The following is a 72089-nucleotide window of genomic DNA, read 5'->3' on the forward strand; positions in this document are numbered from 1 at the left end:
AGATATTCTAATTGTCCCTCCAACCTCAAAATCCTCATGATTATATAAACCTCAAAGAAAGCATAAAATGACCTTAAAGATCCCATGTGTGATATAGTTGAGGTTGTTTCAGGAAGCACACAGGCATGAAAGCAGTGGAAGATGATATTTTCTCAAATATTTTATCACAGAGAAAGCAACAAAATCAATCTGCCAGTTTTATGAAAATTGAGTCAGATGTAAGCACAATGCAATAATACTAAGACTCTAAATGTCAATAAGAAAAGCTAAAGAAGAAAAGAACATAAATAGAGAACTTGAGTCTCTGTCACAATACCTGATGTACTCATATAGGGATTTCAACTCCTTCAAATCTGAGCTTTGGTCACCAACTGTTGACTTAAGAATTGGAAAACAAATGCATGAATCATCCCCCTTCATATCTGTATACCAGGGACTTTTTTCACATATTAAAAAAATTATAATGAGAATAATTAATATCATTGAAGATTATTGAAGATTTTTTAATTTTTTGTTTCCACTTAGAAAGAGATTCTGTGAAAATATGTCTGTAACAATAGAACAAACATTTAACAGGGAAGAGTAGCAAAAGTCGTGTGCATCAAAAGCAAGCTCAGTCATATAGCACACATTCAAAAGCAGTGTTTTATCTGAGAATAGGCCTTTTCATTGTGGTATATTCCACCAAGTAAGTCAAAGTTTGTAAATGACTAAGAAAAAATATCACTTTTTATATTAATAACTCAAATAGTATAAAAGACTATATACACATGCTTTTGGGCTATTTCAGCACCCCAAGATGGAAACAGTATTATTCTAGAATCTGCAGTGCCTTTGAAGAATAAAGATCCAATTTATTCTTCAAACAGAACAAATCCAGAAGGAATACAAATCAATGCAGTTTTCTTATTAAAAAAAAAAAAAAAAAAAAAAAGCTGTAGTCTCTGCAAGGGCTTTTCTACTTGTTTGTTTTTCATATGCCATCTCAGAATAATGCCTCTTATTTTAATAGTTTATAACATATTCAGAGACAGGGAGTACTTAATCTTCTTTTGACTATTTCACCCTGCCTGAGAGGGTGTCCACACTGCAAACAAATTAAAAGATGTGGTTTTAACTTTCAATGTCTTTTCTGCATTACATACTTTAAGCTGAATAAGGAAAAAATATTATTTCAAGCTTATAGTATTCTCAAGTATAATGAAAGAATACAAATATGGAAAAGATATTTTAAATTAACTCTAGCCATCAACCCCAGTGGATAATTCCTTAGTGAACATTTTCTCATTGTTTGTCCATTTTAATTCAAATAGTCCAAAACAAAATGAGTTTTAAATAGAATAGAGATAGTATAAAAATGTAGAGTTGTCTTCTTTTCTTAATATACACTATTGCATGGTAAAATATGTCTTCATGTATTTCAGAGGCAGTTATCTACAAAATGTGATGATTAAGAATATTTAAAAATGAAAGGAATAATGTGGAAAAGCATATCCATGTGCAGAGTATTCTGATACCACTGAGAAATCCAGCTGATCAAAATGGTTCTTATGCTACTTGATTCTCTTGCCCTTGTTTGAGTTTAATTTATAACTTTTCCCAAATCTACAAAGATTTTTTTCTCAGAACCTGTCTACCATTTACTTAGGAGATCATCAGCTGAAACTTTCTATGCATTTGCACCTAGACACTTATGTGGAGTTACATTATACTCTGATTGGGGTGCATCTTTTTGGGAAATGGTATGCCAATTCATAAAATTATAGTGTTCCTGACAATTTTATTTAGAAATAGGTCACTGAAAAACACTATGAAATGCAATGTGTGTGGTAATAAGATATATCAGAGACTTCTTGACATGATTCAGTGCACCATGAACATGGAACATAAGTCTCTTGATGTTTATCTGATATTAAATGTCACTGAATACGACTGATGTTGGAATATTAAAAATTACTATGGAAATGAACACTTATGAAAGAACTTGTCACATTCACAGAATCACAGGTTCACAAAATCACAGAATTTTTAAGGCTGAAAGAGACCACAGTGGGTCATGAGATCCAGCTTCCCTGCTCAAGCAGGGTTGTCCCAGAGCACATGGCACCAGATTATGTCCAGACAGTTCTTGAGTATCTCCAACAAGTGAGACTCCACAGCCTCTCTGGGCAATCTGGTCCACTGCTCAGTCACCCTCACAGCAAAGTTCTTCCTCATATTCAGGTGGAACTTCCTGTGCATCAGTTTCTGCCCTTTGTCTCTTCTCTCCTATTGGTTGGCACCACCAAGAAGAGCCTGGAAACCTCCTATGGATACCTTCCCTTCAGATACTGATAGACATTGATGATGTCCCCTTTTAGCCACCTCTTCTCAAGGCTGACCAGGCCCAGCTCCCTCAACCTTTAGTCATAAGAGAGATGCTCCAATCCCTTAAATGTCTTTGTTGCCCTCCCCTGGACCTGCTCCAGGAGCTCCATGTCCCTCTTCTACTGAGGAGTCCAGAACTGGACACTGCACTCAAGCTGTGGCCTCAGCAGGGCTGAGTAGAGGGGCAGGATCACATCTCTAGACCTGCTGACAATGTTCTTCTAATGCACTCCAGGACATCATTGGCCTTCTTGGCTACAAGGGCAATTCTGGCTCATGGAAAGCTTGTGGTCCACTAGGACCCCCAGGTCCTTCTCCTCAGAGTATCAGCCTGTGCTGGTGCGTGTGTTTATTCCTTCCCAGGTGCAGGACCCTGCACTTTCCTCTGTTGATTTTCAGACAGTTCTCTGCCCATCTCTTCAACCTGTCCTTGTCCTCCTGAAGGGTTGCACAGCCCTCTGGGGTATCAGCCACTCCTCTCAGCTTTGTGTCATCAGTGAACTTGCTGAGGTGTTCTCTGCTCCTTCATCTAAATCATTGAGAAATAACTGAAACAATACTCTTCTTTTAAAAAGAAGAGAGGAGAAGTTAGGAGTGGTCTTGTATTGTAATAAATCTGCTGTGCATGGATTGATACAACTACTATAGATCAAAGCCGTTTCTTTTGACATTCAATTCACTATATTTGTATTCATTTCATATTTACAGTTTTCTGATTATAATTCATATTTATAGTCCACTAGTCTATAGGTTTCATACTGGCAGGAAAGAATTGTATAAGAAAGCTTTTTGAAATCTGGACAACTGAAAATCTGGCAAGAGAGTAGAGTCATTATGGATTTTGCAAAATTGTGTTACCCAAATGGTATTCTCAAAACAACCAGCAGTAATTGACAGTACTGGCTTGCTGAGACTTTAATAGTAGCTTTGCTAGATTCCAAGTGCCCATATGCCAAATTTTTCAACCTTTTTAAAAGAAAAAAATATTTCTAGTCAACATTATACAACAAATAAATAAACTAAGCATTCCATAAGTAAATCACAGGAAGGTTAACTGATGATATTCCATTTATTGTTTTACTTTTTAAATTACTTTTTTCAGTATATTTTATACAATCAGAAAGAAATACTATATTTTCCTGATTTACAGCATTTCTGATGAGCAGATTTCTCAACAGTACAATATGTAGAAACACTCTTTCAGAATCAGAAAACTTCTATTATCCTCAGCTTAATCATTAACAGAACAAAACCAGTATAGCTGGGCAAGTCAGCAGACGTAGTTCTTGAATACAACCATTTTATAACCAGAGATGTAAACCAGGTGTTGGAAGAAGATTTTGATGGCAATTTAACATCTCAAGTTCCTATGAATTTTTTTACCTTCCTAATACTGTTTACCTGTCTCTCTCTCCAAAGGCACTATGATTGAGATTTCTCTCATCTAACATGTATATGTTTATACTGTAAGGTCATATTTCAAAATTAGCCATGTTAGAATCCTTTCCCAGTTAGTAAACAAACAAACAAACAAATAACAACAAAAAGTTGACAAAATCGTTTTTATCTCTGCTTTTGAATAACATGAGTTTTCACTTGATTTTTTTTTTTTTTGATTTTTTTTTTTTTTTTTGCTGGCTCTCTCTCCACTGACATAATATGAGTTTTGTGAGACTAGCTCATGCATGGAAATGTCTGCTTTTGGTCAGAATAGTATGTCCTCCCTTGATCCAAAAAACTGTAGTTTCTACATATCTAGATCCAATAGTGCTTTCAGCAATCAGTTAAAAATATATGACCATCCTTCCTCTCCAGGTTCAACAGCTCATTTTCCCTGATCCTAATAGGTGCTCCTAGTTGCAACTTTCCTTAGCAATGTGCTGCTAATCTCTGTGTGGAGAATACAGGATACTCTGTGTGGAAGACCTTCAAGAGAAGGTCACATGTTCTGTGAATACAGAAGATGGAACACAAGTAGATGGCAGAGTAAGGAAAGTGGTTATTTTATTCATAACTTTAAATGTGTTTGAGAATAGTAAATAAATAGATTATCTTTGTTTCAAAAAATAGTTTCAATTATTGATTTTGATCTATTTTGTTATAACTCTTTATGGAGTTTCTTCTTAGCAAATTTTATAGAAATTCTGGAGAGGAAGTCTTCATGAGAATAATAAATTATGTACAATAATTTTAATAATTGCAATATGACAATCACAAAGCAGTTTGGGTTGGAGGGGCCTTTCAGAGATCATGTAGTCCAACCCCTATGGTATAGACAGGGGCATATTGCATTAGACCAGGTTGTTTAATGACCCATTCATCCTGGCTATGAACACTTGCGGGGATGGGGCATCCACAGATTCCCTGGGCGACCTGTTCCAGTGACTCACCTTGTCATAAAAAATTTCTTACTATCTAAATATATATATAAATATATCCTCCTTCAATTTAAAACTGTTGCCATTTGTCCTGTCACTACAGTCCTTGGTAAAAACATTCTTTCTTTTGATTGCCCAGCATATATTTAAAGATAAGATCTCCCCATAACCTTCTCTTATGGAGGCTGAACAACCCCAGCTGCGAGACTTTCCTCATAGGAGATTTATTCCAATCTTCTAGCAATTTTTGTGGCCTTCATCTGGACCCATTCTCACAAGTCAAAGTCATTCTAGTACTGAGGATTCCTCAGCTGAACTGAGAGGAAGAGTCAACACCCTGAATTCTGCTGGTCTCACTTCCTTTGATGCAGCCCAGGATACAGCTGGCTGTCTGGGCTGCATCAGATATTGGCCAGATTTTCATCCACCAGTACCCCAAGTCCTCTGTGGGGATGCTCTCAATCCATTCAGCACTCAGCTTGTATTCATACTGGGGGTTGCCCCAGCCCAGAGGCAGAACCTTGCATTTGGCCATGTCAAAATCCATGAGGTTTACATGGGTCCACTCCTCAATCCTGTAGAATTACCTCATCAGTCTTCAAATTTCAAGAAACCAGGAGATAATTTTTTTATTTGAACAATATTGCCTAAAAACATGAGACCTAATGATAATAACAACTTCCAAATATTTTTAATTGTCCTGTGATATTATTTTCATGTTTTTCTTACTTTTTCTCTATCCAGGGGGGCAAGAAATTATTTCCTATTTCTTTTTACATAAAGCTCAGCTTTTTGCATTTTTATACAATGGCTGCAGCCATCAGCAAATGTAACTTTAGCAATATGAGAAATTATTAGCAGTGACAACATCAAATTAGACAGACTGGAGAATAAGCAATGCAAACCATTTTGTTAAATAGATACATGACTCAGTAATGACTGATGGCTTGGAGAAAAGAAAAATCTGGACAGAAAAGTCATCCAGAAACTGCCTAAGGACAAAGGTTTTAATTTCCCAGTCAGTTGCATACCCAACTAAGTTGGTTTGCTCAGGTAGCTTAAATGAAGTTAATGGAACTGTTAGTGGAAGATATAGCTGTCTGCAAGACTGGGGCCAGAGAGGGCAATTCTATTTTCTCTAATAGACAAGGGGAAAACAATTTTATGACACAAGCAGGAACTTGTTCAGAAAATAAGTGGGGCAGACTAATCTTCAGTTGCCACCAATTAAAGTATTATAAAGCATGTTGCAAGACTGGATTTATTTCCCTCTTTGCTTTTTGCAAATATTCTTTAGTTATTATTTAAGTTTTTTAAATGCCAAGCTCAGACATCTCAGTCATGGTAATTGTTGCAGAAAGGCATAAGGAGATTCAGTTTAAAGAGTGTACAGACCTATAAACTGGAGAATGAAACAGAAGAAAAAAAAAGTACAAACGTATGAGCTGATATAAAATTTCTACAACCTGCATTTAATAGATTAAAACCAGTATGTGACCGTCTGATTGAAAAAAAAAATTCTATTGGAATAATTTATTAACAGTATTTAGAATTTCAGAACTGATGCTGGAAATAGTTTGTTGCAGAATAAGCTGTAAAAACATAAGATTAATTTATATCAAATACTTTTTTTTTTTTTCCCAGAAAATTTATAAAGGAAAACCTTAGAAGAGCATTTATAAATAATTTCCCCATTGGTCACTAAAGCTGAGTCAATTCTATCAATATCTTCTGGTTTCACTTTCCAGAGAGAAAAGTGTATACATCTCACTAAATTCATTCATTATGAATGATGAGCCTCAAAACCTAAGGCTTGGAGGTAGAAGGTATGAGTAGCTAGTGCCATCTTTTACAGACTCTTCTGCTTCCTAGGAGGACTTCTGCAGCCCAGCAGTGCTGATCTCCAACAGAAATTGAATTTTGCTGAGGGGGAATAAAACATTTTTCTAAATTAAGAACCACAGAAAGGGTGAGTGTTATATTCATAGTGTCTGAGTCCTGTCCTGGTGAAAGTACATTCTGCTGTGGCAAGAGTGGATTCGTTCTTACTGGGTCTGAAGCCTGGAAAACTAAAGCAGCTGTTCCTGCTTATCACAGAGATAAAGTTGTGCAGTGTACATAACTTCACCAGTGCTGAGATGCAGCATGAGGACATATAATTGCCACTTAAGTGCTGTGCAATTGACTGCTGTGGGTGCGTTTAGTGGGAGCTGGGGAGTGCTTCTCACTGTAGGTTACTCACCAAGCATGAACAGCAGTTCAGGATGAACACCCTCCAGGTGTTACTCCCTAACACTGCAGTGACAATGTGTCAGTGTTTCTATATTCACCCATAAAACTGATCATTTGTCTGCAGACCCAGAAGTATTTTTGAAATATTTCCTGTAGGACAGATGGGCACAACATTTATGTCCAAATTAAAAAAAAAATGAGAAGATGCACCAGAGTGAAATCTGGATTTCTGAGAGTTTTGGAGAATAAAACTCCCCTAAAGCTATAAATCATTTGAGAAAATCTTGACTCATGCCTTTTTTTCCATGAATCCCAAGCAGAATCCTGGGCTTTGACACACTTAAATTCTCTAATGCTCCCTGACTTCCAGGGTCCCTCTTGGCCTTTCCAGCTGTTCACTGATTATCCTCAATGCTTGACTGCTTCTCTCAACTACTCACCCTCATCCTTTGTGACAGACCCTCTGTCTTTGATGCTGTGATTTTTTGCCATGTCTTTTTTCACCTTTGTACCTTTCTCACCATGCATAGTCTCAAGGACTAAACTTCTCTCTCAGATTCTATCAGCAGGGATTTAAGATTTGGCTTCAAAGAAAATTATGTTCAGATGAAGCTGATGCATCACTTAAGCTCTTAACAGCCTAAAACTTAGATATGTGTAAAACTATTTTCCCCCACACCACCAGATGATGCTTTTAGTAAGCACTAAAATGGCCAAGCTTAATAGGCAATGTAAGTAAAGCAGCAGAAATTATATGCTTTTGTTTCAAAGTTCCATGCAACAGTGACAGGTTAATCTTTAATGTGTTGTCCAAAAAACATCAAACTCTTATAGAAGGTATATCTTCTACTGGTTACAAAATTCTTTTCTTTCATTCTTTTGAAAGCTTCTGGAAGCCAGGAAAGAAATCAATATCTCCCTTTCTTAAATCCATTCTTTCCAAATTGTCTAAATTTTCATGATCAGGCTGCTTCCTCTGCTCAGCCTTCAAATATTGATAAGTGAAATCTGCCCCACAAAATAGTTATTACTGGGTAACCAGACTGGACCTAAGGTTACCTTAAAAATACCACGGGGAATTTGGTTTGTTTTTTCAGGAAAAGATAAGTAATTGTAACATTGTTTACTGTGCAAGGTGCCATGTCCAATCAATGTCAAAGGGAATTTTTAGGGTTGCTACAGGAAAGAAGGATTGCTTTCACTTCAGTATCCTCATAGCTGCTAGCTACAAGCTCGGTTTATTTCCCTTGTAAGTAAATACTTTATCAGTGAATGAAATTTCTTCATAAAAGACACAGAAAGGGTTTTTTTTTCCTAAACCTACTTTAGCTCTTGGGAAAATGAGCAACTTCTCTAAACATCTAATTGCCTGTGTCCTGACGAACTATTCTTGTATCTGCTAAACTTCACTCAAACTTTTTCCTGTGCCTTAGATGATGGCTACTGCTTGTGTTTGTGAGAACAAATGAAGTCCTCCACAGTATTCCTTTTTTATTTTTCTTCAACTGGGAGCAACTGGGAGATGTTTGGAGTACTATATTACATATGTAATTTGTACTGTACACAGGAATATAGATTATAACAGTGACTCCCTCTCAACCAGTTTTTTTAGAACTAACTATTTATTTCTTAAAAAGCAACACTATTGAGAGTAATTTTTATGTTTGGAACCTGATAGTATAGTGCAGTAAATTTAATCTTTGTGTCCAAAAATTCCTGCTGCTGCCATGGGAATTGTTAATATACCATGTTATCCAATGTCAGCAGTAGTAAAGAAAGGACCTCACAGAGTAAATCCTTAATTTAAATTTTCAGTCTCTAGAGATTTAAACTCTGACAGACATCTTGGGAAAATAAGCTATCCCTGAGCATGTTGAGCACGCAACAGGTTCTCCTCATCCTGACACCTTGCACCTTCTGTAACACATGCAATTATCATCAGAGATTTACTCCTCCAAGCAACACAAATGGATTTTTTTTTTCTCACTGATTGTTTTTTAAGCTTAATTTATCCACTGATACATGACTGTCATTATAGAGCATGTCAATTAGATTGCAGTTCCTTTTTAATAGGGACATATTCCTTTTGTAATATTTCAGGTTGTCTAAGATCAGAAGCTGCCCTTATTTTAGCCTAGAGGCTCCTTTATGTAGTAGATCTCGCTCTTTAAAAAGGCCACATTAATGTATGGTTATAGATTTATTTATTCTTAAGAATTTTAGCTTACAAGATTAGCTTACAAAGAACAAAAATAAAGACAAGTATGTCATCCAAGGTACTTCAAGAAAACAGATAATTAGCATAATGGTAGAGAAACATCATATTTTTAAAATGGAATGTTCTGTAATTGTTAAGAGTAGATAAGATATTTATTCTACTACAGTGTAGAATTTCTGATTCATAATGATTTGGTTCACTTTATTTCACTGCCTTGGGTCCTATAAAATAGCATCACATGTTGCTCAAATGGACCATTTTAAGATAATTACATATTGGGAGAACTTTTGGCAAAAGAAGCATTGTAAACCATTGCTAAGTCCTCAGGAAGGTCAAAAACACTGATGAAGATATGATTCTTGCCTGATCTCCAGTTTCTGTCTCAACTGCACACAGATGTAGAGAGATTTAGTCTTCAGATTCACCCTTTCTTTTCTCAGCTTCTTCCCAACATTTGTTTTAGAAGATCATCTTGACTGAGCTAGCCTCAAAAATCATTCTTGTTTTTTCTATCTTATGTCGACTTCCATCAGCCCACAGTCTTTAGTGTAGTTCTAGGCCTTAGTATCTTCTCTAATCCATGCACTTGACATTTCTCCTCTGTTCTCCAATCTCATCCCTATCTAAAGAGATGCTCCCAATTTCCATTGATAATTTGATTGTGTCTTCTTATAGAATAACTTATCTTGCTTAGGTTTTCCTCTGTGATATTCTTCCTCATTTATTTGGCTGTGTTGTAAACATTGAAATTAATTATGAAACAATATTTACCTGTGCATCCCCCATCTACTTTATGTCAAGATTTATAAAAGATTCCACTCATTCTTTTATATATTCAAACATAACAACATAACAGGGTAAAAAAAAAAAAAGTCCAAACCAAAGAAAGTCCAGAGTTTACAACATTTACTTGAGTTATAAATATTAATTGTCTTTGATAATATTTTTTTTCATTTAAATTTCACAATACAATCTGAATGATGAAGCAAGCAAGGTATAAACAAAGGAGAGTAGTACAACTCTTAATTCTGATAGCTAAGGGAAAGTAAAAACAAAAGATACATCAGTTTCTTCAGATAACTGTGGACTGTTACTCCATAATGTTTTGCTCAGTTCTGTGGATGTAGAAATATATCATGTCTAAACTCAGTGTTTCTTCTTCCATCATGGGGTTTGTGTCCAGCCTTGAAAAGAAATTAAATATGGGAATGTAATCAAAAATTGAAAAGGGAAAAGGCAAATCTTTAGTCCCCAGTTCCACATACCTCTTTTACCATGAGCTCATATAATCAGACATTGCTTTTGCTGCCTCCCTGCATTGCAACAGGCTACAGGTGACCCTTCATGGAGGTGAAGACCCCACAGACTCTGGAGACCTCTACAGTAATCTAGTGCTAGATAATTCTTTGTTTCCTTCCAAAAATAAAAAAAAAGAGAGAAAAATGAGAAAGTTCTTTCTGAAAGACTTAAAAACATACACCAAATAACTTCAAAATTAAGAATAAGTACTACAATTAATTATAATTTGTAAAATTGTGTGTATGACAAAGATTGTGATGTCAGCACAATGACTTAGTGGTACCAACACAGCTTACACTCTTATGAAAGTTCACTTCCTCAGATATAAGAATTTATTGGGGAGTTTAAAGTAATTGAAAACAGATATGCACATGCCCACATAGCCACAAACATGCATGCACATGCATATAGCCATTCCCTTCACTTACCTGTCTATTCCTGTTTTCTGAAGAAGCACTGGCTTACATCTTGTCATGGGAGGAAGAAAACAAAACGTTTAGAGGTGATGTGAGTCTTAAGTGACTTATCAGCAATGACAGCAGTATGTGTAAAGAACATTACTGTGCACCTGCAAACAAGTTTAGGTTTAGCTGTTAGTGGAGTAAAAAGGAAAGAGGGAGGCTGCAGCTCAGTGGCCTGCCAAATACAAGGCACATGTACAACTAGCAAAAAGGAGCCAAGCATGGTTGACCTACTTTATATCTGATCTGCTTTAATGCTCTCTTATATCCAGTTCTTGAAAGTATTAAAAGTATTCAGGGCCCTGAGTGCCTTCCCTACAGCCCCCAGGGTTCAGTTGCTTGAACTCAGAGAAATCTTTGATGATTCTTCCTTCTGCCTGTGAGAAATCCCAGCAGTGACTTTACCCACTGCACCTGGGAGAGGCTTTTACCCCTAGGCTCTCACCCTTGATATTCCTCTGGTATCCCAATCCTGTGCCTCCTTGACTCTGACCCAGAGCCCAGCTTGCAGGTGGCTTTGTGACTTTTTGGCTTGATGTTGGACTTGCCTCATCCCTAGGGATCTACCTGATGTTCTGGACTCTTGGCTGAACTAAATAATCACTGCAGATCTCCTTCCCTGTGTCCATCCCATGTGTCCCCTGCACCACTGCCACTGCCTGCCACCCCATCATCTACCCTGGTAAAAGCTGCCTGCTCTTGCTGCATCTTGGCATTTGTAATAGCTGACTAGCAAGTGCAACCACTTAGAGAGCAGAAATGTCCTATAAATTCCAGGTGGAAGGTTAATAATAAATAAGCACAATAAAAATAACCCTGTCTAATATATGGAGAGAACTAGATGACTTGAACTCCTCTGTGCCTACTCTGTAATGGGTGGCTGCCTGGTCAGCAGGAAGGAGGTTGGAGTGGTTTCACCTTCTTTTTGCTTCTACTTGTTGTACTGCCTAAACAAAGAAGCCTGAGTGATGGGGCTAGCACAGATATGATCTGGAGTCCCTGAAGGAGATTAGAAGGACCCCAGAATCATTTGCCATTGCCCAGTCTGTGAACAGCTGAGCTCTGAAACAGTTAGCAAACAGAGGTCCTTGCAAGCTGCTGAAAGGAGCAGCAACAGCTTTTATATTAGAAAGGCCATATGCTGCTATGCATGGCACATTCTGCATCATGCATTTATCTAACATTCAGAAAAAAATCTGAGATTTGGCAACCCCAAAATTTGGGGTATTGAAGAGCTTGTGATTAGAGAAATTAAATTAATTTTAAAAGAAAAATCTTTCTTTTGGGGAAAAAAAAGAGAAAAGCAAAAAAAAAGAAAAATAAAAGGAGTGTGTAAGTGTAGGACACTAAGTGGCTGAATTGTCTCATTATGGCTTGATCCTGCTGTATACAACTATTTGATTCTCAGGGAATTCCCTGCGTTCTCTGAACTCAAAGACTTTCAACTTGTCAGTCTTCTGCCAGCATACTGACCTGAGTTGTGTAATCTGAATATGGGCATTGGTCTTCATTTAGCTGAGATCACTGCCTGTGATCTCCACTGTTACAAAGTCACAGCGAAGAGTTCAGAGAGAGTGACAATCAACACTATGTTCAGTCTAAAATAAGAGAAAGTATGAAAGAACTCTCATAATGGGAAAAGAGTAGAGAAATATAGATAGGTGAAGCCTAAAGGGAAGGCTTTTTAGTTTCTATATTGTGTTCAGAGCCTCTTTTTGGGAGAGAAGAGAATTTTTTCTGCCTTTGGACAATGTTACAATGCTGAGTTATTAAAAAGAAAATGTAATCATTCTCATGGTGGTGATTCTGCCTAGCGGGCTGACAGGTTGAGTACACATATATAATACAGTCTCTGAAAAATAATCCATCTGATGTCAGGTCACATGAATGAGTCATGACTTCTTATCAGTGTGTCTGAATATTTATAGAAGAAAAAAAGGTTTATGCTATATGGTACCGTGGTCTGTGTCATATAAGCTTATGAACCTAATAAACAACCTAATATTCTCATTGCTGTGCATATCTAATTTTACACACCATGTACATATTATGTTATACACTAAAGATAACATTCTATTGCCTTGCTTTAGGTACAAGTTTTGTTGTAGCCTGAAACAGATCTGTAGGAAATCTGAATGTCACTTTCTTTACTCCAGCAGTAATCATAAATTATTTCATGTCAAATATCTTGAGTGTCCTCTGTGGGTTTCATTTCATTATTTGGCTGTGTATATACCTGCTGCAAAAGCAGTGTTCAGTTACCTGGGGTCATTTTCATTCATAGGTATTTCGTAGACCTGTCATTTATAAATACCTAGGGTCCTTGTATGCTCAAGCATAAACTGTTCATTATAGCTTCAATCATTTCACACTTACTGAAGTCAGTAAAACACTTTAAAAAAAATATTTTCTAACAAAAAAGTACACCACTTAAACTTATTTATAATCTCTTTTTAAACATTCAAATAAGCACTCAGTGCCTGAATTAAATATAGCTCTTGTAAAGCTTCAGAGATTTTCAGACGTCTTCATATGAAAACCAGAAAATTCTTAGTTCAATTTTATTTATGCAGAAGCTCCTATACTTGCCTTTGAGATTTTAAATCATAATCTACTAAATTATGTTCAGAAAGAGCCACTCAAAGAGAAGATTAAAGAAATCAGCTCCATCAAAAATTCCACCAAATCCTACCATTTTTCCAGTGCTAAAAGAAAATAAATTCTGAAAATCAAATAGGCTGAGGAAAATATTTAATGGACTTAGGGGAGAGATGTTCAGTTCTTGTTTGTGAAACCTATCCAAAATTCTCAGATGTTATATCACTGTTCCAGGTCTTGTTATTTGCTTTAAAAATAAAAAGAAAACCTGCACCTTCAAGCAAAAGATCATTTAAGTAGAAAAATCTATGAACAATAGTATGTGTTAAGCTTTAGACATACTGACTACAAGATATCTTAAAACACACACCCTTGTGGACTTTCCACAAATGTCTAAACAGATTATTTAAAAGGAAATAAAAAATCCCCATATTTTTATATTATAGTCATGTCTTCCTCTGGCTTAAGATAAACATTTCATGTTATACAGGTTTTATCCATGACCAGCTGCTGATAACAGCTTATTCAACCTCCCCATGCATATCATTAACCTTTTTCTCACATAAGGTGTTATCTGTAACATAAAAATTCGGGATTTATGTTTTTGTTTTAGTTTTCTTTTTCTTTTATGTGGAATGACCATGGCTAAGACATATGATCATTTATGACTTCAAAGATTCACCTGGTAAATAATTTTGTTTTTATAAGGACTATTTTAGGACATCTCATTCCTTCCACAGTAACAGATTTTGCTTATCTGTTATCATCTTCTTTCTTACTACCATAAACAAGATGCTTATCTTCTTCAAATGTCAAACTTAATGCTGCTTCAATACATGTGTCCAAACCCTGTGTTTGGATGGGAAACAATAAATTAAAGTCTGGATTTCTAAACACCATTTTTAGCATAATTTTCTTTCATCTGTGAAAGCCATTTCATAGCTCATTGCTCTGTATTTTATTTTCTTTGCTTTGGAGGATTTCCATTGAGTTTTTAATTTTAGAAAATAGAAAATGGGTGTGTAAAATTGAACACATTTTTTGTATTATTATATTAATCATAAGGAAGACTTTATATCTTGACTTTTTCTGTGATGGGGGTCAATCACAGACTGTCTTAATTCCTCTTGATCATGGCCCATCACAACTCACATAGTGATTTTCTTTCAGTTCAGGTGATATTTTTCTAGATGTTCAGTTTGCCATTGACTCTACAGAATTAACAGGCAGATGTTCGTAATATTTTTTCAAGGCTTTATGCAATATGATAATAATAAAAGAGATTGTTGCAAAGTCTTTAACACCTACTGCAAAAGTACAAAATGGTATAACCTCTTATAGGTTCCTAGAAATCCAAATAGAATTATTTGTAAAGGAGTTGAAAGGAGGGGAAAATTCTGTTTAAAGACAATTAATGTGAAAAAAAATCTGTAAACCACAGAGACTGTGTCTATTATATGTCTAGCAGCAATTGCTAAAAGGTGAAAAATTTGTTTATGTTCGTAGTCAAGATATCAGATGTGCTTGTCTGACAAAATGCGTGTGTTCCACTTTCAGGCTTGGTCTCCCTCACTGACATGAAATAAAATGAAATATGATTACTATTTTTTGAAAATGTCTCAAGGCATTTCTTAACTCTGTGTGTTATAATTTGAAAAACTTTGGCATGGTTTTTTAAATTTTCCGCTATTATTTTACTTTGCCTGCATCTCTTCTGTGTTCTGTATCTCATTGTGTCCACATTTTTATTGTAAAAGCAGGTACCACAGTCAGATTAAGATCCTAGAAAACAAGTTAACCTTACTGAAGTCTGTCTGAGCAAGGTGGGTGTATTTGGAACACAAATTAAGAGTGTGGGTCAAAATAAAGTATAACCTGTAATGATTAAATTAATACTGTTAGATTAATATCTGTAATTTAAACAGAAAGACTGAACATTAATAATAACAAACACATTTTCCTCTAGCGCTGAATACTATGAAACAGTAGAATCGTATATGTGCAGGACAAAGAATACGTCATTGAGGGTAGAAATTATTAAATTCTCTTTCACTGACATGAGGTCATTATTTATAACTGGGCATGCAAAAGAAATGAGTATGTTTAAACATCTGTGAATCCTCATATACCTATATGCACCTATTTGTATAGGTGCATTCCAAAATGGACCGATCTCCAGTCACAGCCTTCTCTCTGACTTCTGAATCCCTGAGTTTGCCTCTAGGACCATTTGAATCCTTCTTTGTTCTCTCTCCTAGTCAAAAAGCATAATTGTTTTCTGCAGGAAGGACCTTTACAGTTCTAATTCATGGCTTAACAATCACATTTTAGATGACTCCCATCACAAGCAGAAGAAACAGTTCAATTGTTCTAAGAACAAGAACTGAAGCTACTTTCAGACTCTTCTGAAGTAAACAGAAAGACAAAGAAATCTTCTGAGTCTTACAGGAATTAGGTAGGAAAATGCATTTGTTCTGTTTAGCTCCCTCTCAAGGGCAGTGCTTTCTCCAACTTCTCCTTTGATTGTAAGCTACAATTAATGTTGTTCACCCTACACATTTATACCTGTACAGAAAGAAAATTCAAGGATACCACATCAATAGCAGTTGCTTTCCAATTTACCAATAAAATAACATTTTTTCATTCCTAATTAGAATTGTTTGAAATTGAAACTTCAGTTACTTCTGTTCTCCAGTGTTTTAGATCTCAGTTAAGAGCTTGATTCTGGCTATTCCTTGCTCCTTGACTGATAGTCTTCACTAGGTAGTGTTAAGGCCAGAGGAACAGCAATTTCTTTGCAACTTTGGATCAAGTTCAATTTCTATAAAACACATTAGGATTATGATGGTCTTCTTGAGTCCATTGCTACTGTTAGGGTCTTCCAGACTGTGTTACCATGTATGCATTGCTGAACAAAATAAAAGAGGATAAGGTATCAGATAGAGACCTAAAATATCAATAATTTTTGTTGGTAGAGGGGTTAGTTTGGGGTAATTATTGTTCCTGTTGTTGTAGGGTGGATTGTTGTTGTTATTACTATTATTATTACTATCATTATTTCCTTTAAAATGTATTCTTTTTCATATTATGACTTTATGTCAGTAATTACGAAATCTAAAGAAAGAAAAGCCACAACAAAGACATCTATTGGATGCTGGTGGCTATACCATGTTCAGAATTTATTTAATATATATGTTAGACCTAGGCACTAAAATTAAATATTCCACTTGAAAGTTGCATTGTCTAAAATACCAGATTAAAAGACCAGATATTTCTGGATTTGTATGCTATTGAGAGGATCATTATTTCATTCCTGTCACTTCTTGCTACTTTATATGTTGCTACAACAATGTGGAACCTGATTTAGGAAAAGTTGTTCAACACTGTTCAGAAAAATATCTCACTAGAAGACAGTCTGAATTGAGAAATAGGCTTAGATTTCTCCTGTAGGGACAGCTGTTTACTAGCTGAACTTCATAAATCTCTGCTCTTTTCATGGGTTTCTAGCCATGCTCCACCCTAATAATTGGTTTCTAAGTAAAACTGTTCAGGAGTTTATATTACAACTGTTCCTGAAGACTGTTTTCAGGAAGAAAACTCTGTATTTCCTCTTCCTATAGTTTCTTATCTATGCAAGAAAATTTGTGTTTTCGGGAAATGGCTGTAATTTGTCTCTCAACTGACTGCAATTACCTGAAGTTTGACTGTATCTCTTAAACAAGAAGACTGCAATTATTTATTTTGACATTATCCCTCTTGTTCTGCTAAATATATCACCTTTTATCATATGTTCTTGTTAATATTTTCCTCACAGAAAGCAACCTGCATATATAAATGTATTTTCTTTCTTTGATGCTTGAAGCTGGGTTTTATATATATTGAAACTGGTGAGAATACTGACTGCCTGTCACTGAGGCTAAAAGCAGAGAGGAAAGCTTATAGAAACCATGGCTAACTTTGAAATGCTGAATGCTATCTGCTGAAACTGTTCCTGTGTGCAAAAATAATGACATAAGAACAAAGGACACACATTGATAGACAGGCTGGATATGAGCACATGTGGATTTGAATAATATCCTGAGAAAAGACCTTTGGGTTGAATGCTGGCAAGAACATGTCTTGGAATCTGAGCAAAGAAATAGTCTCCAGATATTTGATTCTTCTTATGTAAAAAGAAACAGGACTGTGTTGATATTTTTTGAAAAATTATCAAAAGCCTACCTACTTTTAGTAATTTCTTCCCAAAACAGAAGCAATGGAAAGAGCCAGAGGTGAAGATTACCACTTGAATGTAGACATAAGAATTCTTGAGGATAAATCCTATTATTCTTGCTCAGAGGGTTTGTTGTTTTTGGGGTTTGGTTTGGTTTGTTTGTTTGTTCCTTTGTTTGGGTTTTTTCATATGGATTATTTTTAACTGTTTTTAGTAGTTAATTCCATTTACCAAAGGCACATTTAAGTACTGATTAAAAGCAGATATGCAGAAAATATCATGCTAACCAATTGTCAATGTCCTCATGATCACTACAGAAGTCTAAAGGAACTGCAACTGAAAGGTGTCTATCAGTTTTTAGTGTACCTTCAACCTCAAAGACTGATGTTTTGTCCAAGATCAAAACAATAAACAAGGATCAAAGCTGCAAGGCACACATAAGAGGCATGAGGATAAAAAAATTATTGCAACTTTAACTAAGGTCTTATATTTATAATGCTCTTAATCTGAAACAAGTGAACTTAGACTCTGTATTTCAGAATAAAGCTCCATAAGGCAATGCCAAAATCCTATTTCTGATTATGCAAACAGATTGACAGCTTTGTATGAGACAGAAATAATTTTAGAAAGTGTTTCTTGTGTATGTTTGACTATTCTGTGCATCCAGTATCAGTTGGACTGATTTGAGCTGCAAATCTGACAATTTTAAAGTGCGTACAACTGACTTAGAAATTATGGATGCCTCTCAGATGCCTTATTGTTATTCTTTAGGTAGTTTAACTTCATGGATATTATTTTTGCTACCTCAAAAAAAACCCAAAAAAACCCCCAAAAAACCGAAAACAAAAAACCAGAGAATTATAGGGATTTTGTAGCAAGCACTCAGAAGTTAATAGAATATTTAAGAGCAGGAAAAAAAAATATCTCCTATTAGAAACAAGTTCAAGTCAGATAGCTGATCAACAGGAAAAGATTACTGATTTCTTTGGGTATGTGTTTTGCCTCTGTGCTATTTAAGAGCACCATAGTATATCCCAGACTTACAACAGAAAAATATTCCAGAATAACATTTTTGAATTTTAACAATAGATTGTAAAACATAGGCCACATTTGGCATGAAAAAAAATATATATATTTAAGTAGAATTATTGTGTCAGTCTACTATCCAACTAATTTAATCCAAAACTTTCTGTCTAGACTATGATGAATGGACAGTAAGGGAGGCATTAAGGACATTAAAGGTGCAAGCTTACATTTTGAAAGGCAGGAGATTCAGTCTGCCATATTAGAAATTGGACTAGTTATTGCATATACTTTGTAAAATACAATATCAGAACAGAAAAATTCAGTGTAGATGTATTAAGAAATATTTAATAGCTGAAGTTTGTCATGGTTATATGGACATAGGAGTGGCCAGCAAGACTTGTTCACCGTTTATAGTCTGATATCTCCAGTGCTTAAGTGGAGAGTGGAGCCTATGGTGGCCTGAATGAAGTAACACCATTGCTAAGTGCTGCTGAGCTGGACATGCTAGAGGCTCGGGATGAACCAGAATTCAAGACAGGAAAGTCTTGGACTTTGACACTATGGACACTGACAATTCATTCCTCTCCATTCCTCTATCAGCAGGGTGATGGCTACAGTTTGACTTTATGTGGAACTGACTGCCCCAGGGATGGAAATACAGTCCCACTACTTGCCATGGACTGATCCAGACTGCACCGGGAAAAAGTGAGGCTGTGGAAGACTTTCACTATGTACATAACATCATTGTATGGGGGAACATAGCAGAGGAAGAAAATTATTTTTTTGAGAAAAGAGAAAAGATAATCCACGTCCTCCTGAAAGCTATTCTGTCATAAAGAAAAAGTAAAGGTAAGATTAAGGGATCTGCCCAGAAAATTTAGTTTTTGGCAGCAAAATGACAAGGTGGATGTCATCATATTCCAGTGGTTAACAAAATTACAGCTATATTCCCACCAACCACAAGAAGTAAACACGAGCTTTCCTAGGCACCATGGGATTTTGGAGAATGCATATCCCAGAGAACAGACAGATTGTAAGCCTTTACCTTTTGAAACAAAAAACAACAAGCTTTTGAACAAATTAAACAGGAGATTGCCCATGAAGTAGCTTTGGGCAAGTCAGAACATGATGTGATGGAAGGCACTCTACATGGGAGCAGGGGAGAATGCAAAAAGTACCCAGGAAGACTTGAGGAGAGCCACTGGGGTACTGGAGTTTGGGATACAAAGGATATGAGGCCTGTTAAACACCGACTGAAAGAGAGTTCTTATCACCTTATGAAGGAAGCTTCAGAAGTGATTGGCATGAAAGCAAAGCTTCTCCTGGCACCTTGACTGTCAGGGGAAAGTCCCTTATACACATCATGCCATCATGTCATGTGGAGAAAGTGGATCCCTCTGATCACACAGTGAGCTCAAATAGGGATTCCCAATCACCCAGGGCTCTTGGAGATCATCACAAATTAACCTGCAGGTGAGAATTTTGTACTACCATCAAAAGAGGATGAGGAGCAAATGACAAATGCTGAGGAGACCCCACCATATAATCAGGTGCTTGAAAATGAAAAGCAGATTTTCCTCTTTACTGACAGTTACAGCTATATCATAGGAACAAATCAAAATTAAGAGCTGCTTTATGGAGTCCTATGTGGTGAGTCTCAGGAGCTGTTGGGGCACAAGGTGAATCCAGTCAGGTCACAGCTGGCTTTAGATATCAGTGAATGAGAAAAATGGCCAACACTCTACCTCTACACTGACTCCTGGATGGTGGCAAATGCTTTCTGGGTTTGGCCAGACTGATGGAAGAAGGCCAGTTGGCAACACAGAAGAAAAAGCCATCTGGGCTGTTGAATTGTGTCAAGACATCCCTGCCTGGATAGAGAAGTTGACTGTGAAAGTACATAATGTAGATGCACATGTACATTGTCCAAGAGTTGGGCTCCTGAAGAGAACAGCAACAATGGACAGGTGGATCAAGCTGCCAAGATTAAAGTGTCTCAGATGGATCTGGACTGGCAACACAAGGGTGAGTTATTTCTGGCTCAGTGGGCCCATGATTTCTCAGATCTTCAGGGAAGAGATTCAATATACAGATGGGCTCATGACTGAGGGATGCATTTGACCATGAACTCTATCTCCCAGTTTATTCATAAGTGTGAAACCTGTGTTGCAATCAAGCATGTGGGTGAAGACCCTTTGATATGGGGGACAATGGTCAAAACAAATATGGGGAAGCCTGCCAGATTGATTACATCACACTCCTGCAAACCTGCCAAGGCAAGTGTTACCTGCTGACCATGGTGGATGGCTGGAGACGTACCCTGTGTGTCACACCACTACTTCTAACACCAGCCTGGGCCTTGAAAAGCAAATCCAGCACCCAAAAAAACCCCAAAGTTGGACAATGGGACCCATTTCAAAACAGACTCATAGATATTTGGTTCAAAGAGCACAGTATTGAGTGGGTGTATCATATTCCAAATCATATTCACCAGGCACTGAAAATAGAATGGTGCAATGGACCATTAGAAAGCACGTTTAAAGCAATGGGTTCTTCAGCCATTGGAATATACATTTAGTGAATTGGGATCTACATTTACTGGTTAGTTCACACTAGATGCTTTACCAATCAAGCTGGACCTGCCCAATCAAAACCCCTCCGTACCACAGAAGGAGATAAAGTCCCTATGGCATATACTAGAAGAGTGTTAGGATGACAGTTTAGATTAGTCTTGGCTAAAGCAAGGGCAAACTCATCCATGGCACTGTTTTTACTCAAGGACTGGGGTGCACTTGGTGGGTAATACAGAGGGACAGGGAAACATTATGCATAACTCATGGGAATTTGATTTTTGGTTGAGAACAGTCTGAAATCTTTAACTGAATATGTGATATCAGTTACTAAATAACACTGCCATTGTATGCCATCAATATAATGGACAATTAGTATGGACTGCTCCAGTTACACCAGTCATGGACTAAATGAATTCAACAAATATCTTGGGTGGATTGCCAGTAACTATTGAAAAAATACTTGTGCTTGTGTATAATTATATGTCTCTGCATCTATATCTATCTATATCTATATCTATATCATCTATATCTATATCTATATCTATATCTATATCTATATCATCTATCTATATCATCTATATCTATATCTATATCTATATCTATATCTATATCTATACCATCTATATCTATATCTATACCATCTATATCTATATCTATGTGTGTGTGTGTGTGTGTGAGTTTGTGTAGTTGAATGGTATAAGATCTGGACATGACCTTGATGGTATAGAAAAAGGAGTGGATAATATCATGGTTATAGAGAAAAGGAGTGGAGTTTCTAGCACTGTTTAATTTCATACTATCCACATCATGGCAGGGGCATGGTTTAAGCAGGAAGAAGATGGAGTTGGAAGCAGAAGGGGCACTGCCTTTCAGGGCTTAAGGGATGGGGTGTTCAGGTTTCAGGGTCAAAGCTAGTCCCTCTCTGCCACTGGCAGTCCCTTTCCCATTCCTCTGAGCTGCAGCTTTCCAGCTTTGGTGCTAAAAGACAGCTTTGGCAAGCCCAAGATGCTGCTCTGAGGGAAAACAAAAGAGAGCAGGCAAGGAGCAGAGCCCAGGTGAACCATGTGGACCCCAAGGTGCAGCTGAGATGACCACAGCAGATCTGCAGGTGGTGACCAAGCTACATCGGAACTGCCAAGCACTCCAGCCCCACTCCTGTAAAGTCAGTCCCAGGAAAGGTTCCACTGACTGCCTTCAGAACCCTGTCAGGTCCCATCAAGTTTTGTCTTGTCCCTGTATTTCCATTGTGTTTGGGCTGGGGATTGGGAGAGGGAAGTTAAACCATGAGCCTCCCTGGCTTACTGCCTCTGCTTTTCTATATACAACATGGATTAGCTGAAAGCCAGTGGCTTTTTTTCACTTTTGTCTGGGAAAACCACACCTGGAGTTGTCTTTGGGAAATGTTTTCCTTTGCTGAGTGGTGAATATTCTTTTTTGAGTAAAACATTTTCTTGCATTAATAATTGCTGTGGTTATCGTGATTTTTCCAAAAATAATGATTCCAACTTACAGTCTCTCCTAGTGTTTATTCCACTATAAGAAGGGGTGGAGCGACATATTGAGTGGCTTAATTCTCCCACTGGATTTTAAGCAATCCATGTGTTAAAATGTGTATGATAGAGGAGAAAATTTGAGCAATACAGAAATTAAATTTGTGACTCTTATATGTTTTAATTTGCCAGTTAACTACTATGTATTTTTCAGCTCTGCAACTGATACTAACTTTTAGGAAAACCTATAAACCATGGTTTAACAGAATAAAAGAAAGTACTTTCATGTCTTTTGTTGTTCTTTCTTTCCCTTAGTTCCTTCTGTGCTTCCTCTGCCCGTTTGTATCAAGCTAAATTTTTTCTTCCCTTTCATTTAGATCACCCCACCAGGCTACCTCAGGCTGTCTGTCTGATGTGTTTCATTGTGTTTTTCTCCTCCTTCTTTTCCCATGAAGCCAGGCTTGACTTCTACTCCATTTCTTTTACATTAATAAGTTCACTGTGGTTTTTAGGTCATGGTTCTACTTTTGTGGCTCATAGTTCCTAAATTTTAGTTTCCCTAGCCTGTATATTTTCTTGATTAAAGTGCTCCAAAAGATGGCTTTCTAAATACTTCTTCAGGTAAAACCATAAATAATAGAATTAATTTTAATTGTATGATCAAGATGTGTGCATATTATATATGTGAGATTGTGCTGTCTTATGGATGCTGCTTGTCTTTTCACTGTGGTTCCAAAATCTCTGAACAATACTGATTCTTCCACAGGACAGATTGGCATCTTCCTACATCTATCACTGATACTATTAGCATCTTCTTCCTTTGAATCTATTTAAATTTAAGCAATGCAGATATTCATACATTTTCTAAGGAAATAGAAAATTGAAATAGAAAATTGACCAGAAAATATTAATTTATTGTTGTATTACAGTGAGAATACCTCAGCCCCAGAAACTAACCCTACCTTCATTTCAAAGTTTAGTATAACACATGAGAATAACTCAAAATGGAGACCTCCCTTACCTCCTAAGCTAAGCATGTATTTTCAGCTGGTTAAATTTCATTTTCCTTAGCTTGTGAGGATATGCTGTATCAAGTTGTGTGCTGAAAAAGCAATCAGAAGAGCAGGTGATGCAGCACAACTGGAGAGCCACATGGGGTTACATGATAAGAGAGGTTTTTAAAAGACACATGCAACCAAGTAATACGTCTTCTACAGGGATCTTTTCAGCACAGACCTTTCCCTGAAAAGCACTGCCACAGATGCTGTGCAAAGCCCTGGTTTCTTGTCCATCCCGTGACCCGTGTGCAAGGAGCAGCTGGTTACCACATTAACACACCACCAACTAACAGTCTGGCAAGTGAAATCTTGAAAAAGGAGAAAGGCCAAGGTACAACACTAGAAATACATGAGGCAATTATGAGAAGGGGCTCAACACTGTGCATCTTACAATCAGTGCATGCAGTTTGACAGGTTTTGCATTTTTGCCAGTATCACAGCTCAGTGCTCATTTCTCTGAGCAGCTGCAAAATTTGGGAAGCTTCCAGCTCACAGGAAATTCTAGATTTTTTTCTTATTTGTTCATTTTGGGCTGATTCAGAACAAAAACCCTTTAAAAAAATCTGGAAAGTGTAATGCTGCTTTTTAGCCAGCTCTGCTTTATGAACTACTACATGGCAGTATGGTACACCAATTACTGACACTCAGTTTGGCTTGAAAGTGGAATCTAAGTGCTTATAGCTATAAATGTCACTCTCAGGAAACACTGCCCAAATAAACTTATACAAACATGAACTACCCAGACCATCCACTCAATATTCATAAATTTTAATATTCTCTTCCCAATTAAAAAAATAAATAAATTGTCAAGTACCACCAAAAAAAAAAAAAGAAAAAATCTCATATTTAAAATAATGCTCCTAATCTCTTTTATGAAAGAGACAAATCTACACCTGCAAATTCAGCTTTTCTGTAAATTGATATTTTTTAAGTAAAATAAAATATTTTATTTAGCATAGATTAATTCTTTAGGTCATAGAGAAATCTAAAGCAGAAATGGAAAGTTGTCATCTTAAAATTTTTCAGGATTTTCACTGGCACATTTATCTGCAATGCAATGCTTGAAAAGCTATGGAAGAGTAGAAATACTCAACACTTCTCATATACAGGATAAATTCAGTGTACTTCATTATAATTTTAAACCAGCTTAGTTTACTATCCTTCTGAAGTCTCAGTCAGTTTGTAACACCTATGTCATATATTAATATGAGAAATCTCAAAACCCCACAGTGTTATAGCCCCAAATAACCACAACTACCACAGCACTTCTATAAAACATTGAAACTGTCAAGAGATTTTGACATGCTCACAAGAACTGAAGCAGTCAGTCATTTTCAACACAGCACCGTGAATACTGAACTGAAACAACATTTCTGAGGGCATGTCCTACAATGGAAGGGAGACTCTCTGAATGGCTGAGGCTGGAGAGCATCTCTGGAGAGCGCCTAATCCAAGCCTTTTACTCAAGTATGGTCGGGTACAGCCCAGGATCATGTCTGGTTGAGTTTTGAGAATGTACACAGAGGGTGACCCCTCAGCCTTTCAGAAGAACCTGTTCCAGTGTTCAGCCACAGTTATAGAAAGCTTTTTTGTCTTATGTTTAATGAGAATTTATATATTTCAATTTGTAGCCACTGGACACCTGTGAGTTTATCTCTTTCTTCTTTATTCCTCCCATCAGTTATTTTTACACATTTATAATGTTCCCCTGAACCCTCTTTTCTCCAGGATGAATAGTCCCATCTCTACACTCCTATGGCAGCTACTCCAGACCTTCAATGTTTAATCCAGTTTGCTGGATTCATTCTACTCCCTTGGACTTTCATTTCATACCTCCCTTGTATGGGTGGGTTTAGCACTCCAGATGTGTCTCACAAGTCTTGAGCAGAGGTAAAGGATCACTCCTTCAATCTGCAGGCAACAATCTTAAAAAGGGGTGTCACAGTTACATGTTTACTTTGTTTGGAAGCTTCTACTGATTCATTTGTTGTAAAGATGTCCCTATAGCAGAAGTTTTCAGCATCAATTTATATAAATGATTTTCATTAACTGTAAAACAAAAATCAATGCAGATGAAAAATAGGACCAAATACATTGCGAATAAACCAAACAAACATGATTTTGTTCAAGTTTGGGCTGAGACCTTGAAAACTCAGGTCTCTATGCAGACCTTTCCAATCTCTCTACTCTGCCTACTTTATTTAAGCTTTAAAAAAAAATTACCTTTGATCTTGTTTAAGAATAGAAAATTTAAATTGAATCATTAAGGTAAAATTTCATCATTCTCTTTTCATCAACTGAAGTTGTTTCTTCTACAGTCATTAAGGCATCTGAAATCTGCTCAGCAGTTCCCCTGTTCTACTGGATAATGACCCCAGAGTGTTCACATCACTAGAAAATAAAGAATCAAATACATGTGAGTCCCACTACAGCCATAATACAATGGCCACTTCTCACTCCTGATATTATCCTGGTCCCACTCCCAAGTGTGCACATGATCTCAATAATCTCCTGACTTGCTGTGGCTAAATCCAGCTGTTACATCACCAAACATACATCCCAGGTGCAAAGCAACAGGGAAGCAGAGGTGAGATGCGAGTTGTCTTTTAAACTGCCACTCAGCCATCCTATGTACAGCTTGCTTGCACTAGAACTGCTTACAATGCTTACAATGCTAGACACAGATTTGCATAACATTAAATAGCAAACATGGGACGGGGTGCTGACCCTGTCTCAGCTGTACTGAACGTAAAGACCATTTCACTCTGTTGCCAAATCAATCAGTTTTGCTTATGATGAAAGTTTTACCTAATCTGCCTTCAAAAAAAACCATTTTTCCTCTTAGAATAATAGAATCAGATAAATGTTAGGACTGGAAGGGACCTTAAAAACCATCAACTTCAAAATGTCCCTTGCCACTTTTCATTAGATCAGTTTACTGAGCGTCCCACCCAACCCAGTCTTGAAAATTTACAGGAATGGGGCATTCTGTTCCAGTGTCTTATCAACCTCATAGCAAAGAACTTCTTCCCAATATCTAAACCTACTGTCCTTAAGTCTAATATCTGAATTGTTTCCTGAAATCACCAGCTTTGTGATCTATAGCAGTTAAGGCTGCAAGCAAAAATACTAAGAGTTTTAGGAATAATAAAAAATCCAAAACATTAAGATATACTACACTGGTTTAGCTCTTTTTATAGCAAGATCTTGTATGTAGTTCTCTTCTTTCTATCTCAAAAGTAAACTCAAGAAAGTACAAAGAAAGATTACAGAGATGATCAACATCTTGATTAAGTTTTGATTAAATAAATTAAGATGAATTGTTCTGCAAAAAAAAAAATTGAAAGGTATTTATGAAAGGTTACCATACCATCATGGATGCAACTAAAAAAAAACTGAATAGGGAGTAACTACTTATTCTCTAAGGATGTCCTAGGGAAGGGGGACATTTTAAAAGAAAACAAAGAGATCCTTTATTCACACCTGATTGACAAGAAAAAAAATCACCATAAAATATAAAGGATAAAAGTACATATAGAAAAATGACCGTATTGGAATTTCATGTAACAGCAACAACAAATTAAAAATTATAATTTAATGTTGCATCAAAACATCAGCTCAGAAATCCCCAGATCTATTAGATGGGCAATGTGAGAATTATCAATGTTCCTGTAATCACTTCACAGGTTTCAAGTACACAAACCACTGTCAGAAATAGGAATATAAGATAGAATATATTTGGTACCTTCTTGAAATATCATATATTAAAAGGAAGGGACAAATGTTGTGGCTGGAACAAAGGTAATGACATGAAAATATGTGGTTTGTGTCCCCTTTGCTTGTGCTTTGCCAAACAGGCCTTGGAGAATGACTGTATGAAAACATTTTTTTCCATTTTTTTGGCATGTGTTGCTATCAAACTCTGATCAAAATTGAAGCTTTGTGGAACACTTGATCAATAAAATACTCAAAGCTGTTGTTACCAAAGAATTTGTCTTCTACTCTACTATATTTTGTTTCAATATTACAGTGAAAAAATGATTTATAAAGCATGAGCAATGTATTGGTAATGCAACCAACACTGTTTACTTGAACAAAGCACAGAGATTTTGGGTTGATTATACAATAAAAAGCAGAAGTTGCACTCAAAAAATAGAAATTCGGAAAGTAGATACTGAAAATATATCTGAGATCATGGTTATTTTTCAAACTGACATGCAAAGATCTCTGGGGCTTTTATCATCTATGGAAGCCAAGAAACCAGCTGAATAGTATTGCACTGTCACAGTGCTGCCCTCATAGCAGGTTATGTTTGAGATTTCACAGGTAAGCCAACAGAGTAGCACTTCAGACAACATGTAAAAGTGCCTGTGAGCCTACCTAAGCTCACTACTCCAAAACCCGCTAGAACAGATTACCTGAAAAGACCATGACTCTCCGTGAATGAAGATTTTTATTTTATATTATAATAAAATTACATTTTACTTACATTGTGATATAGGGAGGGCCTGTATTGCAATTTACAATCCCTTCTAAACCTATTTTTCCATGACTAGTCTTATCTGTGATTTGCTGACATCCATAAGTAGCCTTTTCTGAGACTCAGGCAAAGAAAAGGGAACTCATGCTCCATGTTTACAGCTTTTATCACCTGAAATACATAAGATATTAGTAATTCCTTTGAATGTCTAAGAAATTTTTGTAACATAAAAAGTACTTTGGAAAATAATTTCTTGACTGAAGTTTGAAAAATTCATGCCATGACTGTAATACATTTTATTGTGTATAAGTGTGACTTGTAAAAAATGGAAAAGCCAAATCACACTAATTATAGCCAATAAACTTGGATTATGAAAGATATTATTGAACATTCTTTTGAAAATTACTACTTCTTCAATGTTTTAAGAAAAGTAGGTTCATAATGTTATCTTATGTACGAATTTTCAGCACTGTTATAAACACTAATTTAAAAAAAAAAAATCAAAGGCTAATATTGATAGTGGTTTACTTGATCAAATGACTTCCAGAATCTGATTAGACATTTTGTGAAAAAAAAGAAGCAAGAAAAAATACTGGTTTATTTTATAAATTTTTCATTAATTGCTTTTCATTTCCTTTGAGAGTACTCATTTGTTCCTATTCTGCAAGAATAAATATCCAATTTGCCTCTCGGTATTTTTGTTATTTTGTGTAGTAGTACTGTCATCTCCCATTGTATACATAAAATAAACAGTCTCACTTTTTTATGAGTTGTAGAGTAATAACATTAAAACGTTATTTGCTTTTATTTCAAAATTCCATATAAGTACTTTCATATACCATCTTAGGACAACTTAAATTTGCTCTAGCACAAGGCCAGATTTTTTTTTATTTCCTTTCCTCAAAGCAGCTTTCCATAACCATATGGTGCTACAATTCAAAAGGCAGTAAATTGGGTAAAGAGACAGAAAAAACACACAGGTCTGAAACTGAGTATTCAACACAATAAACCTAATTGGTGGAAGTTAAATGAAGCAGTACTCTTGTTGTTGGTTGGTAGAAGTATTTTTTTCTTTAGAATTTTGGTATTATTCTTTGGAGTTATTATTTCATTTTCTAATATTTCAAAATCAGGGTGAAAAAAGTATTTTCACTAGGCATGATTTTACTTAGTCAGGAAAGCAGCCCCCCATTGCCTTTAAATAGACCTATTGGTTCTATTGCATGTTTCTTTTAAAAAAAAATTTAAATCCCAGAAATATTGATAAACCCTCTCAGCATTTTCAGTGCACTATAATTAAGTGTCTAAGTTCTCATTTTTCATTTGCTAAATAAAAAAAATATTTTTTTTTTATTGTGCTTGCAGTAAAAAAATTAATTGAACACCAGAAGAGCTTGCAGGTGCATATTATATATTTGACAAAGTCTAACTACACAGAAGAAGAAACCAGAAATTATATTGATTTTCTATAGAATGGTAAGACTGTTACTTTTTCATTTGAAGGTTTTGCTTTTCCACAAAAAAAAAAACACAACAAAGGAAATCCATCACATAAGAAATGTTTATCATAAAACAGCATATAATAAAAAATTAATCATTTCACAGCTAAAACAGCTAAACCATATGTCATCCTACTGCTTATAACGGAAATAAACATGTTAGGTACTTTAAAAAAGACAATTAAAGAGAAATAAATCCACATGTGTGAAATTATTAATCCTTTTTTTCTATACTGTATATCCTTTCTCTGCTTGAATTTGTAGTTGAAAATCAAAAAGAGGCTCCCAAAGTATTTAGCACCAGAATTCACCAGAACACTGAATATTAATTTTAACACCTCTAGTGTATTTCCCAGAGAAGCACTTTCTCATGATAAAGGTTTCACTAAGCTAAGGTACAGTGTCAGTGGAAAAAGAGAAGTAACATGACTCTCATGTTGGATGCCTGAGATACAAACACATGGGAGGCTGAGGATCAAGTTCTTATCCTGCTCAATTCAAAACAAGTCAAAACTCCTCACATACAAGGGGACAAGAGCACTCACCTCATGCTGAAAGTCCTGTATTTGCCCTGAATACCAATCTACTATAGTGCTCCACAAAGACTTCTGTTTTCCTTCCAGCAGAGAACAAAAGCAGATGTCAAAATCTCAGAAGTCACCAGGTAACAGAATAGTCATTGTGCCATCAGCTGCATAGGGAACAGATTTTCAAAGTCAAAAAGTGGGACACCTTATGCCATCTCCTTTTATAGTCATGAAACTCTTATGTGTTTGGTCTTCTGGCTTTTTGAGTTGGTGTAGAAAATCTCCTTCACAGCACGAAAGGCATCACAGAAATCTTAGCTCTACTACTTTTCTGTTATGGGAATAGTCATTTATAAAAACATACAAAGTTATTTTCATACTATAGCACAAGTAGCTTTATCAAACCCAGGAGTTTAGGAAACCAGTTTGTAAGCTAAACTTTGTCCTCTACCTGTTGCTTGGTCATGAGTCCTGTGGAACAGCATTTTTTTGTATTATTTTTTCATATCACTTTTTTCATAAACCCCCCAAAATTATTTTAAACTTTATTAGAGTAAATTTTCTGCATTATTTCAATTTTAAGAAATGTAAGAAAGTCAAAATATGTTTAAGTTTAAAGTTGTACATTTACAGGAAAATTTAAGGAAAAAAAAAGCAAAGAACAAAATATAAAAAGAAAAAAAGCACTGAAATGCTGCACACTAACTTGTTTTTAGAATTAGAGAACATACTGCAATTCATGCTGATATGTTTACAGACTTTTCTGTAAAACTCAGTGGCATCTGCTGAATTCTTGTAAAGATTTTGAAATCTACACTCAACAACATTTTTATCTTTAATTACACCTTTTTCACACAGAATCTATATATACCTCTATCATGTATACATACAATTTCACATACATATAGAATGTTAATTGCTCCAAAAAATGTTGTACTTTTTTGTAAGACATTTTTATACAGTCCATCAGATCAGTTGCAAATGCAATTACAAAGCAATGAGATATTTCTTTTGAGGGTTTTTATAATATTTATGAGGGATTATATAATTTGAGAGAAAAACAATGCTTGAAAAACTATGAATACTTTCCTGCCTATTCTATGTAAGTAATAAATGTTAACTACATTTTAAAATAGTGTTTTGCAATTCAGAGTTCTCTTGGACAGTTTTGAATATGAGTTGATTTTTGCCTAAAATTTAATGAGCTACATATGTACAAGGCAACTTTATGACCTTTTGCTTCTGTAACAGCTTTGTGATCTATAGCAAGCTTTAATACTTCATTCCCATGATTGTTTATTAATATTACACTCATTTTAACCTAAGTGCATATCTCAATGCTCATGCCATATGCACACAAGTGAGATAAGGTGCTTTGAGTCACCATCCCTGGAGGTATTGACATGGCACTTAGGGACATGTTTTAGAGATAGAGTTGGCAATGCTAGTCGAATGATTGAACTTGATGAACTTAAGGGTCTTTTACAGCCTTAATGACTCCATAATTCTATGATTCTCCGGGCAAAATCACCTCATATTAAGAAAGAAAGGGAACAAAATAAATGTGATCTCTTCAAGATTCTACAGTTATTGCCCTATTTCTTTTAAAAATATAGGAAATCCAATGAGCTTTCACACTTTCTGCAGAAGACCCAGAAAAGCTTAATGCTATTGTAACTAAATTGCTGTGTAAAACTTATTTTTATGCTGTTGATGCACATATTTATTCCTATTATTGAGTCACTACATGAAGAGTTATACCATGCTGTAACTGTGTATATCAACACTAAAGAAATTGTGCTGATCTTCAAGACACTCCTTATGTGTCTTGTCTTTACCTGTGAAAAGGTCTATAGTGAAGAAATCTTCTGAAGGAGAACCTTCTGACAAGCAAAAAAATTCTCTTAATTGTTAGAATTATCAAATTTAATTGAAACAGGATTTCAGATCAGGAGTTATTCTATACCAATATCTGGAAATGCACTCACTTTTGTTCACCTGAATCTAAAGTCATAAAATCCAGCTAAGTATGTAAGAGTGACAAAAGAATAAGAGAGGGATGGACTAAAAATAAAATCAATCAAAGCAGTAAAAACTAAGATTTTACAGAATTCTAGTATCAAACACTTAAAAAAGAAATGGACCTGAAAAATCTATGTCTTCTACAGAAATTCTTGTAATTTCTTAGAGAAGTGTAGAAATGGATATTATTGGATTTTAGGTAAGGCAGACTACATCACAGATGAAACTGAGATAGTTGATTTCAGAACCTTCAAAGTAATAAATAATTCTTTGAGGACTCAAATCCCAAGACCAGATAAAAAGTGCATAGAGTGAGTGAATACACATATATATAAAAATACTTGCAAAGATTCACATTTCTAGCAGGTAAACATATACAAAGTAGAGGCATTATTTTGAACTCTCTGGGTCTATGACAGGTTGCATCAGATATCTTTTCTATATTTGATTGGTATTGTTTAGATTGATATTATTTTTTCCAATGCAGAATAATGATTAATTTGAGCAGAGAACACACACCCATTATTTTCCTTAGTTTTGTGCAGAATTTCCATCACTTTTGATGGAAAAATACTTAATAAATTAATTTCTTAATACATAGGCAGATGGATGTGTGGATGGATGGGTAGATGCATACTTCTATATTCAGATGTGTGTGTTTTCGTAAAATAAAACATAATACAAGTCTTGCAATAGAAAGGTTCACTTAACATATGTTACATGTGAAAGTTACATATGAAAGAGGATCTTATCTAAGAATTATATTCAACTCAATAAATGGGGCTCTGATGAAAACATATAAATAGGTCCTTCTAAAATTTTCCAATCTCATGTTATTTTTAGTGAAAAATTGAAAAAGTGTGATCATATTTGAAAACACATATTTTGCTAAGATTTTAAGTAGCATATGGAATTTATGTGGGTCTTTTTTATACTTAATAAAAAGCAGTAGTTTTTTTTAAGAATAGTGAACATATCTTTAAGGAAAATGTACTGGAATTCTATTTTTAGGGAGACTGCCAGTATTTGGTATTATGGTTTTTTTAATAAATACGTTCAATTATTTTTTTATCAAGTCATATCTGATTCAAAAACTATTTAGGTCTGAAGAAATTACAGTAAATTGATCTTTCCTTTCCCCTTTTTATGTATGATGGGTATAAAGTTCAGCATCATAGGTTTTAGAAGTTCATCTTAAGTCAAGTACTTCATTAAAACTGTCAACCTGTTCAGGAATGAGTAATAGTTTACTCTAACTCCGGATTTTAGTAAAAAAATCGAACAATTTATAAGTTGGAATAATTTTTATAATCCTCTCTGTGTAACATGTCCATATAAAAGGTCTAAAGCTTTAAGACATAGTAAAAGAAAATATGTATAGTTATGGACTATTACCACTTGTACTTAAGCTTCATATGTTCAGTTTCAGTTAATAACTACCTATGTATTCTTTTTTTTTTAATTTAAGACACAAGAATTAGCAGAACTGCTAGGATAGTGACATGCCCTCTTCCATAACTATATTGCTCACTGGTAATTTTTTAATGTTCCCAAGAATTTATCAATTACTTATCTCAATTTCTTATCTGTTCAAAGTCCTCTGAGCGACCCAAAAAAAAAAAAAAAAAAAAAAAAATTCACTGTTAGGGTGGTCAGGCATTGGAATAGGTTGCCCAGGGACATGGTGGAGTCGCCATCCCTCGAGGTGCTCAGGAGGTGTCCGGATCTGGTGCTGGGTGATGTGGTTCAGTGGTTTAGGAGTTTCAGTGGCACTGTTGGCTAGACAGTCAGACTGGATGATTTTAAAGTTCTCTTCCACCTTTGATGATTTTATGATCCTACAGTTCTATTATATTTATCCAGTATTTATAGGAAGAACTTATGTTTTCTGATGGTGATTATGAAAGGTTTTGTCAACATTCATATGCTTGTGGAGATTGTACAAATATCAGATAAGTAATTTCAGTATTTCAGCATTTTTTCCCCTCATAAATGCATATACACCATTTTTTACAGGTTAAATAGGTGTTCCAGATCCCCTTTGACAGGATGTAGAACTCAGACCTAAAATGTATTAGTTTTTTTTATTATAACTTGACAGAACCCAGGCCCGACTCAGGGGTTCCGTATGGTGGAAAACTCCCTCCTCCAACCCGTGCTTCCAAAGAAAGGCTCAGCAGTCTCTTGTTGTTCAGTCTCAAGGCAGTTTATTATAAGCTATCTAGAAGATTGTCTTCTCAGGCTGCTGTGGTTTGCTCAGCAGCTCAGGCAAAGGCACACACACACCCTGACCCCTCTCTGACTCCCGACTGCTTCTCTCTCCCCACCCCTGGCTGCTGCTATCTTTTATATGGTACATTACGTGATAAATGTTTACAGTTTTTCCCCAATACCTACTACCTGTATTAAATGGTGCTTTTCTACTCTAAACCAATCTGTGAGTGCCAACATCACCAAAAACATGTAGGTAAAGAAGAAAGAGGAAGGACAGGACTGGCCAAATATCCCTCCATCTTAAAACCTCTGACCCCCATGTACAAAGTAAACCCCCCCATATACAGGTGTTAAAACCCCCCTGTACAACACTAAAAAATTCTTCCCTCTACTTTGTAACTACTGCTACTATAATATCTAAACTTTTGTGACTTGTTCTTCCTGCAAAATTGGTAAATCATTCCATGGCTCAAACTCAAAATCACAGCTGTTTCCAGCTGCCTGCCAGGGTCTCAAATGCTTCTGACCAGAGCCTGGAACCTCCAAAAATGTCTGAGGGACATTTTGAGTCCCAACAATAACTGTACAAATTATTTGGAATATTAGACAGAAATCTAAATGATATAAAAATTTGAACAAAAATAATCTTAGGCACTCCAGGTTTTTTAGTTCCCACATCTACATTTTATCACATCAAATTCAGGCATTTAATCTAGATTACTCACCTCTAGCTGATTACTCTCACCTCTAGGTAATGGGAATTCCATCTGCAGGTTAAATATGTTTCACAAAACTTGGCATCCTTTGAGGTTGTTACTATTCAGACAATGAACTCTTAATAATAAATAATGATATCACACCTATTTAGATATTTTGGAAAATTCATACTGTCGTGCCATTGAAACAAAGAGGAAGACAGACTTATCATAATGTAACAAAAGTCTACTGTTATGCATTTACATAGAGCATGTTGGATTCCTGGGGATTTTCCGCAGGAATATTTTCCATAATTTCTAAATACAAATGTCCCTGATACTTATCACTGTTTCTGTCTCATCTTTAACAAATATCACATAACCATATGCATCAAAGACAGTTTTAGAATTGAACTGCTTTAATAAAGTAGCAGTTAATAAATCCACATTTTCAAACAGTGAGCTAAAATGCTTGGTAAAAGAGATAATTACTCAAAAGCTACAATCATGTCTGTGGTTATGCTGGATATGAAAACTCATTTTCCTTAAGTTAGTAGTAATACCTATTTGTGTTGGTTTTGGCTGGGATAGAGGTTTTTTTCGCAGTAGCTGGAATGGGGCTGTGTTTTGGATTTGTGCTGGAAACAGTGTTAATAACAGAGATATTTTAGTCATTGCTGAGCAGTGCTTGGACAGAGTCAACCCACCAGCAAGGAGGCAGGAGGTGCACAAGGACTCAGGAGGAGACAGAGGCAGGACAGGTGACCCCAAATACCAAAGGGACAACCCATATTGTATGGGGTCATGCTCAGCATATGAAGCTAAGGAAAGAAGGAGGCGGGATTGGAAGGTGTTTCTCTTCCCAAGCCATTGTTATATGTGAGGGAGCCCCTCTTTCCTGCACATAACTGAACACCTGTCTGCTGATGGAAAGTGGTGAATGAATTCCTTGTTTTGTTTTGCTCCCATGCAAAGTTTTTGCAAATAGACTGTCAACCCATCAAGTTTTCTCACTTCTCATCTTCTGATTCTCTCCCTCATCTCACTCCCTCTCCCCACTCATGAGGGGGATGAGTGGGCACTTTTGTGGGGCTTAGTTGCAGGCTGGGGTTAAACCACAACAATATATTGGTTTGCAAATCTTCTACTCTTCTTCCCAAGGCTTGAAAATACCATTGACAGTAATATCAAAGCAGACTAAAACATTTTCTGCTTTTTCTTCATTTTCTTCAATTACTTCAGAAGACAGAGTAGGAAGAACTGTGAGGATGAGGCAGAAGATAGGTGTATTATCTGTGAGTAAAGGAGGAAATTTCTGTGTGGACCAGCAGAGCATAGGATCATTTGCTTGTTTATTTTTAACATGTTAGAAGGTATTGGTTTCAAATTGACTAAATCTTTCTTTGTTCATGGATCATTGACTGGGTAGATTGTAACAGCTCCGTTGGAACCATTATGGTACGTCATTTCAATACAGCCACTAAGAGTGTGTATGCATCCTCTCTGTTTCAACTCCACCAAAAATATCATTGAAATCATTGCCTATGTGCTGAGCATATTGTTTTTAAAGTTTCATATAATAGTTAGTTATTTTTTTAAATATCATAAGCAGTTAGACTATGCTGTAAATGAACTGTTAAAAATATATGTTCTAAAAACCAAAAATAATGGTATAAATTTAAAAAGATCCCTCTATAAGTAAAACAAAAATATTCTAGAAAACTTTTTAAAATCTTATTATATAAAAAAAAATAAAAACAAAATATTTCCAAAGTAGAAACACATCCTCAGACTACAGACTTTACCAGGATTTGTGGGTATGGAGCCAGTTGTCATTAGCATGCTGAGCACTCTATAGCTCTGTACTGTTTCCTAAACCTGAAAATAAAGTCATGATCAGATTCAACAGAGGAAGCTTAAAGTACATGCGAGAGACTTTAGAGTTGATAAGCATTTGGGAAATATCAAAAAAGGAGAATCTCAGGTAGAATTAATGCCCCACTTTAAAGCAGTGAAGGTTGTCCTCCAAAGAAGATATTTCAGTCTAAAATAGGGAAACAATATGTGCAAATCATAATGCATGTAATGATCATTTCCAATTTCAGATTTCAGGTTTCTCTTTGAAAACATCTACCCCAGTAAATTTTTCTAAGGGAAACTGGTCTAAGTTATATCACAGTCTAGCAAACTTCATGTTTTGTTAGAAAAATAAATTACAGTCCATAACTTTAATTAATATTCTCAAGTTTCAACACATGCTATTGTATGATCCTTTCATTATGATTGGGTTCAAATTCTTTATCTCATCCTAAGAAAAAGAAGGTGAAGGAAAGAGCATTCCAGAAAATATATAGTAATTTTCCTGTCCTGCATCTGTTGATTCTTCAGCTTCAGGATTCTGATTCCTAACTGACAAATACATCCAGTACAAAAAGAGACTGTGAAATTATGTTTTAAATTGCAAATGAATGTTTTCTCATAATATATGACAGCAAATAATGGAATCATATAATCAATGGCTTGGGTTGGAAGGGACCTTAATGGTCATATACTTCCAAACCCCTTGCTATGGACAGGGATGCCTTCCACTAGTTCAGGTTACTCAGAGCTCCATCCAACCTGGCCTTAAACACTTCCACACAGGCATAGTGTAATCAGTTATAGGTATAGGTAAGGCAGCCACAGGTATAGGTAAGGTAGCCACAGGATCTCTGGGAAACCTTTCCAGCATCTCACCATCTTCACAGGAGGAGAGGAATTTCCTAATATATAGGTGAGGAGTATTAGGAAATTAGGAATTTCCTAATATTTAGTCTAAACCTACTTTCTTTCTTTTTAAAGCCATTTCCCCTTTTCCTATTACTACATGCCTTTGTAAAAAGTCCTGCTCCATCTTTCTTGTCAGCCCTGTTTAGGTAGCGAAACGCCTCAATTAGGTCACCCCAAAGTCTTTTTTTCTCCAGGCTGAATAACCCCATCTCTCTCAGCCTTTCCTCACTCCAGCTCTCTTTGTTGCCCTGCTGTGGAATTGCTCTAAAATGTCCATGTTCTTCTTATATTGTGGGCACCAGAAGTGGTTGCTGTACTACAGGTGGGGTCTCTCCAGGGTGGAGTGGAGGGACAGAATCACCTCCCTCAACCTGCTGGCCATGCCATTTTTGATGCAGCCCAGGATGTATTTGACTTTCTGAAGAACAAGTACACATTGCTGGCTTATGTTGAGCTTCTCATGAACCAACACACCCAATTCCTTCTCCTCAGAGCTGCTGTAAATCCATTCTACACCCAGCTTGCAGCTGTTCTTGGCATTTCACTAATCAACATGAAGGACCATCTACTTGATTTTGTTGAACTTCATGAAGTTCACACAAGCCTGACTCTCAAGATTGCCAAGGTTCCTCTGGATGGTATCCCTTTCCTCTGGAGTGTCAGCCACACCACTCAGCTGGGCATTGCTGGCAAACTTGCTGTGGGTGCTCTCCCCCTGCCCATGCCACCAACAAAGATGATAAAAAGGGCCAGACCCAAAACCAGCCTCAAGGAAGGATGCCTTTCACTTACCTCTTGGACTTCAAGCCATTGACCTCAAGCCTTTGAGTGTGATCTACCAGCCAACTCCTAAAAACTGACTGTATTGTCTTCAATGAGGCTGAAATATAGATTTAGGGAAAAATATATTATTTCAAATTTCACAAGATTTTAAAAACAAAGTACCTCACCCCAAACACAATTCAAATTTGACTTTGAAATAGTTCATAATTTCCATCAGCTGTCTCCTTTTTTTACACCTCATAAGAATTGACTTTGTGATGTGTTTCTGAACTGCATATTTTTAAAAAATCATGTATTTTTTTTACTGATTAGAAAAAAATCTCTGAATAAAAGCTGAGTCAAAAAACCAGCAAGTGGCATAAGTGTTGTATGACCTCTCTGCTGCTTCTCTTCCTCTTGAACTTCCGAGTCCTGCAGTCTTTTGCTAAACAAAGGCAACCCCATTAGACTCATAATCAAAAGGGTTAACGGGGTACAAAATGTTATGCTCCAAAAAACTCCCAAAATCTAAAACTGCCGGGCTTTTACTTATCTAGAATTTAGAACACCATAAATGCGGCTGCGTTTCTGAAGCTATTACAGATAAAACTTCCAATATTCCTTTGAGAGTATTGCATTATTTCTGCTAGGTCTTAGAGCAGAAGCCCAGAGTCATATATCATCTCTGAATATGACATCTCTCTGACCAACAAGTCACTTAACAAAATCTTCCAGCTGGTCAGCAGTAGTATATGTAAAGAGAGCAGCAAATCCCAGGGGGAAACAGATCCTTCAGTCCCCCTTTTCTCTTGTCTAAGGAGCATAGATTGCCTGGAAAACAGTTTTCAGGCATCTATAATTGAATGTGAAATGAACTTCCTCTTTAATGAGGAGTAATATTACTGCCCAGGCAGCAGAAGTTAGTGCTCTGCTCCACGTCTCAAAATATTTCATTAATATTAACCAAGGTTTCTTACTCTCCCCAGGCACTAATGCTGTAGCAGAGAAGAAAGATGCAAATAAGTCTCACAGTCACCCAACTAATCACTGGAATAATGAGTGCAGGGATAACGAGTACATAGAAGTTATGTTTGTCAGGTGAGGGAAATAGGTCTTTCCCAGCAGGAAAAAAGCTTTGGTTACTGTGGTTGCAGGTAAAATCCTTTTGTACAGTGTTTTAGCTTTAAAAGTGTACTTTTCTATTGTTGGCTTTTGCACTTTTAAAAGCAAAAATAATTCCAAATAGTAAGAAGACATTATTATTACAAATTTTGCATTAGAGGATATAAACAATTAAAATCCTTTGTCATGGCCTGCCAAAGAATTCTGTTCAATGATAGATTATAAAAATTTCAAAATTAAATTTGATTGTAAATAGAAATACATATAAAGAAGACAGAAGTGCCATGAAGAGTGTATTGAAGGGCAACTGATCTCTCAGGGCCAGCAGAAGACCATAATTTCTAATGTAGCTGTGCAATTTAGTCAACATGAGGCTAAGACATCCTTAAGCTTGTAGAACTCAAGTACAAAACTACCATATGTAATTCATGCCATCTTTTGAATATTTCCACTCTAACCTTTGCATGTAACAATATGGATGAAAATGGAAAGGCCCAGCATGAGACCTGAGATGTATCTATCCATAGCATATGGCTTTATGTAAAGTATATATTGCTTGTGACGTGAATGTGAACATACATATACCAAAATCTGAGTATAACAGACTAATGTTTACTTCATCCTAGTCATAGAGGGCTTATTTTCTTTGGTATTGTTACCTAATAACTAACACTATTCCAGAAGGCTTGTCTGGAGTCTCATATGTAAGGATTTTAAAAATTACTTTATTTTACCCAGTTTGCTTGCCTTGGAGAAAGGAAATGGGGAACCTGCACAGCAGCTGGCCTGATTAATGGATTATTTCCAAACATGGGGGTTCTTAAGTCATTGTGAAGTTTGGCAATACTTTATAAAGATTGGTAACAAGTTATAGACTCCTACCCACAATTCCCATCTTTCAGGAGAACATACTCGATTTGCAAATAAGGAGAAAGGAAATAATTTATTACCAAAATATTCTTCAAAATTGATTAGCACATATGTTAGACTTTTCTGCCAGTTATTGTGGACCAAGAATATAAAACTAAGAGACTCTTGGGTAGAGAAGGAACAGCAGAAGGCTCTGCTAATTTTGCATCTCATTTAGGAATGGTTGCATGTCTCCCACTGCTGTAGCTGTTCCCCACCGTTCCTTTGACTCTCTGATTCCTTCTATACCCCTGAAATTCCTTCTCTTTGTCATGTTTTAGGCATATTTTCATCATTGCTTCTCCAATGGACTTCTAGGAGCTACCTAGCAGCAAGTCACCCCTGCATGACTCTGCCAATCTTCGAGGTGTATGTCTGAAAACCTTCCTACTGGAACATATATGACAAAATAATTTGTTAAAAGACAATTAGAAATGATAAATATTTAAGAATTAAAGGACATAATTTTTATCTTAAAGATATATACATTAGCAGCTTGGTCACTGCTGTAATGCCTAAAAACTAATATCTTCCCTCAGCATCTGAATTACCAGCCTTGAGTCACATGCAGAGGCATGAAGCCCATAACAACTAGAAAAGAACAATGCTGTGCTGGAATTCAAGAGTGAGGAAGAGTGTAAAGGAAAACTAGGTGCCACTCTTCTCCTTGCAGTACTTCTTCCCTCACCTTACATTTTTAACACAGAAGCAAAAAAATACATTGTCTGACTCATTCTTTTAAAGAGTCTCTCACCTGGGGAGAGGGCTGGAGGGTTGGGACACTAACTCACTTCTCCACACAAACCTACATACAAGGTTCAGTATGATGCACACTGCTCAAGCTATGCTCTCTTTCTGCAAGGTAAAATAGCTCAGTTTTCAGCAGGTCTGAAAATGTTCCAAATTTCTGAGTAGGCTGTTATCTGGAGACTGAACTATTCTCCAGAGAGTAAGGAAATATAGATTTATTTGCATATAAGATTTCAGCCATGAAAACATTTTATTTTTTCCCCTTGCCCTTTTATTCAGATTATCATTTGAATATCTCTTCCTCTCTGAACTAGCATCCTTGCCCTGTTTCAAACTACAAAATCTTTGCTCTATTCTATGCATAACATGAAACTATTTTTCCAACACCCTTAACAGCTTTTAATCTATTATTTATTATTAAACCACATAATTTTATTATTTATAGCTTTTCTTGTAAAGTGTCTTGGGATGCATTTTTATGAAGTGCTATTCAAAATAAAATTGTATTGCACTAAAGAACAGTTCTCATTTATTTTTTAATAATTATTTGATCTTGCCTTGATTTACTGAGTCACTAAGGCATCTTATTCCTGATGATTTAAGGGATGCTATGAAGTTAAAACTCATATAAACTCACATCCTCAGCTAATGTAATCGGCAAAGTTCCAATGCAATCAATGGAGGTCTGCCAATTCACACTAGTTCTGTCCTACCACAGTTTGTAAAAATCTCTTCTCGTCTATTTTAAATGACATTCTAGATGCCAAATAATTTCTTTTAATCTACATTGCTTGTCACTATATAGAGTTTATTTTTTCCATTTCATCTTACTTAGACAGGTAAATCAGACTGGTTTATTTCTAAAAGCCTTTCAGTTCTGCCTCTGATATAATACTATAACTTTGAAAGGTTTTTCACTGCTAACTCTGCAGGGAAATGCAATAAAATTGAAGCTATATGTTTTGAAAATTTTATGGAAATGCTTTTGTCAAATCATTGTCACCAAGAACTTCCTTATTAATATAACATTATAGTGATCATTTTTAAACACTGTAAGAAGAATATAAAATAATATATACATATGAAAACTTGAATTTTCAAGTGAATCGATTATTTTTGGTGCCTCCATTGTCAGACACACTACTAAGAAATCACAGACACCTGAATCATTAAGATTGGTGCTCACCAAAGTTGCTGTCCCTGTTTTCCTCAGCTCACACTCACCTATTCCTGTCAAAAGTAAAAGATAAAGCTATTGGGGAAGCTTGGGGAAAATTATTTATTGCCAAATCAGAGTAGGGCATGAGAAAAAAAATCAGATCTTAAAGCCACTTTTGCCCTACCTGTCGTGATTTACTCTACTTCATCCCCACTTCATCAGCACAAGGGCACAGTGTAGAAGCCCAGAAGATAAGGGGTTAATGTGTATATGTGTATGCCTCAGTACAATAGCCAGATAGACATGGAGCCAACCAAGGACTGTTGGCAAGAACACCTGCAAGAAAAAAATGGATATGGCTGAAGAGAGCCATATGGAGGTAGGAAAGGACTTTTATGGGACAAATATCATTGTTCTGGCTCTTGGAGAAAAGCTCAAGCACAGGAATTAAGCTGAAAAGCAGACATGAACTTTTGAGCAAAGACTGACCCAGCGGAGGTTGGGGGGAGGGGGGGAGGGGGCGGAGGAAATCAATAATCAATAGCACCAAAGATCCCCAAAGCCCTCCAACCCATTTCCAGAAAGGTCTAGAACCATGCATGATAAATAATTTGCATAGAAAATAATAGAGAAAGTAAGCTTCAGGGCGGAGGAATTTATCTATAAAAACGTAGCCTCACAATGCATGGTCAGCCCCTCCCAGGACCATGGATACCCCATCAGTTGGATCAATGCTGGAGCCAGAACTGGTCTTCCTCTTTTCCTTTCCCATTCCTTTCACTGTCCCTCTATTTGGTCTCTCTCTTCTCTTGCATGCTACTCCTTATTCAAAACCCAGCGCCATGTGTTTATGTTATAAGATAAGGAACTAACTTACCAAGTTAACATTCCATGCCAAGTATATAATTCACTAATAAAATATTGTAAGTTTTTGCAGACCTTCTGACTTATATTTTTCTATTCCTTCCCACTGCTACAGCATGGGTCTCTTCCACAGGGCTCTTGCCTTCAGGAAAACTTCTCAGCATGGTTCCCCCATGGGGTCAAAAGTCCTAACCAGTCTGCTCCAGGACAGACTTCCCACAGGATCACAACTTGGGCATCCACCTGCTCTAGTGTGTAGCCCTCCATGGGCTGCCTCACTCTGGTCTTCACCACAGACTGCAGAGGACTCTGCTCTAGTGCCTGGAGCATCTCTTTCCCCTCCTTCTTCACTGTCCTAGGTGTCTGAAGAGAAGTTTTTCTCATATATTCGCACTCCTTACTTCTAGTACAGTTGCACAGGTGTTTTTCTTGCTTCCTAAATATGTTATCCCACTGTTGCTGATGAGCTCAGCCTTTGCTGGCAGTGGGTCCAGCTGATATTGGCTTTATCAGACACAGAGAAAGCCTCTAACAGATTCTCACAGAAAGCAACCTGTAACTCCTCCACTACCAAAATCTTGCTATATAAATGTAAGTAAAAATTCCTTATTAGTTAAGTTGCTTCCTGGTAATCATTATTTTCAGACCTTTTATTATACTGAATTACCACAGTCAAATATAATGGAAATTCCTGGTTCAATTTAATATAAAGCAGGAAAGAAACAAAATTGTACCATATATCTTCAGATTAGCATTAATACAAAGATCTAAAAGCTGCTTACTAAATTGAAGGCATATTGTTGCCTTACATTTTGTCATGGTTTAGCTCCACCAGGAAACTGAGCTCCACACAGCTGGTTCTTGTGTGCCTCTGGTGGGATGAGAGAGAGATCAGAAGGGTAAAAGTGAGAAAACTCATGGGTGGAGATAAAGACAGTCTAACAGGTAAAGCTAAAGCCATTGCATGCAGGCAAAACAAAACAGGGAATTCATTCACCACTTCCCATGAGCAAGGAGGAATTCAGACACCTCCAGGAAAACAGGACTCCCTCACTGCCCTGGTTACAGAGAAAAGGCAGTGGAGCTTTTAATGCTGTTTATTCCACTCATGTCGTTGCTGAGAGGTCTGATTTCAGTGGGAAATGCCAGGGCCAGAAACGAGAAGTTTGTCATTCTTGCTTAGGCCACTGCAGTGCAATGAACTACCCTCTCAAACCCCAGTGCTTGGGGTTTGAAGTGTACTTGGGCCCTTCTGCTGCCAGCTAGCTTTATTGGAACTTCCTATTTTTCATCCAGAGCACTGCTATGAAGTTATGGAGTTAAAGCAGACAGTTACGGGTGTCAGAGAGCTGGAGGTGGTAGCTCAAGCAATCATAGAGGACTGAGCTCAGCCAGCAGCTGCAGAGCCCCTTTATTTGGATGTATAGGTTTTGTTTTCTCACAGATTTTCATTGGTTTTGAGCTTGAGGGGGTGGATGGGGGAAAGCATTAATCCAGAGAAGCTCTCCCCACCATATTGCCCCTATTTGGAGACCACACTAGAAACTGTCTTCAAGTGCCTTGCTCTGTTCCCAGTGGTGAATGCCCTTTTGTGCATAGGGCACCTTCTTTTTCTGTACTTTTTGCTATGCTTTGTGTACTTACTGCTGTGGTTACTTTGATTTTAGTACAATTTTTATTTTCCATTTATAAACTCTCTTTAATTTCCCTCCATTATCAGAAGAGGTGAGGGGGTGGGAGTAGCATATTGGAGTTTATTTCCTAGCTGATTGTTAAAACCATCACAATCACATATAATGGCAACTTGTGAAGACAAATTCCATCACTCTGCATGTCCTCCCTTTCCTTTTCCCTCCAGCTTTATGTGCTGAACGTGACTCCATGTAGTATGGGATGTCCCTTTGGTATTTGTGTTCAGCTGTTCTGGCTGTGTCATCTCCCAAGTCTTGTGCACCCGCCGACTCCTCACTGATGGCATGAGGAGCTGAAAAGGCATTGACATTGTGCTTGCAACAATGAAAACGCTCCTGTGTTATCAACTCTGTTTCCAGCACAAATCCAAACCTTAGCCCATTCTAGCTGCTACAAAGAAATTTAACTCTTTCCTAGCCAAAACCAGCAGAAATGGTTATTACTTTTCCATAGAATTGTAAAAAAAATATTTTGACAATTTTAATCAATTACTTCCCAAGTTTGATTTTTTTTTTTTAAACAAGAGTAATCTTCAGCTGGAAATGTTATCAATACTGAATTCTTTATTTTACTGCTTTTGTGGGAATGATTAGTTACTGCTACTATTTTGACAAGCACTTTTCAGTGGCTAATATAAAATTTAAAAGTCTGGTAAAAATTTCACTAGATCATTTTTCAAGTAATAAAACCAGCAGACAACAGAAACATCAATGAAACCAGGAGATCCTTTTGGTCTTACAAATTCAGCAAGAAAGATGTATTTTAACTTCTACTTGTCCTTGTTTCAGTTGGAAGAGTTAATTTTCCTTCTAGTAGCTGGTACAGTGCTGTGTTTTGAATTCAGTATGAGAATAATGTTGATAAAAGACTGATGTTTTGCCTTTTGCAGAGTACTGCTTGCTATAAAGGAAGAACTTTTCAGTGTCTCATGCTCTGCCAGTGAAGACATGCAAATGAAGCCAGTGTGGAGCACCGCCAGGACCTGAACAAGCCAAAGGGCTATTCCATACCACAGAACGTCATGTTCTGTGTATAAACTGGGAAGAGCTGGCCAGGAAAGGCCAATCACTGTTCAGGACAGGCTGGGCATTTGTCAGAGGGTGGTAAGCAATTCTATTGTGCATCACTTGTTTTGCTTGGGGCTTATAGCTTTCTTTTTTTTAACAGTTCTTAGCTTAGCAGACAGGTTTTACCTTTTGCCCATTCTCCTCCCCATCCAACTAGGGTAGAGGGGTGAGCAAGCAACTGCTTGGTACCCAGTTGATGTATGGAGTTGAGTAATGAACATATTTACTTTATAGCATACTAGTGCATTTGATATTGATATTAAATTTAAGATTGTGAGCAATTCTAGTCATAACAAAACTGGGTGAACTACTAACATAGTGCATTTCAGAAACTAGCAGATTATAATGGCTGAGCTAGTCACCCTTATAGTAAAAGTAAATAAATAGGTACTGCTGTCATGCACTTTAACTAATCAAAAGCAGAAGTTTGAAATGGATCTAAAATTTCCAGTCACAACAAAAGACGAGCTCAGCTGTTAGCATCCAAGATTCAGTTCAAGATTAAAATACTTATATTTAGGTTTCTATGTTAAATTGTCTAATGACATACAAGTTGTCAAGGCTTACATCATAGACAACAGAGATCTAGTAAATGCAAGTGATGAATCCAAGAGCTAATTAGTAATATGATGTTTGTTTTAGGATCTTTTTCATTGTGAGCCGAACTGCTCTCCAGTCTATTGGCGAAGCCTTTACTGACTGATATGAAAGCTTAGTTAACAAAAATATGACTACCCACTGCCACACAGGTAGTTACATACTCAGTACTTTATCTCAGATTGTATCTTGCACCTTGGCATAAGATTCAGTTACCTGGAGACGGATGTTCCCCGTCATTAAAGCACCCTCAAATATGCATTTTGCCACTATTTCTGGGTTGCAGGAAGTAACACAGGACTTGTGGAGTACTGAGACAGAGAGCAGCATCTGGAAGCCATAAAGATACCCAGTGGCATCTCAAAAGGCACTAGACATTTGGGTTTAGGCAAACTCTTAACTACATGAAAAATCTCTGTTTATTATTGATATCCCTATACTGTTGGACGAGGACTTCTAAAATCAAATAATATAATGAAAAATCTAAGTCCCCAGGCTATGGGGCTATGGAATGGGTTAACTTGCATATCTCAGAATTGAGCCTTCAGTATTATGAAAATGGTTTTATGTGTATATATATATATATATGCATATATATGTATATGTATACATGTATATAATATAAATGATGGCTAAGCTGCTGCTGTCTGTGTACAAGAGACTGAAGAAAATGAATAACTGTAGATTAACGCTGTGTCAGTCAGCCACACACACAAAACCTAGCATATTAGGGAGTTTTTTTCCTCATGTATATCACAGCATATAATTTCTGTATTTGAAATAAGTTTATATCTCATCAACCAAGTCAAACATATTTTAGCTCTTCTGCCTCTAGAGATGAAGCTAATTATAATTTCTAGAGGGGCGCAATAATGGAAAATCAAATAAAACTTGCACTGCTAGTATATTTCAGAGTTGCATATACAAAATTCATAGTGGACTGGCACAGAGTCAATTACTGGGCTGCATAAGCAAAGTGCCCTGTTACATTGGGTATAAGGCAGAAATTTTTCACTCTAGGGTCTGTATCTGTCTTTTCCTAAAGTGCTGAAAAATGATTAACAGATTACAAGGATTTTAAGGGGTTTCTGTACAGTAGCATAACTTTGAAAGTAATCTTGAAGCATGCATACATATATATATAAATATATATATACTATAGACAAAGTTACTTAGAAACTTAGAGCTAAGCATACTCTATGATAGTGTCTAAAACTGTGATACTTAAAACTGAATGTCCTGATTATAAAGATGTTTATCTAACAAAAATATGGATGAGAAAGTGTGTTTCTTGTCAAGTTTGGCCTCTACTATTCTGATTTCCATAAAGCAATTCTCTTTCAATATTTTCTACAAATAAAAAGATGCAAGATGAAACCCTTGTAGATGTGTTTGCTACCTTTCAATCAGATAACCCAGGAATCAATTACTATAAATATATCAAGGTAAATTAAATTTGACAGACTTTTAGTGGGACTAATTTTTTTTTTTAGGTAACTATCTCATGATGAGTTCTTTGCTACTGGGGAAGACTATAACTTGTACATGGACAAATTAAAAAAAAAATTAAAGATTCAGTCACACATTTGACTGGATCATAGAATCATAGAATACTTTGGGTTGGAATGGATCTTTAAAGGTAATCTAGTCCATCAATATACTTTTAATTTTTCCCACTGAATGTGTTCTTTTTTGTGTGAAGTAATTAAATAATCTTTCAGCCACATAAGGAGAACAAGGGTGAATTATTTCTTATTTATTTAGAACATCTAGCTGGCAGACAGAGCAATGGGTCCCAGTCCCTGCCACATGGACAGGCTAAGCAGTGGGAAGGCTCTTTGTGGACAGGATAGAGGCAAACACCCTGGTGCTCAGAATTTAACACCCACCTATCCAGTTTGGCATGGTTTAGATCTAGAGAGCACCTCAGTGATAATTTTAAAGTTTTATAATTTGGATTGAAAAGTTTCATCTGTACCACATAGGTCCATCTACCTCTCTTCCCCCTTTCCCCCCTCTGTCTGTCTAAACTATTTAAAAAGTAAAATTTTTCATTTAGCCAATCTTCATCACATTGATAGATATCACCACTGTAGCTAATAACAGTAAGACTTCCACTTATCTCTGAAAGAACTCTAAGCACAAAGACATAAATTTTGCCTAAAGTGACCCCAAGGTTGTCTGCAGCTTGAAATCTTAAAACAATTTTGAAAAAAAAATTAGTGTCTACCAGTTCCTACCTAATCCTTGATTAAAGCAGAAGATATAAACAGATACAGGTGGAAGCAGCATTAACACAAAATTAGTTCAGTCCAATCAATTCCTTTGCTGTGCACATAAAATGAATCCATGGTGACAAGACACTTGTTCAAAAGGTATCTCTGAAACTGACTAAAAATGTCAAGTAAACAAACAAAGCTATTTGTAAGGAGTAATGTAAAGTTTATTACTTAAAGGAAAAAATGTAAGGAGCAAAGGGCCACAGTCTACATTCAGCAATATCAGAATAAAGCCAGAGTAATTATGTCAACTTTACATGTGCTAAACTCTACTGAACTAATAACTATACTCTTCATTTCCTTATTCCAAAAATTCTAGCAATCCTTTCATGTATGCCACTTGGAGCACTGAAACACTGGCACTCCCTCAAAGGTCATTTCCAGGAACACTTCTTTTCATCCTGGAAGACTGAGCTACTTCAATGGCTCTGAGTCTGCCCATCGGTGATCCAGAGATGGAATGAGCTACACAAAATTCCATTGCACCCTATCTCACACATGGCTCACCTTCAAAAAAGTGAAATACTCATAATCATAGTGGAGATAGGATGGATGACATTAAAGTGTAGCTCCCAGTCCCATAGGCAGGCCATGATATTTTTGTCCCTCCCAAAAAAGAAAACATATATACTACAACAACTTTTTTTTCAACTATTTTCCAAAGTTTTAATAAGGGTACATTGCCTCTCACTTTCTTCAAAAAGGTATGTTTCCAGGGAAAAAGCATGATTTTTTCCAAGTCATCTGTACATCAAACAACTGAGTGTGCAAAATATTATTTGTTTACTTAGTAGAAAATTGTTTATTAATCAAAAGAAAACTTGTTTAGAAATTTCTCCATCTCCACTGTAGATTTACAGTCATCTGATAACAAGGGAAACAAAGCTAACTTAGACAAAGTTTTAATTATAACAACATTGTAAAACCCCCCACATATTTCATTAATGATGGTAATTGAAACAGTGTTTACTTTGCTCTCACTGTAATTGCACTTCTAAATCCCAAGGAGCCACAGTCATTTGGTTTGTGAAGATGTGTTTTAATAGCAAGAGAATGTAATGTCAGAAAATAGAATAATAAATATGACTTTAGATGCATAAGCCATGCTTAGAGAGCTGCCCAATTGTAGGTTTAGGCTGAGTGCTACCAAATAAACTACGCTGAAACTAACTGATTCCACCAACAGCTTATTTTAAGGACAAGTTATCTATTCTTGTATGACAGTGAGTATATTCTTTGCAATTTTGCCATAAAGTCATTTGTTAGTAATATGTTTTACACAATTTTCTGCTCCTAAAAAACTCTGATTCCAACACCACTATTATTTTCAAGATACTTATAGTTAAAGGTAATGCCATTTTCCAACGTGACTTCAAGGGTTTTTCTGTTAAGATGTTAATAAAAAATATATGTAGACGACATTTATGATTACAGAAATTCATGCCCTATTTACAGAGACTTTGAGAAGATAGTATATAAGTACATAAGGTTCAAAACTGGGGTTTTGGCTCCTCAGTCTATAATACATTTGATGCTTTGGAATCCAGTTGCTGCTTCAGACTGTAATTCAGCAAGACATAATGGAAACAGCTTTATACACTAAAGTTCATTGCAACTTTCTATACACTTAAGTATGTCTCAAAGGCTGGAATTGAAAAATGAAAGAGCTAGCTATGGAATGGAGACTTAAAAAAACCTGATGACTGTAATACTCAATGGAACACTGTTTTCTTCAGACCTCTTAATCATAATTACCCCAGGATTGCAGACCTAGTCCTACTCTTAAGTGTCAATATTTTATTGACATGTAATGGAAATCCAATCAGGTCCTAAATCTGTTGCTTAGGAGATTGGCTGGCCAATAAACAGTTTTATGGAAAACAGAGCAAAGGGATTTTCAGAGACCTAAAATACTGCCTTTCAGCATAGCACATTTTTTACTGGTTTCTGAAGGGGACTGAATCTCCAGCAAATAAAATACATAATTCTTAAAAAAGAGTGACAAATTCATGCATGGATGAAACTTAAAAGGGAGAGAACTATATTTCTTTGCTTAGTAGCTTAGTGACTGTCTCCCATATGGTTTTCTTTACGGTCATTCCCTTTTTCTTCCTTTTCAGTTCAACTAGAATATGAACTCTCAAACAAAACTCCTTCTGTTCAGATTTTCTAGATAGTAATTTTCATCCCTCTTTTTTTTTTCCTTTTAACAAAAAATATTATATTACAGGCATTCTGGCTTCTGAAGCAGCCAAATTCCAGTGAACATATGCTATACAGTACATTTAACTCAGAGTTTCTTAAAATAAGTTGAAGTTTTTGCTTTTTCTTCTGTAAAAAGCTTTCAAATATTCAGTGCTTCCAGATCTTTTTATTTTATAAAAAACAAATCATATACTTATAACATTATTCTTGCAGAAGTGGTTTCATCTTTACAGTATAAGGAACCTTCGAGCAAAAATGATGTAAACATAAAAAGATGAAGGAGCTGGAATATCTTGTCTTTTGTTTGTTTTTCCTCATGATAAATTATAAAAGAAAGGAGTATAAACTAAAACAATGTATATTCATTTGCTGATGCGCTACCAAAAAAATAATATATATTATAAATATACTTTAGTTTTGTAATATTTATTAATTCATAACAGCTTAAATTTCTTCCCGTTGCTGCTTAGGAAGTATTAGAGTAGATATTAAATTTAAAGAAGAAGAAAGACCAGCCCAACCTGACACTCAACTAATACTTTAGAAGTTATTTTCCAGTAAAGAAACATTATGCCTTTATGAGACGCCAGTTTTATTGTTTTCCCTCAGCAAGCATTCTGTCTGTTAGGCAGATACATGCACATATGTGCTCACAAAGTTGGTTCATCAGGTCACAGGTTCTAAATTTTCCAAATATATCAACAGGAGTTAGGAGTGTTAAAGCAGAGAGTTAGGAGTATTAACAGTTTTGTGTCAAGAGGTGAGGAAAATTCCATCAAAAATGGGGAGGAGTGAGGAGGGAAGACCTTATGGTGACCTCTCAGTATGTAAAGGGGGCTTACAAGGAAAATGGGGACAAATTTGCAATAAATTATATTAATAAATTTATTCCCCAAATCGAGCCTGTTTTGTCTGTGATGATAAATGGTGAGTGATCTCTCCTTGTCCTTTAGTCAGGCCATGAGCCTTTTGTTATATTTTCTCTTCCCTATCCAGCTGAGATGGGGAGTGATAGAGTGGTCTTGGTGGGCACCTGGCATCCAACCAGGAATAACCCACCACTTGATCAACTGATTCTAAACCTTCATTAGTAGTGATTGAAATTTGCATAAATTTGATTTCTTATGCTCAATGACAATACAATATTTCCTGAATACAAATTTCAAAAGACAATATTTTTCACTCCTAATGTATTGCTATTAAATTAAATCCATAATGAAATGGAATATGAGTTATGCTACCAAATCAATGTGAAAAGGGCCCAGAAAACAAAAAGGGTATGAAGACGGAAGACTGACAGGTTTGATGGCCTGACTGACATGTATTTTATTCCGAAGTTACTGCTTGCAATATCACCTGGATGTAATAGAAAATTATTCTCAAAATAGAAAGTGCATATAGTATAAATCAGTGTAAATTTTGTGGTTTCATTACATTGTTCTATACTTCAGGAACTGTACTAGTGAAATGAATGGAATTATTTGCCTAATCAAATTTTCTACAGCTGAACTATTTCAGCTGAACTATTAAGAAGATTTTAAAAGAAAAAAGAAAAATATAACTTGTAAATATAATGTATATATCAAATACACTCTTATCCAAGAAAGAATCACAAAGTACTTTACCAAAAAGCAGTCCAAAGGTTTATTAAAATACTATGTATTATTTCAGCAGCATTAATCTCATTCCATTTGCCTTGACCTTGAGAGAATTGTTTGAATTCTTGTCAAATAGGGTCATAATTCTGCATTCATGTGTAACATTAAAAATTTAGATTACAAATGTATAGTTGTAATACAGACAGGTAGATAGTAAAAAAAATCTCTGTGAAGAAGAAAGAAAGTTTTGTGGTTTAGTTAAAAATGTTGAGTTTTGCAAACATTTTCCATTTCCACACTTCCATCTGATGTGCAACTGACTCTTTGCTCTCTACAACTATACGTAGGAAGAGTACTAGACTACAGGAAGACTATCAATAACTGGTTTTTAGCCTTATGATTCATCTTCCAAAATAATTTTCAGATTTTAAATTGTTCATATAGGTGCAATGCAGATTGAAGGGTGCAAATTGCAAAGTATAAATGAAAGTAAGCATCTACTCTATAACAGAGACTGCTTCAAGCCATTATCTCTGCCATATCAATGAGAAATATTGTGTTTTCCAAACCTGTGTTGAGAAGCTGTATCAGTTGTGTAAGATGTACTCACCACCACTGCAATGCTTCTGATTCTACACTCAAAAGACCTATCTGAGAAGGGAGAACACAAAGATTATAGAGCAAATACAGATTTAAAAATGTTCATTATGATGGTCACTGAAATCTGCTGTTGTTTAGAATGGTGTTGAGAGATTGTGATACTAAATATAGAGACTGTTTTCACTCCTTCCCTAGCAACTTCCCCTGCTCATGCCTCTTCAGGAAAGGACTTATGAAATCAAGTAATAACAATACAGGGAGTGCTCCATAGGAACCCAACTGACTAATGAAGTAAAGTGCTTTTTTCAGGTAAGTGTTGAGAACGAGAAATTGATACACTGATACAGAGAAAAAGAAAGAAAAGCTTTTGTTCTTTCTGAAGCATGAAGATGTTTACTCTAGAGTTTTGTTTGCTTAACCTGCTAAGTGACTCATTGCAGCAGAGTTGAGCCCTTCACCTTAAATCATCTGCAGTGTAATAGAGTGTAAGAATTAATAGCTGGGTGCTGTGATCAAAAGTGCTACTTTTCTCTATAGTGCCTGTATAAAAAAGTGTTTTACAAGAATAGGGTTTAAAATAGCTGAAATTTTCACGTCATAAAGTCTCTGTATGTGTTTGCAGAGTACCCTAAGCACAATAGGCAGAGGATATTCCGTTATTGTTTGAATAAGAGCTCTTGACAAAGAAGAGGAAAGAATATAGAGGAAGGAAAGGTAAAACCATAATATAATCCTAATCTGTATGTTCTAAACAACAAATCAAGAAATTTTCTTTTTTAAAGACTCTGTCTATTTCCAAAAATAATAAAGAGGCCTAACTGAAAGTTTTGTTTTAAATTTAATTTTTAATTTCTGTGTTTTTTCCAGGAATTAAGTACTTCATACCTATACAACACATATGAATACATATACGAATTTGTTACTTTGTGTACAGACATATATTACAGGGAAAAACTAATATCATTCTCATATCATTTTATGAGAAGTCAGCAAAAAGTGGAGTTATTAATAATTTATGAGCATATATCTAGGAATTATATACTTCCTCATATTTACTTGATTATATATGTACAGTAGGAAAAGTATAAACAATAATAATGCCATTGAAACTACTAAATCATCTACAATTTAAAAAATCATCTGTTTATCATGAAGGCTTGACATAGAATATCACAATCAGGAACTGAACTGTCCAGGAGAAATATCCAAAATTTGTTTCCCTAGATAGCTGAGACATCTTCTTAAATTTCTATACCTGTTCCACAAAAAATTACCTTTGTTTTCATTATCTATGATTGTCTAAAATAGCTTAATAGTTTAAAATAAGTTTTTTTCTGGTTATCTGATTTTTTTTCTGATTGAGATAAGTTTTTCTGTTGGAGGACATATATTTGCTGAAGAGCCCGTGAAGAACTGAACAGATGAGCAATGAGAACAGGTGTAATTAATAGACCCACAAAAAGGAAGATTGTAGCAGTGTATTAAATTTTTAGAGACACAGAAACTTACAGACATGTACCTGTACAGTTGTAATTCGGAGTTCCTATCTCACACCTGAAATCTATCAACTCCTGTTTCTCTCTAGAAGGGACTGACAATGCAATCTTGCCTTTATTATTTCAGGTTGACACACATTACTGATGACCCGTAGCTACCCTGCTCTTAAGATACTACCAAACTGGCAGTCCATGACTGTCTTTTCTACTATTCTGGGCTCAAGTGTCAAAATGCTGGCAGTGGCAGGGGTGGAGAGCTTGTGCTGGAGCAGTGGCAAAGCAAGAAGAGGAAGTGATGGATAGGAGCTATTATGAACTCACCACAACCCACAGTGCAAACCCTTCAGTTCTGTGTGATGGAGGGACAAGCCAGAAATGAGCCTGGGAAGAGGCGAGTAAGAAGTAGGTTTTGACTTTAGCGTGATCCTATTTTATATTATCATTGATATATATTCGAACAGGCAATAAATAAAATGAATTTGCCCAAGTCAAGAAGGCTTTTCCCATGACAGTAACTGGTAAGTAATCTCTCTGTTCTTAGGTTGACCAAAAAACTTTCTTCCATCTCATTTTCTCCTCCTATCCTGTTTGAGGAGGGGGAGTGAGCAAGCAGCTGGTTGAGCACCTGAAATTAACAGTTAGCACACCAAAACTGCCCAGATACCAGAAGCTGTGAATGGTTGATGCAGATACCAAGTCAGAGAAGTGGTGCTATGGGAATCACAGTTACTTCCTGGGATTATTCTGTGATTACAGGATGCCTAATGAATAGTCGTGCTCCGAGGGAAATGCTGTCATTTTCTATGATGTGTGACTTCTCCACTTGACTTGAAGATCCACTCTCTCATTTCTTCTTCTTGTCTCTTAGCACTGAGACCCTACAACCTCCCTAGCCAGTTATCTAGGTACTTGATAAATTTATGCTAATACTAAACAAAATAATATTTTTAAAAGAAGTATATTTTTTCTTGTTCTACCATTAGTAATCATAAAGTATACTTCATCACTGTGATATTTCCTTTACATTTCACTTAGTATTTCAAACCAAATGTTACTGTTGCCTCAGTTTCTTCTTTCCCTTGATATCTTTATTTCACATCCCTAATAATTTATATTCCTGTCCTCTAAAGTGTCTCCTATTAGTCCTTTTTTCTTTTAAGTCTACTGCCCAATCCTAGAGGCAGTATGCCAGATGTCTTCCATGCCAAACAAAGCATCATAATTACCTTCTGTGTCTTACAAGCATTATTCTGCTTAATAAAGCAGAAGTTGTAGGAAAAGGTAAGATGTTTTATTAGCCCCGTGAATGTAATTTAGATTATCACAGCTGCAATAATGTCATTATGCACTTTTGTAATTCACTGCAGCATTTTCGTCTATAAAGGAATTATTCCTCATTTATTTGTGCAAATCATAAATAATGCAATTAATTTACAGTAAGTTTGCAATCCATGAAACACACAGATTTTTTCTGCCTTAAGACCATCTGCCTAGTCCTCCCTTTTATTTTACCATTGTATTGTGCATTTTTTCCCTTTCATTGCTTTTTATGTTTTTGGCTTTTGTAAGTGTTTTTAGTCTTCCCCTCTCACCTCCAGCTGTATTACTCTTTCATACTAATCCTTGTTTTCTCCTTATTTACAGATCATTAAGAGGTCCTAATGTACCATTTAGTTTCTAATTACCCTTCTTCCATGTCAACACACTTTTGTAAGTTTTCAAGTTTCTGAAACATATTTATACTTTATTAATCTGTAGTATTTGCTGATGTATTTCTTCTAGATCACTTCCAGGTAAATTATCTTCAAATTATAGTCTAATCTGGTCTGCCTTTTATTTCAGCTAATTATTCTACTTTCTGAAGAAAAATGATCTCACACAAAGTAGAAGAACTCATTGGATAATCTTTTATTATTGATATTGTCAAATTTTAGGAAGCCAGTGTACGTCCTTGGGTTGTCATCCATAGCAAATAAAGGGAGTTTAGTTAGCAATATGCCTTCTGGTTCATGTATATGGTGCATAACCATAGTGGACTAAAATGTGTTCAATTCCATTCCTTTGGGGCTATATTACTTTCCTTACAAAGATCCGTAAGTAGCAGATTTTGTACTTTGCAACCTAAAGTAAAATAAATAAATAAATTAAAGAACGTTTGCAAATATTTTAGAATATCAACTCCAGCAAAGTTTTGTTCCCAGAAGCATTTTAAGGATTTAAGAGGGAATTCGAAAGAAAGAAATAAGGAAAAACAAGCTTTAAATGAAGATTTAGATGGAACCTTGACTATGCAACCATCATGCCATCTTCCATAAAAAAAAGGATATTGAACCTTTACTGTTTGTACTGTACCCTAATTAAGGTAACCCCTTATATCCCTTTTATTCTACAATTCTATTTCCAGTTATTCTAACATAAATTATGGGGAAGAATATATTCTCACACAAGTCTGAATGAAGGTGGATTCCACTGTAATTTTACTGTGTCCCCAATATCCCAGTAAATATTTTTTGTAGTTTTCAAACTATCAGTGAAATTTCACTGAATTATTTTCAGACATTCCATCTGTTAAAGACTTTATTTGACTTTAGTTATTTAAAGGCTACAGAAGATTTCTGTCTTCTCATTGAATCTAGTATTTACAAGAGTCCTTCTGTGATCTCCCGCATTCACGTTCACTTATCCAGTCTCTGTTGGAATGTTTTTTATATTTCTGTATTAGTACTAAGTTAAAAAGTCAGTGGGTCTGGCAAGCTTTCCAGGTATAGACAAGACATTGCAAACTTCATCAGAATGACAATATCTGTTTATTATTTACCAGCTTAGAAATAGACTCCTCTGTGGCCTACTAGAGATAGTCACGATCAATTTATTGATTGTTATTTGGAAGCTACTTTCCCCAATAAAGCATGAGTGATCCCAAGCATAAATTTACTTCTATTTTCAACCCCAATGGGGGGAAAAAACCCACCACAACTCCACATGGTTATATTGCTCCTTCAATGTGAAGCATGGTGTATCCTAGTTAAAGAACACTAATCGTTCTGACAGTTACTGTGGATATTTTGCCAAACCTTAAGTCTGTTCAAAGCTGGGTGCAGTTATTGGGTGCAGATATTGTTTTGCATTGCAAATACTTAAATCATCCATGTCTGCAACTTTAAGTTTTAGTAGTTTTGTTCTGGCAGCACTCTTAAACTTCTGGGCTCAGCTGTAAATGCACTTGGAGAAAATATATTTACAAGTTTTTTTGAATGGCTCATAATTGAGATGTCTATTTTTTTTCCTCTTGGAATAATTTAGCTGTAATTTTGTACCAACCAATCTATTTTGATATTTATTCTATTTTAATACATCTTAAGAGTTTCTTATATCTGAAAAATAATTAGTGTTGTACATTTGCAATTTTTTTTAGAATGTTCAATCTGTTATGGATTTTTCCTAGTCTAAGAACAGTTTCTCACACTTGAAACTTTAGTTAGAGTTTCTCATTTTTAAAATTGAGATTTTTCTTTAATAAAATTATTTTTTCAGAGATGCTTAGAAATAAATACAAATGACTACATTTGCTGTATTAAAATTAACTTTATATTAGATAACTGTCACGGTTTGACACTGGCACTATGCCAGCGCTTTTGTGAAAATGTAACTTATCAATTGAATGCTGTGAAACGCAATTGAGAACAGAGTAAAGCAGGCCAAACTTACTAAAAAGGGGAAAACTTTATTATAATACTACTACTACTACTATAAAAGAAAAAGGGAAGAGAAAAAAACACACACAAAATTCAAAATGAAACTTTTCAAAACATTCCTCTTTTCACTACCTAACTCTGACAAAACCACAGCGAGACACATTTGGACCATTAATCAAGTCTTCACCCTTCCACATAATCAATACTGAGTCCATCAGGGGAGAGAGGAGTTTTCTTTGCACTATAGACTCCCAGGAAACACAGCTGCCACCTCGTGTGTTTCCATGTCGCACATGGCACCGCCTAAACACACCAGCCAGTGTGACACTCTCCTCTCCATGTCACAGTGCTCTCACCACCATGCATGGACAGACACTGCTTATAGGGCTCCTTTAAGGATGCTTTGCCAAGGACAAACAGGAACAATAGTTTAGTGTCTTATTTTGGGACTACAGTGCCCCCCATTTTCCCCTGGGGCCGAGGGTCCAAGAACAGAGATCGCCTTCTCTATTTCTTTGCAGATGGAGGGCATCTTCATACCTTCTTCTGCTTTTCTCTGTTCATTCCTGAACTGGTAGTTGCTGGAGGAGTTTCTTGGCTTACTATTGCATCCCCCTAAAATGCAGTCTCTCTTGGAGAAAGGATTGGTTCAATCTATGGCTGACAAAAAGAGTCCAGCCAAAAGCCACTCCATCATCTCCCCACAACATTCTTTCCCTAACATCTGAGGTCCCAGGCTGTCCCTCTTTCCTTCAAATTGAGGAGGAGCAATATTTCACAAAGCCTTCATTTCACAGGAAAGGGTTAAAATTCCCGGACTCCCTGGACAGCTGAAATCTCGGCTCAGGACTCTGTCTCCCATCTCCCACGCTGGGCATCTTCCCCCCCACTTCTCCTTCTCCTCTGCCGGCAAACTCCCAGGTGTCTGCAGGCTCTCTGTCTCTTTCCCTTTAGGCTGGGGGGGTAAACAAAGACATCTCAGACATTCTCCACCCTTCTGTCCGCAGGAGCTGGCCCAGCTCGGTTCCTGATCCTTCACCCCCTGGCCTACCTCCCCAGGCCACATGGCTTTCCCCTCTCCCACCCAGCTCACTGCTGGGCACGGGAGGTTTGCACCCTCCAATGACCGGAACCAAAGAGAGCGAGTTCTCCTGGGAATTCTGCTTTTAACCCCTCTGTGTTCTCAGAGGCACGTCCACCTTCAATTGGTTATTCTAAGTGTCAGTATCTGAACTTGACCCCTGACTGGAATGACTTCTTCCTTCCAAAAAATTATTTTTCTGTGTCAAACCATGACAATAACACATAGCTCAAGTAATATGATAATTTAAAATTAAAATACTGCTAAATAATTTATTTATATATGATTTAATATAAATATTGCACATCATTTTCCAGCGAATGGAAGTGCAGCTTGCCATCTTGTTCAGTTGTGATTATTCTGCTATTCCATTCAAAATAGCAGCTACATGGATATGAATATATTAAGCTTAAAGATATTTATATGAACTTATTTAATCTAATGTATATCTTAAAGCATATGTTGAAGAAATACACTATTTTTGAAGTTTTTAAAATTTTTTTAGTCTCACTCTTAGCAGATGAAAGGTTTTTGGATGCTTCACTTCCATTGTTTTAAAGGTAAATATCTGCTGTTGAAATTCCCTGGTTTCTGGTGACTTAATTTTCAAATTTTTATTTGTTTTTTTATTTATCTTCTAATATATGTATTGTGGTGAGCAGCCAGTCTTAATTTCTAATTGATAAACCAAACCAAAAAGCATTAGAATTTTCAGTCCTCATCTTTTTATACAAAGAGGAGGACATGTAGCATATCAGGGTTTTTCTATTATATATATTTATATTTTATATGTTTTTTATTATATATTAACCATAGAAAACTCTGTTTTCCTTTTTATTTATTTTTTTTATTTTTTTAAATTTTCAGTATAGAGATGTCTTGATTGATTTCAGTATAGAGAAAGCTATTCACTAGCTAGGGTCTTTTTAAATTCAATTTTTTAAGAAACTTCTCATACTGCAAAATTATCATCACTAACTCAACATACCTCAGTGTCCTGACACTTTAATTAAGAATAAGTCCATCTTCTATGATTATCTGTTTTTCTGTTAGCTGATATTATTTTACTGAGGCCAGCAGAAGCAACACTATTCACTAGATTAAGATCAAACACTCATTTCATGTTTGAAAAATTAATTCTATAAAATAATTCCATATGCAGGTACAGCTTCAATCCATTTTTCCTTTATTGGCTATCTTGATCTTCTACTCTTATAAAAGAGTATTTTGTACTTCTCTCATTTTATTTATTTGTTTGTTTATTTGGTTCTGTTTTCTGAAGGCAGCTTTTGAACCTGTGGGATATTTATCTCTGTCCATTACTTTGCTGCTCTTGGCTACTTTCTTCAAAATCTGGGAAACAGCAGGTTAGGAGCCCTTAATGATACAAACATTCTCTCCTGAAAATTCTGAACTATTGCACTCTCTGAAAGACTTCAAATTAATAAATTGCCTTGATAAAGGGCTAAGGAATATCTGTTGTCTGAATTTTACCTGACAAGGAGCTGAACTTCAATTCAAGGAAAAACAAGGTAAACCTTAATTTTGCCTTGTTCCAGGTTAGAGAATAATGGGAGCTGGACATTTATCTGGCAGAGATTGTTTCCCTTCCAACCTGCTTTGATGTCTGAGCTTCCTGGGGCTCTTAGAGCAGAGATGAAAATAAAGGCTAACTGCTCTCATTTCTTCCTCTGCAAAAAGAGAGGATCCCCACCATCAGAGGAGCATAACTCAAAGCAGAGTTAACAGCAGGGGCTGTGCTGGGAGCACCAAGACACTTCAGCATCTCCTGCATGCATCCTCCATTCAAGGAGTGCTTTTCACACAATCCTTCTGGTAACACATACAATCCTTTTCCAGTGATGTGTAAACACTGTAACACAGCTGTAAATTCAGAATGATGCCTGTGCAATGAGAATAATGATTTAATTTTCAAAGAATGTTTCATACTAGCATGATCTATTGGTATTTAATACAAAATTGTATTAACCTTAGTAAAAGTGGGATTATTCTCAAATTTGCTGCTTCAAATTTGCATAAAGAAAAATTTTATCTGGTAAGTTTGACATAAAGCAAAATAGACTTTTCATAAACAAAATATCTTAATTTTGAGTCACTACTTCTGTCATTAATAAATATTTAAGTGAAGAAAATTCAAAAATTGTACTTTTTCATAACATATTGGATTCCATACAATTTGGGATATATAAGAATTAACATATAAATATATCTAGTCCTGCCAAGAAACAGAGATTTATAAACATAGTCACAGTGAGAAGTAATACAATGAGAGTTAAAATTGTAACTCTGACTCACTAAAACTGATCTGTGGAGCAGAGGTTTTTCTATTGAGGCTTATTCTTTAGAAGAGAAAAGAAAATTAAGATATTGATAATGTCCACTATAAATATTCAGTCACACTTTTCTGTCTTACTTTAGAGATCTCTTATTGCCTAAACCCAGAGACCTAATCCTTTTTCAAGGTAATGGATTTTGTAAGCACTCTTCTCTTTTACCTTAGTTACAGAAAACAAATTTCAGCCTCCTATTCAATTGCCACAAAATCATATTGCCATATTTCACAAATAAATACACCAAAACAAAACCCACACTGAAAATGTAACACAAATCATCCATAAAATACCCCAGCTGGGTTTTCTTCCACTGAACAACTCAGATAGTAATGCCTGTATTTTATATAAACACCACGTGCAAAGAGAGCAGACCACCTATCATGCACAACTGAGCTACAGTGGACTTGCAGTGGACTTTTACCTTTGCAAGAGCACTTTTCACTGACATCATGACTCCATGCTTTCTGTTTCTCCGTTGAGACATCTCTCTCACTTAGACGTTGGATTACTTAATTGACAACATAAGTCTGAGAGGTATTTTCAGTACACAGCAAAATTTGCCTTTAAGTAAGTGAGAGCACAAGACATAGGAACTCTCACTCAGCTAAGGTTTAACACCGCTATTTCTTTCTCAGTCCTAAAATATTTCATGGAGTACAGAATTATCCAACAATAGAAAATGACCTTCAAATACCCAGTAGCGCTTTCCTTCCTGTCCAAAACTGGTATGATTTAACCAGTAGTCTACAGTCTGTTCTTTGTGTTTGCTCTCTGACAAGATGTATTTGCATTTCTTGTGGCATATTGACATAGTTTTATATTCAGTTGGAATAAATGGAGGTTATTAAGAAAGGCAGCAGTTAGGAAAGGGTACTTTGGTCATGAAATATACTATGTATTTGCTGCTTTTCAGTGAGAGAAATATTTGTCTACCAACTTCTGAATAAAGGTTTTAGCAAGCAGATCATAATATAAAAATGCATATTCATGCATAAATTTTTCTATTAACAAAAAATATATTACCACTGTACTAGTAAACCAAATTTTATCAGTGTGTATGAGACAGATGGTTTAAGAGATTTACCCAGTTAAGAATACTTTGCTCACTGATAACAGTGCTGTGTGATGAATATGTGACACACCTATTATGAGGATGAATTAAAGATTCTTCAGTTTACACATAATAGGAGGTTGTATGAGGAAGAAGAAATCTCAGGTGTAAACTAAGCAGCAGTGATAATGTTGGTGGAATGAGACAGTGTCAGAGGACATAGCCACTTGAAGCACTTTTCAAGTAACACTGGATCTCTTCTTCAGTAGTTGTACTGGAGAAAATAAATCAACAGCAATATAGTTACAAAATTAAAATATTAATTCATACCATGACTCTTTGGCCATGCAGAGCTGACGTGGGAGTACTGGGATTTCTGTGATATAAAAGGAGCTGTGGTATAAACTACAGAGATGTGGGTCCTTAAGAGCGCTGAGGATGAATCTCAAACACCTACTGGACCATCTCAGTCACCTGCCCCACCTCTCCCATATTCCCTCAGTCAGTGAAATTAAACTCACAACCATTCCTATAAAGATTCATGCTCTCTTTGAATAGTAAAAGAAATGCAGAAATAGAAGAAGACAATGCAAGACAAAATCAAATAGACAAGACCAAGTAAACACAAACATACATGTGCCTGGATACTGCCTTTGTGCTGTGCTTGACAGAGTTTATGGACAAAGCAGATTTTAAAATACTTGCCTTAAATTTAACATCTCTTATTTTCTTCCTGGATAGTCACTGACAGTTGCATGTGTACCCTGATTTAAGGACGAAACTCATACATAGACATGTACTGGCTCACCAGGCTGTGACCCTGCCAGCCTCAGGCAGCCCACCTTCCCTAGGAGGGACCACCTGGTCCCCAGCTGCTACTCCAGAAGGTCACAGATTTGACACAGGTGTCCTGTCTGCCAATGACACCTGAATGCCTAAGGTGCCCTTAGCTACCTCAGACAGCATTTACTCATTTTCACTCAAAAGTGAAAAGTTAGGCCTAACAACATATAGAAGTTGGTTTCCTATATCCATAGTAATAAACACAAACATGGATTATTTATAAATTTAAATAGGATTATGAGCTTCACCCTGCTAGGTATAAACCACAAACATGTTTTAAACTACAGATTAAATTATGCAAAATTATTTCCAGTGGAAATATTTTCTGCCTCCAAATCCCTTTGATTGACAATGTTTACCTCCAGCTTTCATATTGTTCATCTGGAACATTCTCTAAAGGAAACTTAAATCTTTAGAAAATTGCAAAAAAGGACACTAAGTTCAAAGAGTTTTTAAAATTAAGACTTTGGACAACCATAAGTCAATAAATGATGCTAACAAGTTAGAGAAGACATTTCGTAATATGGGTTTGGTCTTGGTAAGGATAAACAACAAGTGAGCCTATCCATTCCTGTATGTACAACATAAACCCATAGCAAAAGAGAAAAATGTCTATTGGAAATCCAATACAATATGCTTAATTTATTATAGATTTACTTTTATATTTGTAGCTGTTATATCTATAAAAATGCATGTAAAGTGTATGATCAATTAGCATAAGTGTTTACCATCATGTTTCCAGTCATAAAAAATAAAGTTTTCAGAAGAGTATAACTTCATTGTTGTTGCAGAAGTACTTCTGCAAACATACAAAGAAATGCTAAAGTGTGGTAGCAAATCCTGTATCTTACCATTTATATCCTGTCAATGTAGAAAAATAACAGTATTTTTCTTTAGAACTCTTGGTTTATCAAGAGCATATTAATTGCTCTTTTCAGAAAAAGGGAGCATTTGCATATCTACGGCAAGTTGTCAGTTTAAGACGTATCAAGGGAAGCTGTGTGAGTCATACCATGTCAAAGAACAAAGCACAAAGTAAGTTTAAGTAAATGCTGCAACCTGACATTCTATGTCAGAAGCAGATACATTATTACCAAGGTAATCCAATCTATGACAACTTCATTATCTAAAATTTTCTGTGTTGAAAAGACACGTTTGCTATGGTTTGCAAAGGTCTCTTATAATCTGAAAGCCTCTGCTTCATAAGGGCAATATTGTAAGTGATTTACATGCCATGCTCAGAGCTGCCCTTGTATGGATGGAGTAGAATTTTCTTTTCACAAACAAACTAGCTACAACAAGATAGTAAGATAAAACACTGAGATATCATAAATTTGTCATACATAGAAAAATATCAATATCAACAATACAACAGTGGGAAAGATAGGTTTGTTGTTTTTTTTTTTTTAAACTGAACAATTGTGCATAGTCAAATGTGCTCAGTCTAGCATTAATAAAACAAGAAAAGATTTACCCAGTCTTTTCTGAGGTGTTTAGCTTTGCTGTTTTAAGTACCTACAACCTGTTTGAAGAGCCTCTAAGGCATCTGAAATTTGTCTAGAAATCTAAAATCTTAGTAACTTACTGTCTTTCTTAGGCTCCTAATTCAGCCACCTAGGTAGATGTTTAAGCCCTTACTAATCTCTTGTACTTGCTGGTTGTGCAGGAAGTCTTTCTAATAGCAAATTTACTAAAATTTACTAAGGTGATAAACTGTAGGATATAGGAACAACCTTACTCAAACACATGGCATTTGTCATAATTCCAAGAAAAATGCCCTTCTGTATATCTTTAAACACTTTATTTTGAGATGGTGGGTGCTGAGTACATAGTAAATTTAACATTTACAATTAATGTATCCAGGTCAAAATCTATATTTTTGAGGTTTAAAAAAACCACAAAAACTTGTGCCTGGGGAAGATAATGGAGAAGCTCCTCCTAGAAGCTGTGCTTTGGCACATGGAGGGCAGGGAGGTGATTTGGGACAGCCACTATGGCCCGATCAACCCAGTGGCCTTCTGTGATGGAGTGACTGCATCGGTGGACAAGGGAAGGGCTGCAGACGTCATTTATCTGGATTTCTGTAAAGCCTTTGATGTGGATCCCCACCAGATCCTTCCTTCTAAATTTGCAACAGAAGGATTTGATGGGGACACTGTTAGGTGGACAAGGAATTGGCTGGATAAATCCAGATAGCTGTTCATGGTTCAGAGTCCCAATCGACACTGGTGACATGTGGGGTCTCTCGGGGAATCCATTTTGGAACTGGTGTTATTTAATATTTTCAATAATATTGGAACACTTAGTGATATTAGATATAGATGAAAGGATCAAGCACACCATCAGAAAAAATGCAGATGGCACCAAGTGTCAAACTGAAAAAGAGCAGGCTAAGATTAGATGTTAGAAAGAATTTTTTTTTCTGTGAGGATGGTGAGGCACTGGAACAGGTTGAAGTTGTGGAAGCCCCATCCCTGGAAGTGTTCAAGGCCAGTTTGGATGGGACTTTGAGCAGCCTGGTCTAGTGGAAGGTGTCCCTGCCCATAGCAGAGGGTTGGAGCTAGATGATCTTCAAGGTCCCTTCCAACTCAAATAATTTAGATTCTATGATAATCCCACAACCATATCTGGTCATAATACTTATCAGCTTGCTTTGGACCATTCTTAAAATTCTATGCATTTCAGAAAGAAAACTCCTAGGAACCTGAAACATTCACAAAATCTCTTTTTGGAAATGAAATTTGAAGACAATTGTCCTCTCAGAAAAAACTTGACTTGAGAAAGACAACAGTCTTCCTACCTTTGATTGTTTGTTTGCATGTGTTTAAATTGGTTCAACAGATTATGTGGATTATATACTTTTATTTGTTATTTTGCCCATTTTAGTATAAATTGCCAGAAAATTGGTTTTTTGAGAGCACTACTGGTTGTGGGAAGACCTGTGTGAATCTAACAATATAAATCAAGCCAAAGGACAGTACACGCAGCTAAGTACACATCTTAGAAAATTTTGACTCTATGATCACAAAAAGTTTAGAAATTGCAGCATGGACAAATCATTGAAAGTTAAATTGTTTAAGTGTAGTGCTTCCCAAGTCTGTAGAACTTAGCATTAGCCAGAGAAATACAGCAAACAAGGTACTGCTCAGGAGCTCTGCAGTGTCTGGTTTAACAGCACTGGAGTTCCTTGGAAAAGGGAAAGACTCATAAGGGGATAAAGCTATCTTTGTTTTTTTTTATTTTTTTAGATTTTTTTTTTTTAATTTGAGATACACAGAGGTGCAAATTACAATTAATTTCTTTTGTTCACTATTTAGGCTACTGTCAGGTTCTTGATCCCATTGTTATGACTAGCAATGCACATGGCTCATATCCCAGGGCAGACTGCACTGTTGTATTCATACTCCTTTTTAACAGTTTAAAAATTAACTGACTCTTTTATCTGGGTACATTTTGTACATGCATCTATATCCTGTACAAACTGGTTGTCCTGTTGAGTGATGCTTACTCCCACTGACGTCTGCTGTGATAAGATGGAATGAGTCACACTAGGTGTTCGTAAAGGTTAACAAGTAATATATTCAGAGCTGTAGATAAATCACGATGCCCTTCTATGTGGCAGATGCTACAAAGAAAATTGCTGAGAAATGCCTAAAAGTAGGTAAATAAATAGGTAGAATCAGTGGCTTCAAAATAAATTTAAAGGTGCACATTCAGAGAGCTAAGCATTAGCCCTGCACGAAATAGTAACAAAATGTACTCTGAATGTTATTTCATTGTTAAAAATCTGGATTCACCATAGATAAAAACCACTTTTTTACAATCCTGTCTCTGTGTGCTGCCAGTGTTAAATGTGGTTCACATCCTGATTTTGCAGCTTTAACACCTGTCTGATCTGCACCCTCCCTAGAGGATTTTCTAGCCAAGACAAATCAGCATAACAGTTCTGCTCTAGCTCCCTGCCCCTCTGCTACGAGAGTCAAAGAGACAGTCAAAATACACTGGTGGGGTTTCTTTCTTTTTTTCCTTCTTCCTCTCTTTACTTCTATATCAAAAAAGCCAAGGAAACCATTGATCATCCCATGAAGGACTTGGTAACTCAGTACATGATATCTGTCTTCTGAAACACTACTACAGAAAGTTTTTAGCACAGTTTTGAGAATTTTACTTTGGCCAATTTTCAGAAGGCATAGAAATATATTGGTCTTGCTGCAGTCATTACAGATGACTGCATCAAATCCAAATAAAGATATTATCAAGCCAAATACTAGTTCTTACTATTTTATTCTGTCAAAAAAATGTTTTCCTCTAGTTTCTTCAAGTATGTTGCTCAATTTCCTTCCTAAAAAATTCATATAGTTCTGCCACTAGAGTAAAAGTTGATTTGTTCTGTCCTTGTGTTATCTGTATTCATTAATTAAGTAGTAGCGCTGACTCTCCTCCATTCTTCCTTGACATGGGAGTAAAAGATATATAATCACAGCTCTGGATTCTCTATGCTGATGTAATGGCCCATAGAAAATCATTGCAAATTACTAGGCATCTGTCCGGCAAAGTAAGGTCATCAGTAAATTCTGAAGGAGGAAAATTTTACTCCACACTCATATATGCTAATGCCAATATACTAAATATCTAGTGCTTTGTTATTTCCTGTGTCTAGAAAAGTCCCTGTGCAGTCTATGCGAGTATTCTATCATTCTGTGGATGTACCTATCACTGAGACTCTCTAAAATTGTTTTTCAGAGGCACCCATTTCCTCTACTGACTGGATGGGGAGTCTAAGGTGCTATAAATCAGAATGTTTAGCTAAACTGCCATGAATCAGAATGCCAAGACAGCAATCCATTCATTAGACATTGTAATATTTGCTTCAGGTGAAAATTCTGCATTTCAAAATGCATATTACTTATACTGAATATAAAAGCTTTTACCTATACTGTTATAATGTTGTTTATTGCAATATTTTATTATCTAGGGTTTCCATTCAACTACTAAGTCCCAGGATTCAAACATACATAAAACTATTTTAATCTTGACAAACTGAAACATTGCTAAACATATGATTTTCAGAAAAATTTAAAAAACGGAAATATATGGAGAGGGAAAAGTTTCAATGGTCTAACTCCATCATCACCAGCTCATCAACTTATGTCTTATTGCAGGTCTTGGTCATGGATTTCTCTGTACTTGTACTTCAAGACTCAATTCTCAATAAAAATCACTACCATTCCTGCTAATTTTGACATCATTGCTCGCTCTGTTTTGTTTTTTCTTCAGTTCCAAGGAGATGGAGCAACAGAATGCCTCACTGCTTTGCCTCTGAGGGACAGATTCTAGGCAGACAAAACCTAAATCACATAAAATTTTTAATTTGCAACAGCTTATGGATAGTATCTATTAATGTGCCTGAAAATATTAAAAAGTATTCCATTTTTTATATGAGCTTTTGGTGATGCAATCTTTCCCTTTACGTAAAACTCACAAATATATATTTTAATTCATAATATTATTATGTACCCATAATAATGATAACACAAAAATTAAAATAAAATCCTTCAGAACCCCACAGTCTTATATACCTCATGTACCTTGTGGCAAAGAAGACATTAATGTTACAATGATTTCTATGAATATTCATAAAAAGAAATTGAATAACTTTAAAATATAGTCAGCAGGCTTTGACCTTCCTTTTATTAAGGCAGTGACCATACTTCAATATTATTTAATTACTCCATTTTTAAACCTTTCTAAAAAGCATATTTTCTGCTTTGAGTAATGGTGTACAAAAGCAATCCACCTCAGCAGTTAAACATTTTAAGTGAAACAATCAATTTGAATGACAATCTGTTATTCATCCATAAAATGTGTTAACTAATGAAAAATAGACATTTCTCCACAATATTACAGTCACACATTTCAGTGAGAGACTTAAAACAACTGGGACTTCACAACCTTTTGATACAATTAGATATGTCTATGGCTAAATCAGTAGTAAAGTGTTTGAAGTCTATCAGGGTTGAGTGAAATAGCTACATAACTAGAAGCTATGAATAAAATGAAAGAAGACAAAGACTTAATCACTAGTCAATTCCTTTGTGGGTAGAGGGAAAAGAGTCTAGTTATTTGACAGCTTTTATTTATCCAAAGGCCAGAATTAAGAAATATACATTTTACAGAAGCATTCTTTCAATATATCAGGGAACCTACTCCTTCATATATTTGTGTCACAAAGCAGCATTCATAAAACATGGGCCATGATAATGAAAATGGAGAAGAAAAATATTTTGTGTAAAGGCAGATTCAGAATCAATTTCCTGTTCCAGGAAACAATTTTACCATATTTGATTTAGAACTGGATAAACAAACTCCATCCCCAGTGCTCCATCAGCGAGTGCTATAGCACAGCCATTTTGAAAGTTACAAAATCACTATTTTTAGAAGGTTCTTATAAAAACAAAAATATCCAGATTTGATATAATTTTATGTAATAAAAAGCTTTCAGTGTCATAATGTTTTAAAAGTGCTTTTTTAGAGACACTTTATAGTTTTACTTATTATTCTGAGAGACAAGTCAGGTACTGAAAGAAACAAATAGCATGGACCTGTATGAAACAGCATATCAACATACCTGTAAAAACTTTTGTGAACCCAACAGCTTTACTAGCAATGCACTGATGGGCCATTACTGGTAGAAATAAAGCACCTGTGAAGACTGCTTCTCCTTTAGGCAAGGGAGCAGCAGCCAAGCAACAGGATGAGGCAAGTGCTGCAGACTGGAAAATAATTTTTTCCTAGGTTCAGGCAGTGTGTAGCTCAGTGTGGGAGCCAAGGACTGGGAATTGACTTGAAAATCAACCACCTTGTAAAAGAACAAGAATTTTAACTTCTAATGGCTAAGAGTGAGGAGATGTTTACTTCATCTTTTTGTATTAAAGAGCTCTTGGCCTGGTCATCTGCACTGTGGTGACCAGGGACATGAAGTATTGTTGCCATCACTGCTAATTACACAGGTCAACTCAGTGCAGTTGAGTACTCAAAGCTAATGTTGGATGTGCTTGAGAATGCAATGTTAATGGTTAATAATGAGAACAAAAGATTTGCATGAAATGTGTTGCTAATTAGTACCAATCTAGAAAAGCTTTATTTTACCATTACAGTCATTATTTATAATGTTTTAAAATATACCCATTACAGTGAAATCTGATTCCTAACTTAATTTCTTTTAAGTGTACGTGTATGTATGTGTGCATATACAACAAATGGTTTCATCCCTAAAAGTAAGATGCATTGATAGAGAAATGAATGAAGGCAGGTCCATGGTAATGAAGGAAAGTTCCTACATGATGACAGGTGAGCGAGCACAAAGGAAAACTCTATTTTCATGTATATGAAAGAAAAATTATTGTAATTCTCATGGTTATCTTTGATTTCAATAACACTTGGATCAGTCATGAAATCAGTTGTGCAGCTCTTCTGCAGAAAAAGGCTGTCATAATTTCAAATTATTTCTAAATTAATTTCTTCAAATAAGCCAGGATTTTGTTAATACTTGAAGGGTATTGTGCATAGGAACCATATCTATTCATGAGGGAACAGAATCGTTATTGACAGACTTCAGCTACTGTAAACCTGTGCATGTTCACTGATTTCAGAGCAGCTGTGCCTGTTCACTATGGTTATGAATAGGGCCTAATGACTATAGGACTATTCCTGGGCCAAGAATTTGGTAAGGAGCAAAGATATGCCTGAACATAAATGGTTCAACAGAATTAAAATGCTTAACTTTTGCACTGCGCTTTCTAATGTATTTTGTCTGTTTTATGATTATCATTTCTAACTGACCATA

At 35.9% G+C, this 72089-nt stretch overlaps 1 long non-coding RNA gene across 3 annotated transcripts; it reads right to left on the reverse strand.

Moving 5' to 3' along the window:
• Positions 1-9164: 9164 nt before the first annotated feature.
• On the reverse strand, positions 9165-54858 carry LOC146767824 (uncharacterized). 3 transcript variants are annotated; one of them, XR_014954221.1, is made up of 6 exons: positions 53734-54858; positions 38912-38999; positions 37156-37228; positions 22004-35422; positions 10461-21964; positions 9165-10379 (listed from the first exon to the last, which is right to left on the reverse strand). It is a non-coding gene; the product is annotated as an uncharacterized LOC146767824 (long non-coding RNA). The 3 variants fall into 3 exon arrangements; XR_014954220.1 differs by having other exon boundaries at positions 10461-10608; positions 10923-21964; positions 22004-37228; XR_014954219.1 differs by having other exon boundaries at positions 22004-37228.
• Between the last annotated feature and the right edge of the window lie 17231 nt (positions 54859-72089).

Source organism: Lonchura striata, chromosome 3 (assembly GCF_050655825.1).
Source record: "Lonchura striata isolate lonStrDom1 chromosome 3, ASM5065582v1, whole genome shotgun sequence".
In the NCBI taxonomy this organism is placed as follows: domain Eukaryota; kingdom Metazoa; phylum Chordata; class Aves; order Passeriformes; family Estrildidae; genus Lonchura; species Lonchura striata.